This window comes from Phaseolus vulgaris, chromosome 2, assembly GCF_000499845.2.
Source record: "Phaseolus vulgaris cultivar G19833 chromosome 2, P. vulgaris v2.0, whole genome shotgun sequence".
Taxonomy (NCBI): Eukaryota; Viridiplantae; Streptophyta; class Magnoliopsida; order Fabales; family Fabaceae; genus Phaseolus; species Phaseolus vulgaris.
The window spans coordinates 32,427,583-32,499,671 of NC_023758.2; the positions used below are offsets into that span (position 1 = coordinate 32,427,583).

The following is a 72,089-nucleotide window of genomic DNA, read 5'->3' on the forward strand; positions in this document are numbered from 1 at the left end:
AACTGATTTTCTAGGTGAGCAATCAAACGCCAAATAGTCATCATCCAAAGGAACAAATGCTTTCTGGTGAGTATCAAATTCAAAACAATCTGACGAAGCAGATGATAATGAAGTAGCCCCAGAACCAGTATCATCCTCACCAGAACAACTGCTGAAATGGCCGCTGGTTTGAACATTCTTGTCACCAGCATACGGAGATCCCTTAGCAGCATTTATTTCATGTGGATCATACCATTGAATATTGTAAAAGTCATTTTCACCACCTATGTACCAAATGAAGAATATTCTTTATAACACATCAACTGCCAGACAGTTTTCAATCAGGAAAATTACCACCTTAAAGAATGTTTAACAAATATGAAAAGAAATTAAAACAAAAGCATTTACCTGTAATAACAGTCTTTGCAAAGGACTTATTGGGTGTAACAAAATCATCTAACGAAACCAGTTCATTGTTGCTTTCAAAACGTTTTGCCTTGTTCAAAGAGAGATCCTCAAGTTCATTAGCCTCAAGACACCTCTTATACCCCATTCTGATTATGTCATGAAGTAATTAAGGGTTCGTATTAAAACAAATTTACCAAATAAATAAAGGCATTTGATGCACAAATGACATTGTATTCAGAGGGAAATTTTTGTATTTGTGCTCACAGTATACATGTTGTGATAGAAAGAAAAATACATCACAATTGTTAACATAAGATTTCTGAACATTAACCATCTACAAATATGTTCACCATAAAAGATGGAGTGAGAGAACTGTTTCTATTTTGAAAGGAATAACTAAAGCTAATTGCATTATGATGGAGCTAGAATTTCCGGTAGTGTTACATGCAGATAGATGTACCAAGCTCAATACATATCTCTCTTTTTTAATTTACAATGCATAACTTGTAAAAATAACTTTGAAGTACTTACTAAAATAATATATATATATATGATGAAAACCACCTATCATAGCTTTTTAAAATCAGCATTATGTTTATTTAAACTTCTGTAAATAATTATATCACATTAACAGGACAAAGTATCATGTGCATTGTGCATTATAGTGAAATTTACACATTAAAGGCACAGCAGCATATCAAAAGGAAACTTATGCACAAATTAAATGAAAACAATAGCGTTTTAAGCCTAAAAAAACACATAACGGCAATAAAACGAGAATGACAAATCATTCTAACCTTGTTTATTCTTTCAAATTCAAACTCAAGACCACTGGACAACACAGCACTTGGGAGAACAGTTTAGGGTCAAACGAAAACAAAAGCCTAATTGGATGCAGAATTACACAGAAAACGCAGTCACTTAATGCCAAGAGGCGTAACCCCCAATTGAATTTCACCAATTACAATAGCAACAAATTGTATTTAAAACCTAACCCTAGATTCTTCACTCGCTTCGAAAATTATTAAATTGGAAACAATACGACCACTACAGTTTCGTCGGGTATGAGAAGCAATCAAACCCCTCAGGTAATTTACAGAAAAACCCACCAGAAATTGAAGTATCAGAAAACCCTAAAAATTGACCGGTTCGAAACCCTAGACACGTGAATAAATCCAGGAATTATCAGGAATTGGGAGGAAATATCAAGCGAGTAAGAACCAAGACCAGGAATTTTGGGTAATACACAAGGAAATACAGCGATCGTGTGGCCTTGAAAAACCTAATCGAAACCCTAACCTAGAAAACGACAGGGATTGAGAAAAGGGTGACAATTTTGGAATCAAACGGAAGAAGATATCGGGAATTAAACGAATTAGGGACTCGATTGAAGAATTAGAAGCAATAATTAAAAGGAGATGGAAGATCGAAAGGGAGAAGATCGAAGGAAGACGGCGATGAAGAGCGAGGTACGGTTCGTGCTTTTCATTACGACATGGTCGGATATGAATGTCGGGTTGAAATACTCTCTTGGGTTGGGCCTCCGAGCCACAAAACCTGCCCTATATTTAAACTCTAATTACACCCCTTTTCCTTTCTAAGAAAAGGAAAAAAATCAAAACGTCAAACAGGAAATTGTTTTTAAAAATTGATTTTAGATTTTTTTTAAACTTAATTAATTGGAGAGAATTATTTATATACTCAAGGGATAAATAAGGTAATTGAAGTGGAGGGGGATTTGTTTTAAACTCGGGGACGGTTTTCTTTACACAAAAGTATATATTATATTCTTCATATAATCCTCTTTTTTTATCTATCCAATTATTTATTTATTTTTTATCTCTATTTATTTACAAAAAAAAAATAACTTCATTCTATAAAATAAGAATGGTCTTGGAAAAGAATTGAACAATAACCACAAAAATAATAACTTCGTTAAACTTTTTAATCTTATTTAGTTTCACAACAAATATATATACACACACGCTTGTTATAATCTGTAATGAGATACCCAAATTTATATTTCCATTTTTCCTTAATTATATTTTTAAATTTTAATATTTTGAATCATACAAATATTACTTTATTGTATATACCACAATAAAGAAAAAGAAAAATAGTGGAGATAAATTATTTATATACCACAATAAATATCATCTTATATTAGTGTGAAGAAATTATATTTGACTTAGGTTGGTACCGCTTCTTTCATAATCATATGCTTTATATGCTTTCTAAGGATACGTATAAAGAAAAAAATAAAATGAATAAAAACAAGTATGAGATGATCAAATCAAAACCCATGCAATAAGGAAAATATATATTCGAGTAATCCAAACGTGTTCCATAAAAAAGTCATGACTAATTTAGACAATCATATTTTTATATCAAAAGAATTTTTTCTTCAAACATATTCTTTCATTGAGTTTTGCCAATACCTGATCTGCTTGTGGAGGGATCAGACATTTAAGTAAGAGTTGAGAATCGTATCTAGAAAGGTAGTCCTCTATCATGGTCAAGCAGTATACGTTGTTTTGTAACTCCCCATATAGGTCCTTTTAAAACTATACTTCTGCCACTACCTTTTAGATTAGTTGCACCATTTACTGATAAGATCCACTTCGAGTCCACATGTTTGGTCACGTTAGAGGGCGAGGTGAGTTGTATTATAAAGTCTGCAAACTTCTAACCTGTGTAGGCCCCTAGCTTCATAGGACTTTGATAATTCAACAAACCATTTTATCAATCGACCAACAATATCAAGAGGTGGCTCATAACCACAACCGTATAACTCAAGAAAGTGTTGTAGTCGCCTAGTTGTTCCTACTATTGTTATTGTTTTTTCTATCTTCTGATATCAAATTTTAGTGTCTTGTAACACTTGCCGAAAAAATAAATCAGCCTTTGTTTTCCTTCAACGTCTTGTATTGTCGAGTTAATTGCTTGATTGGTCACTGTTATATATAGTTAGAGTCGTCTATCGGCTACTAATTTGTTGTGAACTGGAAGGTTGGACAAGTGTTCTTTTAATTTTGAAAAGTCTCATCACACTCTTCCGTCCATGTAAATTAATCATTTTTCTGAAACACTAAAAGTAAGAAAATCATTGTCTCCACCCTTGGTAAGGAAACGAGACAAGGTGAGAATTGTTCTGTTAGTTGATGTACCTTTTCACATTAGTATAACTCTTCGTATTGGTAATAGTTAAACATTTGTTTGGATTTGTCTCAATCCCTCGTTTTATAAGTAGGAAACCAAAAAATCCCCTCGGCTTTACTCTGAAAATACATTTTTTTGGATGGAGTTTGAGTTTATACTTACTGATAATGGTGAATAACCCTTCCATGTCCTATTGGTGACTCTCCTTTGTCTTGGATGTTATAATCATATCATCCACATATGCATGCATATTCCTCCTGATCATAGGTTGTAGTATTATGTTCATCAAACGCTAGTATCTTGGGCCATCATTGCTAGCTATTAGAGAGATGGCATAAAGAAGATAAGCTAATTTAATGTTCCATGTCATGCATTTAATGTTTCCCAACATAAGAACTTATCAAACGATGATGGAAAAAGAAAAAAGACAATAGAGAGTTCAATGTTACTCAACTATTAGAAAAAGGAATGCAATGGCTACTTTTCTAAAAGATATAAGAAGACTTGTATCGATGAAAAGAAAACAAGAAAGCTTGCCACACTTTTCAAGTGTCAAAACTCTATTGAAATTTTTTCTATGCCCGAAAATTGTGTAAGAACATTGTTTGTGTTCATTCTCGTCTACTAGTAGAGAGAACTCTTAAACCTTGTATACATCAAAAGATGTTACTCTCTCTAGTGAACAAAACCATTGATCAATTGATCACTTAAATCTTGTATCAATGTTGAGTCAGGAGTGACTACACTAATACAAAAAAATGGAATCTATGATCCCGTATACAGACGGTTCAAAAATAATTGTCGTAATAAAAGAGGCAATGACATTTTTGTATTTTTTGCCATTTTCGCAATTTTTAACGACGGTTCCCGTCTGAACCATTGTTATATATCCAAACTTGTGTGATTTGTGGCGGTTCCCAGACGAACCGTCGTTATATACGGACACAAAAACTACACAATTGTGCGCGGGGATCCCTTTCTTCTCACTCTCCAATGTTCATTCCGTCTTCTTCCTCACTCCACTTCATCTTCTTCTTCCTCGCTTTCGCTGCATCGCCTTGCAACCTCCAACCCAACCTCCACTTCGCGCTGTCAGCGCCTTCAACCCCACCCCACCACTTTCTCTCCCGCCGCGTGTTCCTTAGGGTGCGCCACCTTACTCTCTCCCTCCATAGGGTGCACCTCCTTCCTCACTCTCTCCCTCCTTAGGGTGCACTCGTCTTCCTCACTCTCCCCCTCCCTCCATCTCTGCCTCTCGCCTCCCTCCCTCTCTCCGTAACCACACCACACAAAGAAAAACGTTGTGTCGCCTCACGCTGGTCCTCCGTCGCACCGCCACAAGCTGCTCCGTTTCGCTGCTGCTTCTGCACACTGGTGGACATCTTTGCCACTAGTCCTCCTCGCCTAGCCGTCCTCGTGCCTTCGCTCACCCGTGCCATTTTTCCCACCATATTAGTTTTTTAATATTATATTTTTATTATTATTGTTTTAATAGTTTTTACTTTTTTATTTGTGTTTTAATATTTTTTTAGTTTTTTAAAAGTATTTTAATATTCTTTACTTTTTTATTAGTGTTTAATAGTCTTTATATTTTTTAATTAATTTGTGAATGCAACATGTTGATTCTGAGTCTGAGGGTGTCCGACCCTCGACAATTTGGATTTTTTTTTATAGTGAATTAGATAATATTTGTATACATTGGACGCGTTGATCATGGGTCTGAGAGTGTTCGACCTTCGGCAATTTTTATTTAGTTTTTATAATGAATTATATAATATTTGTTTGTATTGAACGCGTTGATGCTATGTTCGGGGGTGTCTGACCTTCAACAATTTTGCTTTAGTTTCATAATGAATTAGATAATATTGTTGATGTTGAGTCCGAGGGTGTGTAACCTTTCAACAATTTTGATTTAGGTTTATAATGAATTAAATAGTTTTCTTAGTTGATTAGCTCTATGGATCGGAGTTGGATTAATACACCACGTTTAACTGATGCATACGAAAGAGGGGTGGAAGAATTCATACAGTTTGCACAACATAGTGACGTTAGTAATCATAACGGAGTAAGAATGAGGTGTCCTTGTGTGAATTGTTTGAATGGAAGAATATTGAATGTTTCCAAGATTAGAGAACATTTTTTTGTGATGGGTTTTTGAAAAATTATACAATATGGACGTGGCATGGTGAATTGTTGCACTTACCAAGTTTTCACCAAGCTTTGGTGTTTGTTGATTTCCCAATGGATGATAGATTAGAGGACAAGATTCGTGATGTGGGAGCAAAATCTTTTTCTCGAGTAGTTTCGAAAATATGTCTAATGATGCAGAGAGTCATTTGTATCCTAGTTCAACTAACTTCACACGAGTATCAACAATGTTAAGGTTGATGAATTTGAAGGCAATGAATGGATGGACTGACAAAAGCTTTATAGAATTACTTCAATTGCTGAAGGACATGCTTCCAGAAGGAAATACATTATCCAATCGAAATTATGAGGTAAAAAAGATTCTTTTGTCCTATGGGAATGGAATATAATAAAAATACATTCATGTCCTAATGATTGTATTTTATACATAAATGAGTATGGTAATTTAAGAAGATGTCCTAGGTGTGGTTTGTCACGTTATAAAGTTAAAGTTGGTCAAAACGAATATAATGATGAAGTCACAAAGGAAGGTTCTCCTGCTAAGGTCATTTGGTATCTTCCAATAATTTCAAGGCTTAAGCGTTTGTTTGCCAATGCAGATGATGCTAAAAACCTTAGGTGGCATGCAGATAATAGAAAATGTGATGGATTACTTCTTCATTCAGCTGATTCTCTACAATGGAAGAAAATTGATAAAAAAAATTCCTGAATTTGGAAAAGAATCAAGAAACTTAAGACTTGGATTGACTACTGATGAAACGAATCCTTTTGGAAATTTAAGTAGTAATCATAGTTCATGACCCATTTTGTTAGTGATTTACAACTTACATCCTGCTTTGTGTATGAAGCACAAATACATGATGTTATCTATGATGATCTCTGGTCCAAAACAACCTGTAAATGAAATCGATGTTTATCTTAATCCATTGATTGAAGACTTGAAATTATTGTGGAATAAAAGGGTTGATGTGTTTGACGCGTTTAAAAATGAATCTTTCTTATTGCATGCAATGTTATTTTGTACTATCAATGACTTCCCTGCATATGGAAACTTGTCAGGTTATAGTGTGAAAGGTCATAAAGCATGTCCAATATGTGAAAAGAAGACATCACATGAGCAGTTGAAACACGTAAGAAAGACTGTGTATCTTGGGCATTGTAGATTTATAACGAAATAGCACCCGTATGATAGATTGAAAAAAAAAATTTAACGGATACCAAGAACGTGACATTTGTCCACTCCCCTAATTGACCTTGAAATTTATGAAAAGATAAAAAATGTTAATGTGACTTTTGGAAAAATGAAGAAGAAGCAAACTGTGACTGAAATATGGAAGAAGAGATCAATTTTTTTTATCTTCCATATTGGTGTGAGTTAGATGTCACATTGTCTAGATGTAATGCATGTAGAAAAGAATGTGTGTGACAGTTTAATAGGAACATGTCTGAACATTAAAGGCAAAACAAAGGATGGTCTGAATGCTCATCTGGATTTGATTGATATGAATATACGAGAAGAACTGTCACCACGAGAAGTTGGTAAATGTACATACTTGCTTGCAGCTTGTTACACTTTGTCAAAGAAAGAGAAAACAAGTTTTGGTGAATGTCTTAAAGGTGTTAAGGTACCACAAGGCTACTTTTCAAATGTGAAGAGTCTTGTATCTATGAATGATTTGAAACTAATTGGCTTAAAGTCTCATGATTGTCACATTCTAATGCAACAATTACTACCGGTAGCTATTCGTGGAATCTTACCAAAAAATGTTAGGCATACAATCACTCGACTATGTTTATTTTTCAATTCGATGTGTAGTAAAAAGATTGACTCTCAGAAGTTGGATGAACTTAAAAAAGAAATTATTGTTATCTTGTGTCAACTCGAGATGTTTTTTCCTCCATCTTTTTTTGATATCATGGTACATTTGGTTGTTCATCTTGTAAGAGAAATCGGATTGTGTGGGCTAGTTTATATGTGATGGATGTATCTAGTTGAACGATACATGAAGATTTTGAAGGGATATATGAAGAATCAATGTCGTCCGGAAGCTTCCATTATTGAAAGATACATTTCAAAAGAATCTATTGAGTTTTTTTCCGAGTGCTTGTCAAAAGATAAATCTATAGGGTTCCTGAAAAATGTTGGCACTCTCGTAGATTGATAAGTAAATCTTCAAAAGGTGTACATGTCATAAGCAAATCTAGATAAGAGGTTTTACAAGCTCGTTTGTATATCCTGAATAACACTGATGAGGTGTTACCATACTTAGATACACCCAAAGACATATTGTCAAATATAAGAATCCAAGGCAATTAGAAAAATGTCATGGTTTAAGCAAGAAATCATGAATGATCCATCAACATCTGAAACATTAACATAACTTGCAAACGGTCTTAAGTTTGACGTTTTATGTTGTTCGAGCTATCAAGTAAATGGTTGTTTGTTTTACACAATGTCTCGAGATGATAAGAGTATAATGAAAAATAGTGGAGTCACTTCGGAGGCAGAGTCCATGCAGTTTTCAACTTCAAAATATCAAAATCCTATTGTGGGATCAATGCCTTATTATGGTGTCATAGTAGAAATTTGGGAAGTTAATTATACCAAGTTTATTATACATGTTTTTAAAATGCAAGTGGGTTGACAATAAGACAGGTGTCAAAGTTGATGAATCTGGAATGACTTTGGTTGACTTTCGAAAGATAGGTTATCATGATGAACCATTCATAATGGCATATCAAGCTTCCCAAGTTTTCTATATCCTAGATCCTATGTCTGAACACTGGTTTGTTGAGCTACATGGAAAAAAGCAACATAATGACCCAGAAGATGAAGAACCAAACAATGACATTTGTGAGATTGAATCACTTACAAGAATGACGACCAATAAAGAGTAAGAGGATGTTGTTGATGTTGTACATTCAACTCGAGATGATCATGACAAAGGAATATTTGCATGTGGTTGAGGTTTAGTTTTACAATATATAATTTTTATTATATTTCATATTCTTTATGTTTATCATATTTGTTTGATAACAAGAACATGATGAAGTTCCTCGTTCAAGAACTGGAAGAGGACTTACAAGATTAAAAACTATGTGTGTGAAGATAAATAAAGGTAAAAAAAAATATCATTGCCTATTGATGTCAACACTAGTGTGGCCACTAGGCCGAATGCAAAGAATTTTAGTAGTTATCTTAGAGTAGTTGCTCTTGAAAGGATCTCTATCTTAACTGATTTTTGGGATCATGTCACCGAGCACGAGAGAAACAAGATTTGGCAAGATATTCTGGTATGTAATTGTTTTTACTTTGTTCAATTTGGAGTTTGTTTATACTAATCATTGTTTTGAAAATATTTAATCTTAAAAAGAAAATGGTTGATAAAAATTACACTACTAGAAAAACATTAAATAGAAACCAATTTTAAAGACAAAAAATAATTAGTTACTATATTGACTAAATTATATATTATTTATAGATTAAAAAATTATTTGCATTTAAATTAGTTTCTAAATTTATAAACTAGTTTCTAAATTAATATCTAATTAGTTAATTGGTATTTGATTAGCTACCAATTTTAAAATCTAAACTAGTTGGTAGTTAATTAAATATCAATTTAGAAACTAATTTATAAATTTTATTAATAATTAAAATTAATTTAGATACCAATAATAATATTTTTAGTCTATAAAATAATATCTAATTTAGTCACTTAATTTCTATTTAATGATTTTTTTATTATTGTTGGAGATTCATAAAATATATAAAAGATGTTTCTTATGAATTATTGATGCAATTAATGTTTCATAATATATAAATACAAAAAGGACCATTTTTAGCAAATTTGATACTATATTTTTTTAATAAGCCTTAGTTTTTATGATTAGCATCTTTTCATGAATGTCAGGTTCTCTCTCTTAGTTCAAAAGTTTAGAATTTTATTAAATCATATATAATAATTAATAAAAACATAAATAAAATGTCGTATTAATGAGTAGGCTCATTAATTCCATGACTTTTAAAATGAAAACATGCCTTATTCAAAAGATATAAAAGTTTAATAGGTTAATTCGAATCACCTGAATAATAACAAAAATTATATTAAGGTGTTTGAGTTTATTTAAGTATATACGTTATCCTAACTCATAAACTTCCCTAGAAGCTGAATCGTTAGATCCATGAATCTCCAAAAGTGTAGGTAGTTATTACAACAAATTTAAATAATCCACAAAATTAATAAAATACATATAACTCATATAAATTAGATATAATAGAATAAAATAAATTAAAACATTCAATGGATACACTAACATATAAATAGAATATGTGATATTAACGTTACAAAAAAAATCATGAAATAGAAATCAATTTTTGATACCAAAAATCATTAGTTGTTATAGTGACTAAATTAAAAATCATTTTAAAGAATAAAAAAATTTTGGCTTCTAAATTAGTTTCTATTATTATTAAATGGTTTCTAAATTGATATCTAATTAACAACCAATGTTTTTCTACCAAAATTAGAAACTAAATAATTGGTAATTAAATTTTTTGTAGCTAATTAGATACTAATTTAGAAATCATTTAACAATAATATAAATTAATTTAGAAATCAATTTTTTATTTAGTTTCTAAAATGATATTTAATTTAGTTATTATAACAACTAATTTTTAGGTGTAAACCTACCTTTCAATTAGTAACAACATAAGTCAATATAAGTCATATAGACTTGACTTACCCTAAGCTAAGGATATGTTTAAAAAAACTTTATAAAAGCTTTTATAAGAAGAAATAAATATAGAAAATAAATAAAAATTATTTTTCTACAAGTTAAAATTAGTTTACATGCAAATTAATATTTTTAGAAAAGTCATATAAAACAATTTTATAAATTAATTTAACTACAAATTTATTTTAACTTATTTAGAAATCAATTATATTTTTCCTTTTAAAACTTCTTATTTCTAATGAATTTATCTACAATAAATGCAGATTATTTTCATAGCAACGTCTCTAAATTTCCGTGAGAAAAAAATACACAGGTCATTTTCTTACAAAACATCCACAGGTAGGTAGTTCTATGTTATAGATAAAAATGTAGCATGCAGATTCTGCAGATCCATAGGAAAAATCCGTAACTAAATACCAGGTATTTTAGAGAGAAAAAAAATTATCGATAAAACCGTACAATTATTTTACTAATAATTAAAAAAACCACAATTATTCATATAAATTCCTTTTTTAAAAATATTCTTCTATTACATAATAATAATAATAATAATAATAATTTTATTTGGTTTATGAAATATTAATAAAACTGGAAAAAATATTATTATCTGTACGTTAGCTAGTTGCTTGCATTGGCTGGAAGACTTTCAATAGTCTCCGAACCCTAATAAATTAATCAGAGAAAGCTGGCAGAAATGTCAACCTACATTAACTCAGGTTTGAAAGTAGCTATTCAAATCATTTAAATTCTTTACCATTAAAGCATAACTATCTAATAAATAAAACTCTTTTATGTATTATGAGACTTAGAATGGTTTTTATACAAAAGATAAAATTTGATGGTATGAAACTTGACGAAGAACAAAAAAGAAAATAAAACTTATACATGGTGTAAGAGAAAACATGATTCCCACCAGCATCCATTACAAAGAGATTCCACAACACAATAAAATTTTCACTTTAACACTAGATGCATAGCTCAAACAACCTGCGAGACGTCCCCATCATGGGAGGGCAACAAGGTACCATAGTCCTTTCCAAAATCCTCTGCAATCTCAACATTGGTCTTGCAATATATGTACAAGACCGTAGTAACCGCAATCTTAGAAACCGTAATCATAGAAAGGAAATAAGAACCGAGCAAAATCATCTCCCAAATCAACACCGCAGGAAACCCACTTTCTGTAGATACATTATAACCCCTTGTCAAGAAAAAGATGTTCCATGTCAAGATCACAGCGCAGAATCCATAGTAGAAAATAGAAGATAGAGCCACTCCTTTCATTCCCTTGATCAACCTCGCACTTCTTCTCAGGGCCTCCATGCCCCAACATGATTCCACCACCACAATAGCATTCACCAGGGTCCAGTTAACTTCCAAATACGTCTGCACGACTATCAAAGGAAGCGCAATGAAGACTCCTATGATGTAAGGCGACGAGTATGGAAGAAGTGGTAGGTGGAGAAGCTTGGCCCCGTGAATGAGAAGAAGCAAGAGAAGGCCGTAGAAAAGAGAGATGGAGAAGAAGATGAGTTGGGAAACGATGGTGGTGGCGAGGAGGGGTAGGAAGGAAGTGCCAATGGACTTTATGGTAGATAGAAGGTTCACGGGTTGGTCATGGAAGAAGTGGAAAACACTATAGGTGATGGTGATGACTCCACAGTTGGAAAAAAACAAAGAGAGAAGGGAATAGAGAAGGGAAAAGGTGGGGCTGGTGGTTTGTGATGGTGGGAGAAGGGTGGAAGAGTTGTTGGTGAAGAAATAGTTGAAAAGGTGAGAGAGGGTAGAAGAGAGAAAAAGGGAGAGGAAGAGGGGGAAGAAGAAGGTGAGAGAAAGAATGTTGAAGTGAAGAAGGTGTGCTTTGATGATGAGCTTAGCTTCAGAAATGAAGTCCGAAAGGTGCTTCTTGGGGGCCATATCAGAAGGAAAGAAGAACTGGGAAGTGAAGTTGCGTTCTGTTTGATCCTCTTCTTTCCAAATATATACTATTATTTTTATTAATTATTATATTTAGATTCAGTTTTACACGCGTTTTATTGTTGATTTTTCTTCTGGTAGGTTCGTAGAAGGAAGCCTCCTCATATAAGCAATGACTTTTTCAAACATGAATAAAGGGTCATGAAATGTGGGAAATCATAAAATAATTTGAAAAACATGATTTTTTTTATAAAAGTAGTTTCAAAATATAAAAATGTTTAAAACCCATAAAAAGTATAAAGATAATTTAAAGAGTACGAAAAAGTTTAAAAATATGAGAATGTATTAAATTGGTTTAAAATATAAGAAAACTATAAAAAAAAGGTTTCAGAAATATGAAAATTTTAAAAATCTATAAAAGTATATAAGTAGTTTAAAAGAAATAGGAAAAACTATATAATGGTTTAAAAAATATAAAATAGCTTTTCAGATATGAAAAATGTAAAAGTTATAAGATAGTTTAAAAATTTATACGGCTAGCTAGCGTGCTCTAGTCTCACTAGCTAACCCAATTTACCTTCAGCTTGAATTGAATAAATTCAAGTTTTGAAAATACTTTTGATGTTCTTTTTAGAATATATTTGGCTTTTCCAAGTTTGGATTATGTATAAATGCACTATTTTTTAATTAAAATTCATATAATTTGATTTATTTTGATATGAAATGTTATTTCTACTAATTTAATATTTTTAGTTAGAGTAGACGATATAGTGATTACATGTAGTAGATAGTCTAATAGGAACATCTAATTAGATGGTCTAAAGAAAATGTTTATCTTTGCAAGTGGGTCAAATTATTGAAAATTCAAGTTGCTTCCTTGAATCAAAACAGAAAACAAAATTTGAGTTAAAGTATTAGAGAATAAAATCTACAATATATCAGAAACATAATTTGAAGCAAATCTTCTGAAGAAAAAAAAGAGTAAAGAAACAAAGTTCACGTTAAAATTGATAACAAACTCTGAAGTCAAATATTATTATGAGATCCTTGAAGTAAAGAAATCTATAAAAATATACAAGCTTTAAGGAGAAAGCATCAAACATCAAGCTTCAGAACGACATCTTCTTTATTTTCTTCTTTGTAATCCTTTCATTTTGCATTCACATGGAAGGTTAAACTTCTTTGGGTTGATTCTCTTATAATTTCACAATGAATGTCGAGGTTTTATGCAATTAAAGTTTTGTTCTTCAATATCTTATTGTGTCAAAATATCTACTATTTTTCTAAACTGAATTGTTGTTTTGAGAATTGTTTTTTAACACATGATGATAATTCAATTATGTCTTTAATTAAACTCTTATTTAGTTTTTTTGAACAATTTCTTGGGCTCATGATTTAAGAGATACATTAAAGACCTTATGAGTAGACACATGAAGACGAATAATGGACTACATAAATTAGCGAACACATGTTTCATTAAAGGGATTTGATTGTCTTTGTGTAACTCATGTTTAGTCAATTCAATTCTGTTTAGATAATTGAATTAATTAAATATTTATCAACTGATGAAGAATTTATTGTTAGAAACGCTTGAGAATCAATCTACTTTATTTGTTTTTAATTGTCTACTTTACTTTTTTGCACAACAATTTAAATTTCCCTTTTTACTTTATTGTTATTGTTATTCTTATTGTTCAGAGATAAGTTCTAAACATTGTTTGACTGATTTCACTATTAGATTCATTGGAAGATAACTTTGAGTCATTTGACTTTATCTATACTATCATCTCTTTAGTGTTAGACGATCTAACACTATGTTAAATAGTCTCCACTAAAATCATTTTAATTTGACGGTTAAACAACAACTATCAATAAATTATGTTTAGAATTTATACACGGAAAAAATAATTTGACATATTTTTTCCTTCATCATACTTCTAGTCATAAAATGCTCCTATTTTTCCTATCTACAACATCATTGTTTAGATGTATATGTTGTAATAATTTATAGAGGACTCTCCTTTATCAAAATATTCTTAAAATTCATTGGAGTTATACTCTTCACTTCCATTAGTCCTTGGAATCTTCATATTAAATTAAAATTAATTTTAATCGTAATCTTAGTGATTATTTCATTTAGGCCAATGATATTAATGTCCACTATGTTCGCCGCCTTAGAAAAGTTATAATGTAATTTGAAACCTTTTTTAACACTATTAATAATTTAACAGTGTCTTTATTCTCTTTCTTGTTGTAACATAATTAAACCATTGTAGTGTCTATTTATTATATAATTTATAATTGATCTTGAAAGTATGTTTTCTAAAATTAATTACAGTTATAACCAGTGTAAAATATAATCCTTTTAGATTTATTATAGCTATATTAAAAGTTTAATCCAATTTAAAAGTCTTATCTTTTTATAATGTCATTTTAATCTAGATCAATTTTTGTATTGATATAAAAGATAATTTTAATCAATTTAAAACCTTTTTCTCCTGTTCTTGTTGATAAGATTTAAAGGCATTTATACCCCTGTCATTTTTTGGTTTTAGAAATTATTGGAGATCCATACAATAAATAAAATATATATTTTTATGAGTTGTTGATGTGATATATAAAAATTACCATTTCTAGGAAATTTGATTCTATATTCTTTTTAATAAACTTTAGTTTTTATGATTAGAATCTTTTCATGAATACAGGGTTCTCTCTTAATCCAAAAGTTTAGAATTTACAAAATCATAAATAATAATTAATAAAAACATAAATAAAATGTCGTATAATTAGTAGGCTCATTAATTCCATGAGTTTAAAAATAAACGCATGCATTATTCAAACCAAAAGATATAACATTTTAATAGGTTAACTCGAATCACCTGAATAATAACAAAATTTATATTAAGGTCTTTGAGTTTGTTTAAGTATATTTTTCCTAACTCATAAACTTCCCTATTATAGAAGCTGAATCTTTAGATCCTTGAATCTCCAAAAGTATTATTAAAACGAATTTAAGTATTCCACAAATTAACTAGATTAATAAAATCATATAACTCATGTACTTGACTTACCCTAAAGCTAAGGATATGTTTTAAAAAAATTATAAAAGCTTTTATAAGGAGAAATAAATATAAAAAAATAAATAAAACTTATTTTTCTACAATTTAAAATTAGTTTACATACAAATTAATTTTTTTAGAAAAAATATTTAAAACAAATTTTATAAATTAATTTATGTACAAATTAATCTTAATTGAGAAATCAATTTTATTTTTGCTTTTTATCTTTTAAAATTTCTTATTGAGAAACCAATTTTTCTTATTCTAGCACCATCATAAGACTAATCTAACCGCTCAGATAGAAGTCGCTGATCTTTATTGCAATTTTTTGTTATATTTCAATTCTCCTGCATATTTTTATTTCCAAGTAATTTCACAGATAATTTTTATGGCTGATTTTGAAAATCGCAAGGAATTTCTATGAATTTATCTACAATAAATGCAATTTTTCATAGCAACGTCTCTGAATTTCGTGCGAAAAAAAGACACAGGTAATTTTCTTAAAAAATATCCACAGGTAATTCTATATATAGATTAAAATGTAACATGCAGATTTTGTAGAGGTAGATTCATAGGAAATTTCCGCAATTAAATACCAGGAATTTTAGTGAGAAAAAAATTGTAGATAAACCCGTACAAAAAATTACAAATAGTTTTAAAAAACCACACATATTCATATAGACTCTTTTTTTATAAATAATATGTTCACAACTTTGAAAGTTTCCAATATTAATATTAATTCTTCTATTACAATACTACGAATACTTTTATTTAGTTTTGAAATATTAATAAAAATGTAAAAAATATTATTATCTGCGTTGGCTAGTTGCTTGCATTGGGTGGAAGATTTTCAATAGTCTCCGAAAACAAAAATAGCATACTATCTATGTAAGAACATTAAACCCTAATAAATTAGTTAGATAGAGAAACCTAGCAAAAAGTCAACTGATATTAATTCGGGTTTGAAAGTAGACTTCTTTAGAATATCAATATCACGAAGACCATGTACCACCTTCCGTTCTCAATTAACTTAAACTTTTAAATTCAAAGGCCATATTTATGATGTCACATTCAACTCTTTTCATTAATCATAGTTGATAAAGGCTTATCTTATGTTGTAGTGATATTAATTGTTCTCTAAAAGTGGATAAATCATAATAAAATTATGATAGTTGGACTATTATGCTCTTAAATATAAAAAAATTGTGTTATGACTATTATTAATAACTTACGATCTGATGGTGAACGCTTAATTCAATAATTAGTATCAAAATCAAAGTTACGAGTTTGATTCATAGTATGACAATTTTTAGGATAATTGTTGAGGAAGAAATTGTTACATATAGAAATTGTTGTAGGTGATATTAATTGTCTCGTGATGGGGTGAGTGTCCTTAATATTCAAATAATTATTATCTACAAATTTGATTTTGCTCCTCATCTTATCATCAATAGAAGCAACCATTTTTATGTGACCTATTCATGATTTGAACATTTGATAACTATCGTTTAGGTGTCAAATTAAAATGATTTGTCTAACGCTAGAGAGATGATAATATAATTATGGTCAGATGATCCCAAGTCGCCTATTAATGAATCCAATAGTGAAATCAGTACATTAGTGTTCATAATCTATTTGCAAACAAGAAAATTTAGCAATAACAATAAAGATAAAATGGGTTGAGATTGTTTAACATAAAATATAAAAGAGATTAAACAACAAATAAAAACCGGTTGATCAAAACCTCAAAACTTAATGAGGAATTACAAAGGAATCAACAAAAAAGATTTAGTCTTCCATGCAGAGGCAAAACAAAAGAATTACAAAGAAGAAAAAAAACTAAGAAAATCTTGTAAAGCTTCCCTTTTTCCTTAAGGCTTATGTCTTTTTATAGGTTTTTCTGCTCCAAGATTCTTGTGAAAATATTCTAGTTTAGATTTGTTAACAATTTCACAGTTTCCAACTTTCCAGAATTCTAGGATTTTGTTTCCTTGTATTTTACAGAAGATTTGTTTTCAATTCTGTTTCTGAGATATTATAGATTTTTTTTTCTCATTCTTCTCTTCAGATTTGGTTTTCTATTTTGATTCAAAGAAGTAACCTAAACTTTTCTATATTTGACCCATTTGCAAAGGTAGACACTTTCTTTAGACTAATCTAAAAAACAAAAAATTAACACAAAAAAATATTTAAGGCCCAAAAATAAACTCAATTGTATGAATCTAAATTAAAAGAATAGATTTACTCATTATTACAGTCCAATAATCTATAACTAAAACTACTAATTAGTGTGAATAAAATTATGCTCATCAACATTCGATGTCCAAATACCATAAAATTTCACCTTCTTCATAATTGATTGTTGACATGAATAACACAATTTTAGCTATAATTTATCTCGTGCCAATTAGCCTCATAATAATTTCTCGACACATTCTTTCCATTATATTCTCTAGCATAATTATCAAACTTTTGACAATTATCACATTTGAATGTCTTTTTTATCAAACTTTTTTCTTCCTTCTTTGTTGGGTGCAACATTCTTTCTTGAATCTTCAAAATTCTATGAATTCAATATTTAATCATCCTGACTCATCATTTCTTGATTTTTCTTGAGGTTCCTTTTGATGTTTTAGCCTACAAAGTCTGATTTGAGAATGTCAGTGAATATATTTCACCGAGTATGATTTCTTGTGCTTTAAGAATCTCTTGCAATTCATCAACCTTCATTTCTTCAATAATTTCTTCTTATTCAATTGCAACAACTAGTGATCTAGAATTTCGTCTTCTTCAATTTGTTAGCACCTTCATGGATTTAACAAGAATATCCCATGCTTCCTTCATATTTCTTGTCCATAATATTGTTCGATTGGGCTCACTTCCTATGTGAAGGCCCAGTTCAATATTAATCTTTAGGATTTTTTCGAACAAAGAGACAGTCGTCAGTAGAAAAGACAGAGAGAGAAAAGAGTAAAGAGAGAAAGTTTCGCCCAACAACTTCCGACTGCCACCTACGTTTTATTCACCGTTGGATCAGGATGAAATTTTGTAATCAGGTTCATAATTTGTGTGACTTTAATATGACCATTCGGATCTTGTATAAGTTGTTTGAGCAGAGAGAAATTCATCTCACATTAAAGCAGCTTTTTCAGAGTTTCTATTGAAAATGAAAATTTTCTGATTGCTGCTACAATTTTTCCACCATTGGATCGTTCTGAAATTTTGTCAGCAGGTTCATACCTCGTGGTTCTTTATTTGGACCATTAGGATTGTTAAAAAGTCACCGGAAAAGTGACATATAAGCCGCGTACGGTAGCTGTAGTTTGTGAATTTTTCACGTTTCTTGTTCTCTGTTTCATCTCTGTTGTATTGCTATTTGGTTGGTTATTAAACACAATTTGTGCTGTGATTTGAGACTCTCTTGTAACCATAACTTTGATCATAGTGGAGCTTGATTGACTGGCTTGTGCTCGTGGTTTTTACTTCTCATATTTAGAAGGTTTTCCACGTTAAAATTTATGTGTTTTCTTAAAGTGTGTTTTATGTTGCTGCCATTATTTGTTATAGCTCCGTACAGATTCTTGCAAGTTGGGGAAATTATTATCCGCTTCTTATTGCTCTTGTTGAGATATTATTTTTATTGTGTTGAATTTCCCATCAAATATCCTCTCCAAGATATCTGCATTAACAATTTGATGAATGATGAACAAAGTCTTCTCATCTTTGTTGTTGGTTTCTTGAAACTAACTTTGTAGAATTATAAATAGTCTTAATGATGTTATTCATATGTTGAAAGCAAAAAATAGTCTTTATTGGAGCATACAACCAATCATAATTCTTTCATTGATAGTTGGAAAAGAATTTAGTAAATTTTATGTTATTGCCATTTTCAAATCCTTAAAAAAACACTCTCCCTTTTCAAGAACAGGAATTTTATATACCAATTTTTGGTGTTTAATAGCAACTGATAAACTAAGTTAGTTAGTTGGAAAGGAAGACTTCTATCATTTGTGATACATGTGTGCTTAATCAAATTTGTATTTTCACCCTTACCATTATCATTTTTATCCTTTTTCAACCCACCAAAAAATATTTGCAATGAAATCACTAAACTTTGTTGAAGCTGGAGGAAGCTTCTTCCCTACCAAGACTTGATGTGTGTTTGATGGAGAAAATGGCTTGAGTGCTTTGAAGATTGTAATAGGTTTTTAGATTCATTTGTAATTAGGCATGTAAGTGTGTATGATTGCCTTTTGCTGTATAACCTAGCCTAGATGCCTAACCAAGTCTAGATCAAGCACATGATGTGGTTAAATGGTTTTTGAAAAGCCTTTTGAAATGTTTTTAACAGTTTTAAAACAGTACACAAATAAATCTGTTTTATGGAGAAAGAATCTGTTTATTTCTTCTCTGTTAAAAAGGCTTTCGTTAAATAGTTTTTGAAAAGCTTTTTAAAATGTTTTTAACAGTTTTAAAACAGTACACAAATAAATCTGTTTTATGGAGAAAGAATCTGTTTATTTCTTCTCTGTTAAAAGGCTTTTCTAAATTTCTGTTAAGGCACCAAGGGAAAGCTCAGTTCGTTATTTCAGTTAGCTGAGTTGGCAGTTTTCACAAAATAAATCTGTTAAGTTCAAAAATGAATCTGTTGTTTTCTTAACTGCTTTTCAACTGTTTTTTTGAAAAGAAGTTAGAAACTGTTTTCTATATAAAGAAAAGTCTCTCTCACATGAATTAGGGCTGAGGAATTACGTTTTTGACAGAGATAAAACACTTTCCATGTGAGAAGAAGGATTGAAAGAATTTTTGAAAGATTTTCCAAAAGGATTTTCAAGTGTGCTTGTTCTAGGAAACCTTTGATCTTGGTGAAGGTGCTGGTGCAGTTCTGCAGCAAATTGAACTACTGGTTTTGAGTTCTTGCACCTTCCTTTCAGGTGTAATCTTTCCTTTATTCTGTTTTGTAAAGGTGTAAGTGTTAGTCACTCCTTGATAGGGTTTCTTGGAGTGCAAGGTGTGCTGAAATAGGGTTTTTCAGCATTGTGTGTGTTGTTCTTGTAGTGTTCAAGAACTGCTGGTTTTGTAAGTGATTGGTACTGTTTTTAGTGAATTCCACCTTGGGGTAAGGTGAGACTGGATGTAGCTCTGTATGAGTGAACCAGTATAAAAACGTGTGTATCTTGTATTCTCATCTCTGCACTCTTTTCTGGTTTTTTGCTTAATTCTGTCAAGAACTAAATCTGTTCTTTTTAAATTGAATCTGTTAATTCTGGGTTAAGTGAAAATTGTTCTTCCTGTTTTGTTAAAGTTTTCTGATCATAAACAAGGTTGCTGCATATAATGGCTTAAGTGAATTGTGAACAAACTGACCATTCATTAAAACCTGAGAAAGGATCATACTTCTTGAAATCTTGAGTTGTGTAATTTTTGATTGATTTCTAAGCATAGTTGTATCCTTCATCCTCACAATATTAAGCTGATCTGGTTCTGTGATAATTCTCTGTTGATCACAATTTTACATTGAACAAAATTCAAATTGTGCCAAGACTGCTCTAAAGAATCAATCTGTTTCAAGTAAAAACAATCTGTTCTTTTTGCCTCTGGAATACTGAAAAATTGTGTGTTCTTGCGAAAATTTTATAAGCTCAATTCACCCCTCCCCTCTTGAACTTAGACACTAATAGACCCGACAATTGGTATCAAGAGCTAGGGCTTGTATTTTGCTCAAGTGTGTGTATGATGTCTGAGTTTAAAATGCCTTTTGCTGAAGGTGCATCTATTAATAGACCTCCTATGTTTGGTGGTGTTAACTATGCTTTCTGGAAAATCAGGATGAAGATCTTTATGGAATCTATTGACATGGGAATCTGGGATGCAGTGGTCAGTGGACCTTTTATACCTATGCAGGTTGTCAAAGATGAAACAATAAAGAAGCCTTGGTCTGAATGGAGTGAAACTGAGAAGAAAAAGGCCCAATAAGAAAAAGGCCCCTCCCCTCTTGAACTTAGACACTAATAGACCCAACAAACTTGAAAGGAAATTCCTATTAGGTTGGGGTCAGAAGATAAAAAGATTCCTTAGATTAAGTAACCAAAAGACTAGGGGGGGTTGCAAATAAGAAGTATAGAAAAATTCATCTGCTCTATTGGCAAAAAGGAAATGGATGCTAGGTGTTGAAAGCCAAGGGCTATGGAGAGAGGTGCTAGAGTATGGTTCATGGAGAAATATGAAAGTGATTAATACAATTAAGAATGAATCATGGTGGTGGAAAGTTGTTTGCGATAAGTGCTAAATTGCAGTAAATTTCATAGATCATTAGGCATATAATTATGTAGAAAAATATGTAACAAAGTAGTGCAAAACATGCTAATAAGCCTCAAACTCCATATGCACATGAAAACAAAGAAGGAAAAAGGAATTTGCAAAAATTATTGCAGAAAAGTGTAGAAAAAAAAGCAAACAAGGATGAAGCAACAAAGTCAATTTGCCCAGTGCATGAAGAATGACTTAACAAATTGAGTCCTAAGGGAAAACTCAATGAAAAACACTCAAAATGTTGAGCACATCTACATATGTTAAGTGAATTTAGGTCAAACAATGAAAGGAATTAAGAGATCAAAGGGATGAGCAAATTAACATCCTTAACCATGAAGAAAACCCAATTTCGCTAAAGAAGGGCATGAACCAATATGTACCAAGTTCAGGAACAAGGAGATTTCGTTTAAAGCCTAAGCCAAGCCAATTTTGTTTCATGAGAAAGAAATATCAGTGTTAGGTTAGATTGGGAGAAAATCCCTAGAAAAACCTTGACTTTGAAAATCTTAAGAAGCGAAAGAATTGGACTTGAAGCTCAAAAATTACTTAAGGATGAACAAAAGCCAATTCGTTGAATGAATGAATGAATCCATTTGGATCCCATTCAAAAAATCTATAAATAAGGACATTGGGGAAACATTTAAAGCATCGAAAGGTCTCGAGAAATTAAGAGACACAAATTGACATGTTGAAACCGTGAGAATACTTGAAAAATCAAGTAGAATAAGTATACAGTGAGATTCATAAAGAGGTTTAGAAATAGAGGTTATGCCGGTTTAGGCTTAGAGAGTCTAAACTTCAAAATCTATTAGGCTATAAGGCCAAAACATTAGAAGAAGTGAAGAATCATCTTTGGAAGAGGAAATCTTGAAGCCTAAGCTGGTCCCGACACTCAGGGATCCATGTTTGTTGTACTTTGGCCTCTCATACTTGAGCTTTCACTGTATGATTTTATTATGAATTGCCAAATCTATCTTGTTGACAATGAATGATAATGTGATTTTTTGTTATTTATAGATGTATGTTTCGATTTAAGATTCAAATTCCTTGGGTCCGGTAGTATGCTTAATGCTCAATGGTGGGGAACAATCATTGATTGCCCATAGAGCATGAATGAGGCCGGAAGGCGAGTTCATGTATCTAAACCCTATTAAGTTAGCCATAGGATTCAATGGTCGCAGAGCGCAAAGATGAGACTATGGTGAATTGTTCCATCTTAGCGTATGAATAAGCCATAACAACGACCTATTGTCCTAGATAAACTTGGCGAGGAATCAACTTGGTTTGGCCATAAGTAATTGGGGGTTTGAATAAATATTGCATTTATAAATAACAATAACAAAGGAAATTCACAAAGTTATTTCAATCTCAACTTCTGTGCTATATTATTACTTCATTGCTTCACTGATTTGTCTAAACTTCACCTCTTGATCTAAATATTTAGTAGTAGTATTATTAATAATTAGTTATTTATAAAAATTATATGCAAACCATCTCCAAATTTCATATTGTTCATCTTGAAAGATAATTTTACTTTGATAACATTAATTTCCTATGGATTTGACGATCCTCAAGTGTACTACAATTGAATTGGTCCACATGCTGAGTAAAAGAAGTGAGACTTAACTTAACCCACCACCAGTTTGAAAAGCATGTGATCAACGAGAGAAAAGTAAGTGATTTGATAATAATTTAGAATGGAGGATGGGGAGGAAGACAAAATAAAGTTTTGGGAGGATAAATGGTTAGGAGAAGATACATTTTTCCTATGATGTATATGCTATAAGAAAAAAAAGGATAAAGTAATTGGGGGAAATGGGGGAATGAAGGAATAATATTTGGACCTGGAATTTAAAATGGAGAAGGGAGAGGTGGTGGTGGAAGAAGAACCAAGAACGAAAAATCGTCTAGCTAATAGTTTATAAAATCCTTGAAGAAGGCATTAAGGACTCATGGGTTTGGAAAAATGAGGAGGAATGACAATTTTCAGTTAGGTCATCATAATATATTGAAAAATAACCTAACTAGGGAAAGTAGTACTATCTTCAAGGTAGTTTGGTCTCTAAAGATTGTGCTTAGTGTAGTACACCTTGGTTGGAGAGTACTTCTAGATAAAATCCCAACAAAGGCCAACTTAGTATAGAAAGGAGTTTAGCTAACCAATGCAATGAGGAAGAGGAGACAACACTACACCTATTCTTAACTTGTAAAAAGACCAGTACTTGTGACAGATGGGTGGGAGTAAGATTAGTGCATCATGATCAAGTTAAGGCTAACTTCCAACACTTTTACTTAATGAGTGTAAAAGATAGGCAAATATCAGTTTGGAAGGGTCTATGGATAACTATAGTATGGAAGATCAAGAAACATAGGTGTTAGAATATATGGCCTTAAACGAGAGGGGGGGGTGAATTGTTTAAGAAGGATTTTTGAAAACTTTTAAGCTTAGAATGAAAATACTTCAGAAGAACCTTGATTGAGAATTCAGTTTTTCCAAAACAAACAGCAAAAGCACAAAGCTGGAAAAACAATCGGTTGTTTATACCAGTTCCAAAATATCAAACTGAATTAAAGAGATAGGGATAGAGAAATTGCACACAGTTGTTTATACTGGTTCACTCCAATCCAGAGCTACATCCAGTCTTCTCAGAAACCCTGAGGAAATCCACTAAACAATCACCACTTGATCACTTACACCACAACCAAGAGAATGACCTTGAACACCTCAAGAAACACACTCTCCTTGGCCAACACTAAGATTGCTAATCTTGAACACCTCAAGAACACACAGCCAATCTCAGCAACACACACAAACGAATTGTTTAGCAGTTTACACAGATTACACTTGTTACATATGAAAATCTGAAATCAATACAAGAGAATCTTATTCAGCACCTTGATCAATCTCTCAACTCTTTTGCAATCTCATAATACTTTGAAAAACTCTTCTTAGATCAAAACTATGTTTCAAGATTCTTAATATATCAAAAACTGTTTTTCAGAATATATCTAAGAATATAGTTTGTTATCAAATCTTAACAAACTCTTAATTGCATTTAAAATAGATTGGTCAAAGCATTTAATGACTGGAGCGTATTCAGTTAAAGCATTTAAAGCTCAGTCAAAGAAAACAGTTTTTCTGTTATGGTTTTAAAACAAACAATCGATTGTTTCCTCGAATCAATCGGTTGTTTTGTTACTTAACAAACACACCATTCAAAAACAATTTTCAAACTTTCTCAAAACACCTAATTGTAAACAATCGGTTGTTTCGACAAAACAATCGGTTGTTTCAACTTAGTTTGTAAAACATTTTGCTTTGTTAAAATTGAGATGCTAATTGCTTTGAGATTTAATCTAGGTGTTGATTACAACATAGAACTACCCTAGAACAAGGCTAAAACCAGCACAGCAGCATCAAGCAAAGCAGAGGCTTTATCATCCTTCAAAGGATTTGGATTCTTCAAAACATTGAACACCACTTGGTTCAACAATAGGAACAATGTTATATTTAGGCAAGGGAAGATAGACAATGAAGAAATATGGCATAATTGAATGGAAGAAACATAAAAGAACAAGTATTACTTTTTCCTACACATATTGGTGCCAATGTCCAATTATCCGCTTAAGAACATTGAAAGTATAGATAGGTTCGTAAGTTGCTATGGGTATGAATAGATGAAAAGTCTAAATAACCTAAATAGTATACAACAAAATACCTTGTCATACTATGTTTTAAAATTCTGCATGAAAGGTACCTTTGTTTTGTACGGAGCCTTTTATAAAACATTGTTGGAGGCATTGACATCGTTTGTTAGGAGTTGTCCAGCTTTCTAGGACTTCAAAAACCATAGAACCAAAAATCTGTGCTGCAATATTTTTCAGGGTGAAGGAAGGTTCAGTTGCAGTAATATTAAATATGCACCACATTATAAGATAATGGTTGAAATTCACAAATGGATAAGGGACAAGCCAGACTGAATCAAAAAAGAGAAAACACAATCTTTACTTTGCTAAAACAAATGATCAATTATTATCTACACCTTTTTTTTTTACAATACTAAGTTTTGAGGGTAGGATATCACAATTATGTATTATTTGGAGATTTGTTCCGTATGTGTTCGGAGCACTTGGGACATGATCCCCTTATTGTAATGATTGTATGTGTTATATAAATCTATGGGCATAATCAATTTATCAAGGAGGAGAGGTTGATCAGTTTCATTCTATTTTGTACACGGATTGAGGGACTGATTAACTCAAACTTTTTATATACTAGTTGAAACATCCCTCAAACGTTCCAATTTACTATATTTATTCTTTTCTGATTAAAAAACATACTTCATATCTCAAAAAAGAATTATACATATATTTATATATTTACACATATTTACATATATGCTTTATAGAAATTGGTTTATATTTCAACTAACTAATTATCTACCAAACAGTTTAACAACAATATAATTTTAACTAATTACAATAATCAGTATAATATATATATATATATATATATATATATATATAAGTCCTAAATATGTTTAGGTTATTTTGCTACCATTCATCCTCCATGAACAATCCTCTTAAAGATGACCTTAACTATATACAATATTAAAATGGGTATATATATTGTTTTAAAAGGTTGAACTGAACTGATTTTGTTTTATTTATTTTGAATTTTATTTGAAGGATAATATTACAATTTAAATAAAGATAAATGTCAAATACAATCCATAATTATTAAACACACCACCCTTTTATATTTTTGTCTTTTTTATCTCTTGCCATAAAGTAAATATACAATTGACAAGTATCCCTTAGTTAAATCTCTCCCCATTATATAGATAATTGCTTCCTGAAATCCTTAAAATGAATAAATTTATAAGTAGCTCAAGACAAAAGCTTGCTTGAGCTTCAAATTTGTGGTATTTTTCAACTCTAATTTTCACTCCTCATTATGAACAAATTCAATTCCATCTGGGCCTCCATGTAGTGACACCAATAATAGTGTGAGATTAGAAAGCACCCATAATCTGACACAAAATAACTATCATGACCATATATGTTGGGTTGGGATGATACTTGAAAGATTTAGGTTTTGTTTTGCAACCTTGAGTGTTGACAGTGGTATCAAAGTGTACGTGTTATCGTGGGGCTTCAAAACACTACTTTATCTGCTAATAATTGAATTGTTATTTGGAAGATAAATTCCAAAAAGAGGTGCTTAGAGAAAAGGTTATAAAAAGGTAAGACTTCTGAGTAACAACTTCCTAAATAAGTATTCAATCAAAATTTCAACTCAAGATGGAATAATGATAAATTTGGTCTAGATCGTTACTTGCTCACCTATTCACATATACTCTATTATTAGTATTTTATTTTTGAAACTTTTTTTTCTTATTTAATGCTTCTAAATATTATATTTTTTTAGTAAAACTTTCAATTTATCCCATTTTAGATAGGTTGAAAATATGCATAACTTTTAAATAGTCTAATATCCTCACAGTCTCATATAAAGTATTTTATTTTCTATCTTTATCACCTTAGTTACTAAATTGCTTTCTTTTATTGGTTACAGCTTCTGCAACTTCACCTTCTTCAATTTGTCAGCATCTTCCTGGACCACGCTTCCTTTAGAGTACTTGCCCCTAATATCCTCTTCAAGATATCTGCATTAACAATTTGATGAATGATGAACAAAGTCTTCTCATATACATTTCTCGTTGGCATCTTGAAAAACTACTATATATCTGTTGCAAATTCTAGTATATTGATGCAGTTAGTCACATCTTGAAAGAGAAAAGTAGCATTTATCTAAGCACGTAATCGATCGTAATTCTTCCATTGAAAATTGGAAGAGAAGCTTGTAAATTTCTTAATGTTACCTACCATTTTCAAATCCTTCAAAAACGCTTTCTCTTTCCAAGAACAAGAACTCTAGATAGCAATTTTTTTTTGGTGATTAACAGTAATTATGTATACTTCATATCTCAAAAGAAAATTATAAATCTTTATATTTACACATATATTTTACAAAAAATGGTTTATTTCTCAACTAAGTAATTGTCTGCCAAATAGTTATTTAACAACAATATAATTTTAACCAATTATAATGGCTGTTACATAAAATAATATATCTACTCATATATTCAAGTCCTAAACATTTTTAGGTTAGTTTGCTTAACTCCATGAAAAATTCTCTTAGAGGTGACCTTAATTAACTAGGCACAATATTAAAGCTGATATAATATTGTTTTACAAGGTTAATTGAGCCGATTTTATTTCATTTATTTTGGACTTTGTTCGATGAGTGATATTGGAATTTAAATAAAGGCAAAAGATAAATGCCAAATACACTCTATAATAATTAAATACACCACCCTTTTGTATTGTCCTTTTAACCCTTACTGTGCAAGCATCTCGAGTTAAATTTGAAGCTGATGGTGGAGCTACTTAAAAAAGCTGATTTATTTTTTTGTTAAATAACTTTTTTGTGGTTAAATAATAATTTTAATCGGTTAAAAGTTCATTTAATAGATTAAAATATTTTTATCTGAAGTACCGAAAGACTACCGTGATATTACAACTGATTACATTATCGATTTACTTAATTGATATTACTTAAAATTATAAGTATTATAATATTTTAATATGTTAAAATGAAGTTTTAATAAATTAAAATTTACTGTTTTTTTAAAAGAGTCTTTATCCGTCCATCTTAAGATGTTGAAATAGTGACTTAATCATTCTTTTCACACTAGTAAGTTTTCACACTAGTAAGTGAAACAAATAGATTAAAATCTAGTTTTAGTCTATTTAAACTGTCAAGATAATTTTTATATAATTCTTTTTTACAAATATTTTTAAATACATTTTTTAAGATTTTTTGAAAACACATTGCATTTTTTTAGAGATTTATTCTTCTCAGTGAAAAAGTGTTTTTTTGATTATTTTTTTTTGTGTTATTGAGATAAAACTCTTCCGTTAAGAGGATTTTCATCTCTGTTTTTTAAATTTGGCCTAATCTTGATGTAATCAGGTGATATTGTTCTTTTGTTTAGTTTTTACTTTGTAGTATTTGAACTTGATTGGATAGAACTTTCCACTTATGATACTTAAACATGATGTTATAATGGTAAAAAAACATTCTTGTAAGATTAAAAAAAAAGTTGTTATTGATGTACATTGTTCTTGTAAACAATTGTTATAGGATTTAAATTGATTTTTTTAACAGGATAATTGATCTCGTTCAAGAGTTTATCAGGTTCAAGACTGAGTATAAAATTATTAATAATAATTTTTTCTTCTCTTATAAGTTTGAATGTAAATTTATTTTGCTTCAACTAAGTTCTTTTAATATGTTAATTAATTCTGTAAGTGTTTCCTTCTATTTTTTTTTAAGTTTTCTAAAAAATTTCAAAGTTTCCTCTCAAACTCGGTCTGTTTTTTCAACAAATCTTTTAAGTAAATACGTCTTTAAGTTTTCTAAAAAAAATTCAAAGTATCTTCTCAAACTGGGTCTGTTTTTCTAACAAAATCTTTAAAGTAAATACGATTTAACTTACTACGCCATCTTATTTGTTTATGAATGATTGTTCACTGTTTACTTGTTTGATTGCTCACTGTTTACTATTCATCGTTGACATGTACTCTAATATTAGTACTTTCTTTTTTGAACTTTATACTTTTTTATTAAAATTTTCAATTTATCTTATTTTAGATAGGTTGCACAAAATACGCATAAATAATCCAAATGAAAAATGTATAAAATAAAGTTAATAAAAAAATAAAAAAATTGATTAAGTTTTTTTATAAACAAAAGAATTTAAAGTTTGATGAGAAAAAATAAATACGTAAAAACATTTAGTATTCACTAAGCCTTAATATTTGATAATAAATAAATAAAATTCTCAATTTTTTTAAGTAATGGTAGACGTGTACCAACATTTTTCTCGACATCATCCCAACACCCTATAAAACTTTTTTAAAAAACTAATTTAGAATTTGGATCCTCCCATATTTAAATTCTTCATAAGTTATTTTAAGTTATTTTTCATCAAAAATAATTTTAATTAATAACTAAAATTTAATTTTTTATTTTATTTTTTATAAAAAATGTGCTTTCATTACCTTTTGACAAACTTGTTTTAGTCTCTATATATAGTTATCAAAATTTAGAAAACAAGTTAATTTAATATTTTGTTTTAATTTTATAACAGAAAAAATTGTCATTTTAAATAATTTGAGTATGAAAAAACTGATTTAATATATTTTTAAAATTTGGAAGATTAATTTCTCGATTTAAAAGTATCGCTACTAAAACTAACGAAAAGTATATATACTAAAATTTACTTTTTTTTCTCTACTAATCTTATTTTTATTTAAAATTTATTTTAATCATTAAATGTCGTTATTAGGTTATAAATGTTTTTGTACATCTCATATTTTAAATTTATTTTAATCATTAAATGTCATTATTATGTTATAAATGTTTTTCACATGTCATTAGTGACTTAATGATGTCATTAGTGACTTTATGCTTTTGTAAATGTTTCAACCTCAAGTCCGTTTAGACAATATCATTATAATTAATCATCGCATTTACAGTATTATCTGCTTTGGAGTTTGGTGCTCCGTCATGGTTTTATCTTAAAAGACGTCTCGATAGGATAAGAGAGGAAGGTGTATTTAATTGTTTTTGGCCTCGATTGAGTCCTAAACGATGTGAGACTATTGAGTGTACTAGAGCAGTTTGAATTGTTGATTATATTTGAATGAAATGCATAATTTGTTCTTCTTCAAGATAATTCATTCATTATGGAGAGGTAAAAATAAAAGTGTGAAGGAAGAAAGTTTTTTGCGCTCAATTGAAGGGTAATATGTTTATGTTGCCATGTTACTTGTGTTGCTTTTCCATTTGTTAGATTGGATACATGGTAATATAATAGGACAATATAAGAACTAGTCACATAACATGCATTACATTTATTAAGACCTTGGACAGTTTAAGATCCTATAGGCAGTCTATTGAGACATTAGACGATCTATAACCCCCTAGAAAATCTCATGACCAAAAGATCATATGCGGAATTTATGTTTTGATGATAACAAAATCAACCTAAATGGTTTATTTGGTTCTTAAAAAGTTTTATACAACTGCATTACATAGTAAACTCTTTGAGCGTTTACAATATTTGTTTATGATAAACGATTTGATAAGACTTGTTAATTGCATAATAGAATTCAAATTGAATATATTATTTGTGATTGGAATGATATACTTTATATGTGATTTAAATGATCTAACATTGGTTAAGTAGAAGCTGTAATATAAAATAGATCCTATGAGCGTCTACAGTTTTGTTCATACTAGAAGGTCTAATGAACGTGTTGAATGAGGAATATGTTTTTTATTTTAATAGTTAAACAAAATCTTCTAAATACATATATCTATTAAAAATGTGTTCAATCAAAGAGATAGTGTATCCATTGTAATTATTTACTTTGTGAAATTATATCCTTGTGAGTTTTCTTGTGTGTTGATCTCTCGTTACTTTTGTTGTTGCTCATGCTTTGTTATTTACTTTATTCTTATGGTTATACAATCATTTAGACAATTATGCTAGACAATCTGATTTGTTCTTACTAGATAGTTTATTAGACAATCTATCTTTAGTCACTGTGAAAATAGTTTAATGCTTCATTCAAACTCCCTCTCCTTCTAGAGCCAACTGCACCTACACACGCACCACACAATAGAACCGATCACACCAAATTATCACCGACCACACAAAGACCAACCATGGTGAAAAAAACAAGACACGCCAACCACTTTCAAGGGCGTTAGACTGACGCTGGAGAAGAGGAAAGGGAAAACCACAAAAATGAGGATAACGCTAATGGAGGAGAAATGGAAAAGCAAACAACAAAATGGAGGAGAAGCACACCACCAAACAAAGAAACACTAATGGGGTATAGAGAAATCAAAAATTTGGAAATCTAATTCCCCCAAACTTTTTAATTGGCATGAACCCACAATTACTTAAAATAATATTATTATTGTCACGTCCTCAATTATCAACAAGACATAAGACACATTGCGATATCAACTTATTGACACTTTATGTATATTTATTCGTTTATTTTTCATATCAAAATAGTAATAATTCAAGATGTTAAAGGTGTGTCATGTGTGGTGAGAAAGAGGATATTCTTATTCATTTGTTCCTAAACTGTAAGATTGCCAAAACAGTTTGGAATTTGTGTTATATCGGGATTGGTAAGGTAATTGTTCTACACTTTGAACCAAAACAACATTTAAGACAATTTAATATTCTAAGATTATATAAGGTTGGAAATAGAGCCTGTAAATGTATTTGGATCACCATAACAAGACAAATTTGGAAACAAAGGAATATCATACTATTTAGGAATACAACAATTGATCCATTGGAAATTTTTAAGTTAGCCCAAGTAAAAACTTGGTCATGAATTATAGGTAAAGAGAGTCTTGCTGCTTTTTCTTATTCCGATTGGTGTATTAACCCTATAACATGCTTGAAATCTATAAAGAAGCGAAAAACATTAAAATGGATGTTTATGCTCAACTTTTTCGTTGATTATCCTCACATATGGTAATTTTGATCTAAACTTTGATCTGCTGAGAGGCTGATAGTCTTTTTTTGTATTGTAGGAAAAGTGATTGTTGTTTTGCATGAACGAGATCTTGTAATTAAGATCACAAACATTTTTTATGACAATGCATCTTCAAGTTTTGCCATACAAGTTTATGTTGTTCAAGGGACACAACTTTATGTATGTTCACTATACTAGTGACAGATTAGTCCTTATTTTTCAAACGACAATACTCCAGACCTTTGACACTTTCTTTGCAGATGAATTCCTAATTCTTGAAAATCCTTTCTTCATCTATATTGGTTGGTGTCAATGTTTTGTAGTTAGAAGGCTAAAGTGAACAATCTGATATGCAACTAGATACATATATGGCACATTCTTTGTTGTCTAAACGATCCTCTAATTTAAGTTGGACTAAGTGTTAATTTTTTTAATAAAATTAATCTATGATAAAGTTATAAATATAGTGTTTAGGAAGAAACATGATTCTTATATAGTTTTTGTTGTGTGTGTTCAGACATAATTTCTTTTTAGTTTACATAATATTTTTTTTTTTGTGTAGGGGGCATGATCTCTTTACTAATTAACTTGCATTGGATTTTTGAGTTTTTTTATAAATGAATTGGAACATACTTAAATATCCTAATTAATTTATTATATCTTTTGTTGAGAAAAAAATGCTAAAAATGTATGATTACATTCAATTATGAAAAAAAACCTTAAAAGATTCGAGTTTGAAGACCACGTAAAGAAACTACTTTATATTGTTTAAAATACAAAACGGAGTCAAATTTCGCTATTAAAAAACTAAAAATATATACTTTCAATCTTTTACTCGAAATAATTAATAAATATATGTTTTAAATAATTATAAAAATATTTTTTTGAAACACAACAAATGAATTAATTACTCCGTTTAGAATATTCGGATCGGGACCGAATAGTAAATGGGAATTGCTATTATTTTCATAAAAGACCTGGGTAAATTAAGAAAAAATGAGTAATTGTTGTGTCAACGAAAGATGTAACTTTCTAAGGAGCATTACAAAAACAATATATTGTAATAATATATTTTGGAGCTATTCAGAATTCATACAAATCTAAGTTTCAACCCTTTCTTCTGTTACTGTGCTAGGGCCTCAAAATCCCTTTCTTCATCTTCTTCTCCGACGCAATCTCATTCTCATTGCTTCTATCTGTACCAACAAACTTCAGTGCTACACTTTTCAACGCTCCCAATTTAAAGTTCCATTTTCTAGGTACTGTATCGCCTCGATTTCCTCATTCTTCTCAATTCAACCTCCATTGTGCACAATAATAACCTTTTGAAGACACCACCATTTTGTGATTATCTTTTTCTGAGCTTAATCTAGCTGTTTCAGATCTTGGGTTTCACATCAAACTTCGAGTGAATCTTGAACTCCAATGAAATAATATTGTTTTTTTCATTCATAACCCCGCACCCAAAATGGAGATTTCGAGTGGAGGTTGTTCTCCCAGAATCAGGTCTGAATACCCGAGGAAGGAGGGATCCGAGGGAACCCCTGTTAAGCGGTTTGAACTCTCTGATCGTGATCGCAATTATGAAATGCAATCAATGAATGCTTTGGATATTCTGAGAGAAACTGTTAGGATTCTTAGGTTCAATTCATGGGGTTTCGTTGCAATCGCTGTTATGCTTATATGTCCTGTTTCTGCTGTGCTTTTGTCTAATGTGATAGTGGATATGACTATTGTGAAGAATCTGTCTATTAGGCTTATGTTGGTTGCCCAAGCTAGTGGTCTTCCTCTCAGACCAATTATCAAACAGTCTTGTCAGCGATTTGCAGAGACTGTGGTTTCTTCAGCCATGTGCTTTCCTTTGTATTCTACTTTGTTGTTATTGTCCAAAGCTGGGATTGTCTATTCTGTAGATTGTACTTATTCCAGAAAGAAGTTTGACGCTTCCAAGTTTTGTGTGATTGTTTCTAAGATTTGGAGGAAGATCCTCTTCACATATCTGTGGGGGTGTGCGCTTGTAGTTGGTTGCATCACCTTGTTCTGTGTTTTCCTTGTTGCGTTCTGCAGTGCATTGGCTGTTCTTCGGTTTTCCCCAGATATTGTTGTGTACTGTGCAATGATGGTTGGGCTGGTTTTCTCGGTTGTCTTTGCCAATGCCATTATCATCTGTAACATTTCGATAGTGATCTCTGTGTTGGAGGATGTTTCGGGAGCGCAGGCAATGCTGCGGTCTAGTATTTTGATCAAGGGTCAGACTCAGGTGGGTCTACTGATATTTCTTGGATCGACTATAGGGATGGCCTTTGTGGAGGGCTTGTTTGAGCACAGAGTAAAGACACTGAGCTATGGTGATGGATCTTCAAGAGTGTGGGAAGGGCCACTCTTGGTGGTGATGTATTCATTTGTAGTGCTTATAGATTCCATGATGAGTGCAGTTTTCTATTTCAGTTGCAGATCTTCTAGCCTGGAGATCTCAGATTGCGAAGGCAACTCAATTTTAGAAACTATGACCATTTCTGCTGAATCAATAGGAATTCAATGACATTGTCAGCATGGTATTGATTATGCCAATTGAATTAATAAGATGAAGAGGATGCGGTAAGAGTTTGTTCCCTGAAAACTGGGTTGCAATTGAGGAACCTTGCAAGTTGCAACATTTTATCCATTGAGCATTAGATAGGAAAGCTATGTTGAGGGGATGACTTTGAATGGCTTTACCTTAACGAGCTAGCTCATTTCGGCGTACGGAAATTACTTTTTAGTTATAATACAAACATGGAGAAATATGAAAGCCGGATAGTCAATGTATTGTTTTTTGAGTGTTAGTAGAAAAGATAATATTTTATAGGCAAATGTAAGAAATTAATTTGAATCAAACCACACTTTTGTTGTTCTCTTGTGATACACAGTTTGAAGCTTCTTCCTGTATACTGTATTGGGTAACAAAGAGAAATTTTCTGCTTAATTGATCTTTTGTTTCAAACATTTATAACTACAATTAGCTTATGTAGATCAACAAGCTTATCACTAATCAGTACTATTTGAAAAGATGTCATAGGTGAGTGAGTCTATTGAATTTTGTACTTTTATCTGCCTCGTTATTTACAAATATCTCCTGATACTTAATATTTCTTTCTTTTGTTCTAAAATGTTTAGGGGTCTTTCAAGGATAAGGCATCCCACAAGCCTCACCAAGAGGTCTTAGGTTGGTATTTACTAATTCGCCTATTAAGGACTTGCCGTGAGGTTTGAAAGGTTGTTCCCAGTGTTAAACTTGATGCCTTTTTCAGTTTTTATTACATTGTTAAATTTTATACATATAAAGAATAAGTTATCTGTTGATAATCAGTATGCTCCATGTGGATTTTTGAAAAAGTATCCAGAGCTCATTTGTACTGAGAAATCTCTCTCTGTCTAGATCACTAAGGGATTCACCTTCTGAATTTACCATGCATTGAATGATCTTTCTGTGTGCCTAACTGCTTATTCCTTCTAGCTCTATGTAGGAGAATATTTGTTAAACTTGTAAAAAATTTGTTGTTTCACATTTTGACCTAACAAGGTTATAAAATATAAGTGTAGTCTGATGATCTGCTCCTTCAATTTGCAACAAAGTTGAGCATGGCCTTTCTACTTCCCTGAGTGCAGTAACCTTCCCTTTACTAGATGATGATCCACTGCTAGAAGTACCTTGTTAGAGAGCAAAAAAATACTGCGGTTGAGGCTTCTTTCATATGGCAAGCAGGGTATTTCATTCTATTTTGTTTGTTTATTGCATTTGAGGTTGGCAAATTTTTGTGCCTGACAAATATTGTTTAGCAACCTATTTTATTCTCGAAAGAGTGGTAGCAACATGTTATTAAACAATCCTTTTAACACACTCTTATAATGGTTAAAATTTATTAGAAATTACAAAATTATGAAAGATTGATGAAATAAGATGCTGAGATCCACGACATTGTTATTTTCGTAAATTTCAATCAACAAGAGTGTGCATTTAAAATAGTGTATTTCTAGCATTTCTCTTCATTCCAATGGTTCAAGGAATTTTTATGGCCAAATTGAGTGATCAAAATATTATGGTGTTAAGATGTGAATGAGAAATGCTCAAATCTTCTTATGCAAGACTAAGGCTCTATTTGGATAAATTTATCAATAAACACTTTTAGGAGAAGAAAATAAAAAGATAAAATTAATTAAGCTTTTTTATAAGTAAAAAACAACTTGTGCATTTTAACTTTTATTAAAAAAAGTGCTTTCATTTAACTTAATTGTGTTTAAGTTTATTTTCATGGAAAAAGATTGACTCAATTTATTTTCTTTTTGTACAAATATTACTTGTGTATCTTGGCAAGAATACCAAATTGAGTAATAAAGTAGTAAAGTTGTATTTATTGAGAGACTTGTGTGATAACTAGACAATTCAAATATTATTTTTTTGATTTAAGGTAAAATAAAAAGGTAAACAAATTTAAAAGATAATTGTATATAAAATAAAAATAATTAAAGACTTCGAAAATTTACCGAATAGTTAATTTGACTTTAATTTCACCAGACCTTATATGCAATCATTATTTGATTTTGTTCAATCAAGATTATGTCATCAACTCTCAAAATTATTTAAGTCTTAATATCTTAATACAAGTAATTTGATTCCATTGGCAATACATTGAATTAGTATGATTAAAGTAGTTGCTTTAAGAAAAAAAAGTTTTAACTATGATTTGTTGCCTTCTTCAATTCATAACTCGTGAATTTTCCTATTACAATTTTTTTGAACAACAAAAAAAGGATGATTAATTAAAAATAGGGCTGGATGTTTTGAGCTATGAAAGAAATATATTATACATAACTTTTCTAACACTCTAGCACCCACACGATGAGGAATTGGCTTTTCTTTTTACATAGTTATAAATCTAAATCATCTAAAGTAGAACTCCTTTCTCCTTCTATCTAACAGAATATGTTTATTTAAAAAAAAATACATTTCAAATTATAAAATTTGAAAAGATATTTCCAGTATAATCTAGAATATATTTTTTTCTTAAAAAATTACATTTCGGATTATAGAATCTAGAAGGTATTTATGGAAATACCTTCCGGATTTTATAATCTAGAATGTTACTAAAAAAATACATTCTAGATTGTAGAATCCAAAATATATTTCTGGATCTACAAATACCTTTTGGATTGTATAATTCAAAATATATTTTTTAAGGGTTAAATGATCTTTTTGTCTAAACTATGGGGTGCCAAAAGAAACTCTGAAGTTGTAGGAGGAAAACGCCTAAATCACAACATGCCTTAATCACAACATGTGTAAATATTCCTTTGCTTCTAGTTTTAACAACAATTAACAAAGAATCGTTGTTAAAAGCGACTTAAAAATTTCAAAATTATCACCACACCTTTTTGAAGATTTTTTATTAAGGAACCCTTACTGAAAAAGTGTCGTAAATGATTATATTTACACTAGTGACATTGATGAATCTAATGGTTATTACATAATCTAACATGTCCACTCTCTTCTAAAAACTTTGAACCAATCACATTCACCATTACCTATATTATTCAACTTTAAGATCACTCTCTCCTAAAATCAACCAACTTATAGCTGAAATCTTGGTAGCTAATTATATATCAATTTATAAATTATTTATTAATAATAGAAATTACTTTAGATACCAATAATATTTTTAGTGTTTAAAATATTATTTAATTTAGTCAATATAGTAATTAATTATTTTTTGTCTATAAAATTAGTTTATATTTAATAATGCGATAAAATTTGTAATCAAGAATACTAATTAAAAAGAAGATAAAAAAAATCCACAATAATGGAATTAATTTTCAAATCAAAGATCAAATCAATCAATATTGTGTCTAATTATGATTCATTGAAACATAACACATTTTTTTTTCTAATCATATAACACTCAACCAAGAGTTTTTATGATATGGTCATTACCATTTCAAGGTTGTTTTGATGCACTTTTATGTTATAATTCTTAAAAACAACACCAAAAGTTTATCCACGTAAATTTTGAACACTTAATTCCTATGTTTGAAGTACAAGGATCAATTTTTGTTTAAGAGTATTCTAAAATAGAAAACAAACAAAAACTAAATCAAGTAATCAAGGCTAATTGGAGAAGAAAACTAAACAAGACATATTATTTTAAAAACAAAGAAAGATTACACAATTAAAGGTGATTAAAGATTAATGAAAATAATTATATCAAACATATAATAGGCATGCAATAACAACTATCATCAATTAAGATTAACCAAATATTTGGATAAAAATAAAACCATGAGTCACTCTCGAATTTGTGACTGAATCAAAATGTTTATAAAATAATTAATAATGACATGTTTTTTAATGAAAATCTAATTAGAGATCAAATTGTTATAAAGTGAAATTTAAGCCTAACTCAACCCCATAAAACCAGTTTATAGGATTGAGGTTTGCACCCACTTATATACAATGAAATGTCCTTATCTCTAGTCGATGTGGGATCTCCATCACAAATTTGCAACAACTTTTGTCATGGATTTAGCGACCAACTCATTAACCATACATGGAATCCTTAAATCAAATTGATCTAAAAAAAATTCAATTAACTTTCACACATAAGAATTGAATAGAAAACATCAACATTAACATGTTCTTGATTAAAATGCATCATGTTTAAACCAAAAACTCTGATGACCAAATAATAAATTCGTATTTGTGATTTAGAAGATAAGATCAGTAAAATATGATTTTTATTCAAGAACACACAAAGCATTTAGTACAATCAATTAAAAAGTGGAAATAAGCAAAACTAGCCGATTGAAATGAAGAATAATCCATAGAATCCAAGACCATTCACTTTAATCGATTGAAATTACTTGAAACTCCTTATGCAGTGAAGTATGTCTCAACCATTAGTTTGAAGTTTAAGAACTCAAGAACATTTAAGAACGACAAATTATAAAAGATAGAAGAAATTAAAGATAAAAAAACACGCCACTCTCAAGAGAAAGATAAGTGCAAGAGGAAAATCACCTCAAAAGGAATTTACCTCAAAAGGTGAGTTATGTTACAAATAAGAGGATACATGTTTATATATACTAGTTATAGAAAATGAAGGTTTTATTTTATCACTTGTTTGGTAGGTACATATATTTTTCCAAACAAAACTCTTGTATGAAATATGAAGAGTTTAGTACATAATTTCTCAACCTACACCCTTGTTTTTTAGAGCTAGCTTTATATCCAAACTAAAGTACCTTAAAATTTTATTTAAAGAAAAACATATATTTTATATTTTTATTTACAAGAAAATTATAAAAAATATTAAGAATTTTTTTTATATTTTCTTTGAATCTATTATGTATTCCTCTTATGATTCTTCCTCTATAATCTTTTATTGACTTTTTACATTCATTTTCTTTATTTCTTCTTTTTTAAACCCTTATAAACTTTATCTTCAGGTAACATATAAATAGGATAGTGATGTGTCCATGAATAGTAACATCATAATAAATTAATATTTTAATTAGATTTTTACTTTACTCTTTAATTTAAATATTATTTTATTATTATAAAGAGTTTTAATTTAAAATATTATTTTATTATTATAAAGAGTTTTAATTCATTATATTATTTTATTATTATATAATGAATTGTGAAGTGAGTGTTTTTACTATTAGGAATGTCAAAAACAACTTTATATCATATTAATATTCTTTGATTTGGGATGAGATTAGATTAGTGTATAAGGATAAATTGTATATATCTCTAAATAATGCAAACTAATACTTTTGTTAGTTTTTTATTTTCATCTTTATGCAGTATAATTCGCAAATCACCTTGTACAATTTTTTTTCATTATTCTTTAACTCAATTCGATACTAAGTGAACAACAAAAGTAAATGATAATGTAAAAAAAGCTTTATTTAGGATGAAATTAAAGAATATGGGCTAAATGGCATCTCTATAGTAAAAGATAAAAAAGAATATCTATGCTACTCCAATTTTATTTTCTGCGTAGCTAGAATGAAAATGAAAAAGTGAGCTCCCAAATGAGTGAAAGACAATTTTGTTCCTCACTATAGTGCCTCTACGTCAAACGTTAAGAGTTAGCATCCTAAAAAACCTTCGAATTCCTTTCCATTTTCTGGTCCAACTTGTAGCCTCAAACACTCAGACACTCCGGTTAAGGTGTAAAGACAAGCCGAGAATTTACGTTCATACTTCATCCTGAAAGTTTCTCTACCTAAGGATGAATCATCAACATCGTAATAACTGTATTCCTCTATCGCTCCCACCATCTCTTCTGCTATCTCAAATGGAGAAAAAGAGTAACTCAGTGATCCAGCACAGTCCAAAAACTGAAAATCACAAGCTTCCAACTCTCCTTTACCACTCACAATGTGCTTGTTTTCATCATAAACATGATCACCAAAATTATACCCGAAGCTGAAATCTTCCCCGCTACACTTTTGGTTAGAAGTTTCTTCATGAGTTCCGCAGCTATGGTCACAAGTAGTTATGTCATAAGAACCATAACTAGCACCATAATAACTTTCTTCAACAATCCCATTTCCTTTCATATCTACAAAATTCCCGTAGTGGGGTTCTTCTGTTTGGAGATATAATATAGGTTCTGGTTCAGGCTGAGATTCATGTTCTGGTTCAGGTTGAGGTTCTACTTTGGTTTCTTGATCATAGTGGTTACTGGGAAGAGGAGAGGTAACCCTACATGAAGAGGCAAAGTTTCTAGCTTTGAGCCTAACAAGGAGGAGTTTGGCAATTTTTGGAGGAAGAGCAGAAACAGAAGGAGAATATTGGGATGGAAAAAAGTTAGTGCGAGTGTTGGCACCACGAAGCAAACGTGCTGCAGCATCATAAGCTCTTGCAGCATCTTCAGCATTGTCGTAAGTGCCTAACCAAAGTCTAATGTTCTGTATGGTGTCTTTGATTTCAGCCACCCATCGCCCTGAGGGTCTTTGTCTCACCCCAATGTAACGTTTGTTAGCTCTTCTAGCTCTAAGTATAGCAGCAGCCATTGAAGCTGCTTCTTCCCTTAGTTTTTCCCATTCAGTGTTACCTTCTTCACTGTTCTTTTCTCCTCCTTCACATTCCCATCTTTTTCTCTTGTTTGCCATTTTCCCCTCCATGAGGCTTTCTTTTACGTTCGATCGTGCATTGCAGCACTGGCCAGCGCACGCATTTATAACAAAGTGAGTGCAGAAGCCGTTTAGTTGAAAGTGAGATATTTGGGGTCTCAAATGCTTGTTACTTCCCCTTGTTCCAACTATAATTCGGCTTTCTTTCTTTCCTTGTTTTTTACTTAAAAAACAAACCTTAGAACCCTACAGAACTTTCGCTTTCATTCTAGGGGAGATTACAAGATGTACTTCTTAATGAAACTAATTTTTGCATTTTTCGATTTTTAATGTGAGAATTAGTCTCACTTATAAATTATGTATTAGACACAATACGAAAATACATATAATTTCTAAAATATAAGACACATAGACACAAATCTATATATTATATAATTATTAATTATATAAATTGACAATAAAGATTTATATGCATAAGTATGTTCTAGATTTTTTTTTTAACAGAAAAATGATTTTTTTGACTGGTTCAAAATGATTTGTTTCTTATTTTTATAATCATAATAAAAATTTATACAATAAATTTGAGTTTTTAGAAAATTAATGTATTTTCTTTTTTGAAATTGTGTTAGAATCGTGTTAAAATTGTCACAAATCTAACAAATATTTTTTGAATTGTGTCATACGAATGTCGATGTCCTACGAGTGTCATACGAATATCTTCACGGATACGTATTCTACGAGTGTCATATGAATATCAATTTCCAATACTTGTATCCGACAACGACACACCATTTAAGAGAAGTGTCTTAGTCTAATAGAGATAAAGTGTCTATGTGTGAGTTTAGACAAATATAAAAAAGGAATGGTTCTTCATCTTCAACTATCATTTTATAATAACAATACTATTTAAAAAATCATTTTATTGATTATTTGTGAGTATTATTGTTTAAGTTACTTTTACAGATCATTTTAATATCCTGTATAAATTATACAACGATCAGATGACTTTTACCTTAAAAATATTTGTGTATAATGTATATTCTTTTTTTTTGGTACTATTTTTTGTTTTTAAATTCTTTCAAGTTAAAATTATTTTTTTATTATTTATTAATTTATTATTGGTGTTATTTTGATATAAAAACCTGAACACGGAAAAGAAAAATGAGAAAAAAAAACAAAAACAATTTATGTTTGAGGAGATTTTTGAGTTGGAGTTTCTTCTGTTAATAAATTAAGATTAGTTTCCGGCATATGAGAAGCTTTTGTCAATGTCAAAAGCCTTGTGGAAATCACCTTTACTTTTACATATAGGTCACAAAAGCATATGCCCTAGATTGATGCTTGAACGATGAGATCAAGTCAAATCTGCTACGTAACTCTATTAATCATATTCTTATTTATCTTACAAATTGTGGCTTATTTTGAGAAATAATTTTAGAATGTGATAATATCACTTTTTTTAATAAATGTTTACTCAAAGAAACGGTAGTCTGTTTGAAGTTTGCTTGTATGTACGATAAGAAAAGCGCATATTAGTTGTTATACACAAGTGTGGGCTTGGAGAGGAAGCAAAATATAGTGGTTCAAATCCACTCTAAAAACATTTTTAATGAAGATTAAAGGCAATTTCGTCCTGTCCCATATCAATTATAACTTGCACCCTATATTTTTTTAAATTTCCAAAATTATTCTTATTTTGGATTTAAAAATCCAGAATAGTAAAAATAATTCAAAAATAATAAAAAAATACATTCCGGATAAAAAAATTAGAACACAAAATTAAAAAGGCATTCTAATAAAAATTTTCGGAATTAAAAAATGTGTTATGGATATCTAAATCTGGAAATATTTCTGGATAAAATACTCTGGAAGTAAATTTTATTCACCCTCTTCTTTTTTTTAGATTATTTTCGTCATTTTGGAAGGACATTTTTGTCATTTTCAATACCAATTTGAATACATGTTGGAATTGATATGGTGCACGAAACATTTGCCAAGATTAAATAAAAATAATTAAAATGAGATTGTATAGACTAGTGACAGAAATAAAAATAAATTTTGTAATTATTTTAAAAACATAGTTTTGGTTGGATTGACGTACTAATAGTAGTTGTGTATAATTTTATTTTATTTATTTATTTAATGAAAGTTTATTTTTATATTATTAACAGTTAAAACTTCTATTAAGTCATTTATTTAAGGTTGTAGTTTTTCTTACTAAATCATTACTGGAGAACGTGTTCTCAAAGTTTTTTTTAAAACTTCACGAAAAGTCTTTCAAAACCCCTGTTATGAGTTTAAGAACCTTTGTAAAATACCATGAGTTTTAAAACCTTTGTAAAATACCATGAGTTTCAAAACCTTCGTAAAATATCATGGGATTTACGACCTCCATAAAATTTCATGGGTTTTACGACCTCTGTAAAATTTTATGGGTTTCAAAACCCATAAAATTGCAATGGCAGATGAACTTGTTGCTCTCTCTACCAACAACACTTGGACACTTGTGCCTCTTCCCTCGGGAAAGAAAGCCATTGGATGTCATTGGGTGTACAAGGTAAAACACAAATCAGATGATACCATTGATCTCTACAAAGCACACATCGTTGCAAAAGGCTACACAGAGCTTGAAGGTCTAGACATTCTCGACACCTTCGCTTCCGTTGCAAAGTTGACCACCTTGCGCCTACTTCTTACCCTTGTTGCATCAAATAACTAGGAACTCAAACAACTGGATCTTAACAACGCCTTCCTACATGGAGACCTTCTTGAAGAAGTCTACATGAAGCCACCTCCTGGAGTTGTCGTCCCTAATCCACACATTGTCTGCAAATTACAATGCTCTCTCTATGGTCTATGCCATTCTGGTCGACAATGGTATGCCAAATTATCCCAGTTTTTACTTACAAATGGTTATGCATTATCCTTTGCTGACTACTCATTATTTTTAAAAACACATGATGCTCACATCACTCTCTTCTTGTGTATGTTGACGACATCGTTCTCACTGGAAATAACACTGAGGAAATCACTCACATAACCACACTATTGCATCAACACTTTAAGATCAAAAATTTGGGTGATCTTACTTTCTTTCTGGGATTAGAAGTAGCCCAAAGCAATGTTGGAATTCACCTTTCTCAACAAAAGTATACCATGGATCTTTTACATGAAACAGGGATGCTTGATTGTGCTCTTGTCCCCACACTTATGGTCCATTCTTCGCACCTTTCTAGTAACCAAGGTATCGCTCTAACTGATGCAGAGTCTTCTTCATACCGCCGACTAATTGGAAGACTCATCTATTTGAACACCAAACCAGACATTGCTTTCAGCGTGAACAAACTCAGTCAATTTGTTTTAGCACCCACATCAACTCACCACCAAGTTTTTTTTTCGTATTTTTCGGTATCTCAAGAATGCTCCTGGTCATGGTATCTTTCTGTCAGCAGCAAGCACTCATCAACTCAAGGCGTACAATAACTCTGATTGGGCCACTTGTGCCAAGACATGAAAATTTGTCACGGGTTTCTCTATCTATCTTGGTGAGTCACTCATTTCTTGGAAATCTAAGAAAAAACAAACAATCTCAAGAAGTTCTTCACAAGTAGAGTATAGAGCACTAGCCGCCACCACATGTGAGATCCAATGGTCTATATGTTACAAGACCTTCGTATCCATTCCATCCAACTTGCCATCCTCTACTGTGAAAACCAGTCCACCATACAGATAGCATCCAATCAAGTATTCCACGAACGCACAAAACACATTGAGATAGATTGTCACCTTGTTCGGGAAAAACTCAATGTTGGACTGATAAAACTACTCCCCATCTCTTTCTCCATGCAAACTGCTGATATCCTCACCAAGCCTCTACTTCCTTTTACCTTCAAAGTTCTTCAATCCAAGCTGAGAATGAAGAACTTATACTCCCAACTTGAGAGAAGTGATAAACTATGTACTTTGTATTTTTATTTGGGCCTACATATGGGCCTTTATTTTATGTTTGGGTTTTTTCTGTTTTCTGTTTTTCTGTTTGACACCTTTTGGGCTGCCTGTTATTTTTCTGTTTTTTATACCCGCTTATGCCACTTGTAATACACATTCAAATTCAATTCAATATTCTTCTTATTTCACAGTTCCTCTTTGCATTCTATCATATCTCTTTCTCTTTACTCCTTAATGTATTAGGTTTTCTGGATTCTTGATTATCCCCTTTCAATCACAGGGTGCATTGTTCTTTCTCTCTACTTTTACTCACTTACATTTTATAATTCAATTACTTTTCTTCACCTTTCCTCTCATTCAATCTAAATTTGAGGTAGTCATAAACATCATAATGTTATAAATGTTATAAAGGTAAGATTTGTGATTTAATTTTAATCACAAATTAAATTAAGTTTTTTAAAGTCAATATGATCATCCTTTAATCTTGACTTATCCATACAAAAACTCATAAAAATTAGGTTTTTATTGAATTTAACCTTCAATTTAGAGGCACAAACTGAATCTAAGTTTGATTCTAATTTGCAACTTTTGAATTTATTTATTTTTTATTCATAAGAATCTAATACATCTAAGAAAGTTTACAACAACTCACACGCACGGCTCAATCACTAAACATGGATTGAATTTAGGTATTTTTAATTTCATTTGGACTTAGCTCATAAAAGTATTAGATCAACTGGACTTTCATTTGATATATAGTTAAAAAGATTATTAAATATGATTGTGAACTATATAAATGTATGTAAATATTGTGCAAAAGAGAAATAGATCTGATTCATGAGTTAACCAAATAATCCGTGGGACACTGAAAAAGTAGTGACTTAAATTGAAGGGATCAAACCCATCCATAAACTTGGAACTCAACCTGTTTTTAAAATAATAAAATTGAAAAATAACATTGATATAACACACATATATATATATATATATATATATATTAAATTATCACATTTAAAAACTGGAATCAATTTTATTTTTGTGATTTTATTTTTAAAAACTATTATTTTATTTTTTTTTAAATTTTTTCTCTTTTAATTTGGACAATGGATTGGTACCTTACTAAATCTTTTAAACCCATTTAAAATATGCTAAAGTAATTTTTCACTTGCCCTAAGATTCACCAGTACAATTTTCCCCTATTTTTTCAACCGCATCATTGCAATAAGATGCTGACAAAGTTACAGACAAGTTATATTTTTTTAAAGATTTTTAAAGAGGATTCATGCAAGAAACAAACATATTAATTATTCATTTTGCCACTATATGAATTTGATTATGAATACATATTTTATTATATATCTTTATAAGTATTATATTAAATATATATATTATATTTTTATATTATTAATATTTATATTATAATAAAATAAATATAATTAATTATATAATGTAATATATATAAATAATAATTATTATTATTAAAATAATAAAAACTATTAATAAATATATAAAATAATAATTAAATTTATGAAATAACAACTATAATAAATAATTAAAAGAATTATAAATAATAAATAAATTTAAATAATAGTAATAATAATAAATTTAAAATTATTAGTTAATTATAAAATTATGATTTTTTATTTAATTAAACTTAATTTATAATAATATAAATTAATAAATTATTATATATATTATTTTATAATTTTTTAAATTTATTACATCTATCAAATTACTCACAAATTTTCATAATCTTTTATTTATTTTTCATTCTATTTTCTTAATCCAAAACAACATCATTCTACAAATTCACTCCTCGAAATCCAAAATCCAAAGAAAACATTGGAGTGAAAGTGAAAACATAACCATGCCAATCAAGTTTATTTATGGAAGGAAATGGTCAAAGCAATGATTGAGTATTGTAAACTTGCAGACATTGTAACACCCTGAAAATCCATTGGCAAGATATTATAAAAGTAATAATACTTATGTAGAATATAATAGCTTGCTCGATAGGGAATTAAATAATCTGTGTGAATAGGGTGGTCTATAAATTTAGAGGAAATGATAGTTTATGAAAATAAGTAAGAAAAATTATAACTAAACACATTTCTCTCAATAAAACCGAGGTGAATATATGAAGAGAAAGTTTCTACATACGATTTCTTAAACATACACATGAAGAAAAAAAAATTCCGTTTGTCATTCTTCTTATAATGAATCCACCAAAAGTAAAATTTCCAATAATTCCACCATTGGAGATACTTTAATTCCTTTGAGTTGCATCACTAACTAACTAAGAACAAACCAATTTTAGTAACAGGTTAAATCAGCCCTTGGATACATTGTTTACAATATGAGTACAGGCCTTAACTACTTAAAGTAAAACTTCACTTAAAAGTTGAGCAAAATGATTGTTTATAAATTATATTAGTAGCCTATATGTAGTTTAGCTTGCATTTTTTATCTCTGCAATACTAAAAAAATTCTAAAATCTTGTGTTTGTTTCAATCATGCAAACAATGGAAAAGAAATAAACTCTTATGAATAAAGATGTATTGACACGACAGTAAAGAACATCCACCTAACAACTCCTTATAATAATATTTTAAATTAAAAAAGTAAAACAAAAATAATTAAAGTATCAATTCAAACTAACCAAGCTCTTATTTATTGATATTAACTTTTTTTTATCTTATTTCTTTTCCTTTTAAACGAGTCACGCTTTTTAGAAACATTAATTAGATTACGTAATAACAAAAGGACAAGTTTAGATTTTGTGGCTCCACGAAAGTCTGTCTTGAATGGTCGGTTAGGAGAGAAGATCCAAGGTTGTTTTGCGAATGAAAAATTATACTTTCACAACTCTTTTTAAGTTAAATTTTTATATGACAGCTTTAATAAAAAAATATTATAATTAAATCATATAAAAAATAATTAAAATAATATTATTAGGAGTCATAGGCTCCTGAATGTAAAAAAAAATTGGGTTATTGGTTCTTTGTGAAATCTGTTTTTAGATTTTCCCCAACCCTATCCATTGGTGAACCTAATTAGATACCTAGAATCATGTCTGCAACAAATGTTGGGAGAGTGGAGTCACCACAACCATCATGCAAATGGAACCCCATTAGCATACCAGTTATAGAGATAGGCACTGCTGCAGAGCATAACGATGGGAAGGTGGTGAAATCTGCAGTGATAGAGGCTATAAAAGTGGGTTATAGACACTTCAACACAGCAGCACAATAGTGGTCAGAGCAGGCTCTGGGACAACCCAATGCCGAAGCACTTCAAACTCTACAAAAGTCACTTCAGTAAGCAATTAATATTCCCTTCTTTTTCACATATCAGTTCAACTCAGATTTTGGATCATTTTTTCCTCCAAATTTAATATTCTTAGTAATGTCACTTCAAAAAATTGTTTTTGTGTCTGTTCTATCAGAAACTGAACGCATTTGTAATCTATTGGCTATTTAAATTGAGGGATTAAAATATACTTTTTAATTATAAAGTGAGACTACAATCAAAATTATCATGAACTTAAGGAATTAAAATTGACCTAATCTTTATTAATCAAAGTACTTCTAAAACAGAATACTTGCTACGGAAAAAAATGTGAAAGTCATACTCTAGATGACACCTATGAAAAATTAATAAGTGGTCTGGAACTACCACATGTTCATGGTTCCAATACCAACAATATATGTAGTTAAGCTTTTTTATTTTAAAAAAAAAAGTTAATCACACTTGATTATATATTAAATATGGAGGAGTAACTAATAATTTCTTGACATGTAGAGAGATAGATAAAGAGAGAAATGTGTATTATGTATGTTTAGTAAGTAATGTGATTTGATAAGATGAGAAGTAGAAAAAAATGGCAATTGTTAACGAGGTATTTAGAGTAATTTGGTATTTTTGTATATCTTATCGTTTACTAGTTTCTAAGTATGACCCTAATGAAAGTCAGTCAGATAAAACTTTGATGCAGTTGTTCAAGTGTTAATAACATTGTTCTCTAATTTATCAAATGCTTGCTTTTCGGGTTGTTTTTCTTTTTCATGAATTAGAGTTACACTTCAATAATTCGTATTATAAACATTTACATTAAGAAAAAAAAAATCTAGAGTTTTTCATACCTCTTAGGGTTAATATTGGTTAACTCTAATTTAATTGGATCAGTACGAAAAGCACTTGAAAAGCTGAATCTAAGTGTTTTCCCCAACCTAAATTGGTGCAGATCTCTTAAATTAGATTATTTGAACCTTTATTTAATTCATTGGTCGATTAGTGTGAAATCTGAAAAGTGGTATATGCCTTATTCTGAGTGCCTTGTGCCATTTAACTTAAAGGATGTGTGGGCAGCAATGGAAGAAGCTCACAGACTTGGCCCTACAAAATCAATTTTTCTTGCAAGGAGCTAGAAAATCTACTCTCTTTGCCACAATTCCTCCTTTGGTCAATCAAGTAAGTCGATTCATCAACATCATCTATCCTGCACATTTTGTTTGTTTCACACATCTTATTCACCCCGAACAGGTGGAGATGAATATTGCCATGCAGCAAAAGAATCTTAGAGAATACTGCAAGGAAAAAGGTATAATCGTAACTGCCTACTCTCCTTGGGAGCCAAAGGGACCAAATAAGATATCAATTATGTTTTGGACAATGAATTGATCAAGCAGATTGCAGAGGATCATGGCTAAACTGCTGCTCAGGTTACCAATTTCCTTACACTTTGCTTTTAAAGCTAAATTTTACACTAGCAAAATTGAGTCACTAATTAACAGGAAGTTAATAATAAATTATTTGACATGTTGCATCATCAATTGGGTAAATATCTTAGTTAAACACTTATTGATTAAGTGTTTATGATATTTAGGCATTTATGTATGAGTTGTTTCTATGATCAAAGAAAAATGAGATTAAACAAGTTTGAAGCTGTGTTTATAAGTTATCTTGAGGGGCTTATCAAAATAACCTAAAAATCAATTATAAACATCTTAAGGTATTTTCAAAAGTTCTTCCAAACACTCGCCAGTGTTATGCCGTATGATAAGTTAACATGCAAATACTTTCTTCAAAATACTTCCCAAGTCACGAATTCAATCCTCATAATTGTGAATTGTCACTGTACTGAGTTTACTTTGGCAGCTATTTGGATGCTAATACAAACATTCAATCTTTTGTTATGTAATAAGTATGTCTTAGATGGTTATTTGAACAAGGTGTGTGACTTTCATACCGAAGAGCTACAATAAAGAGAGGTTAAAGCAAAATATAGAGATATTTGATTGGGAACTCACAAAAGATGACCACGAAAAGATTAATCAAGTTAAAAAGGAGCGTATGTTCAAGGACGGACCAGCAGGATTCCCACTTCCTGACCTATTTGACCGTATGCATATTTCATTTTCCTTTTAAATATATTGTTCCTGTTTGTACACAGCAATCTGTCTTTAAAATTCCATCAAAGACACTCGACAGGTTTCACTTTTGGTGGAAAGTTTGTTTACAGCACTGTTATGATTTTCTTTGATGTAATTTTATGTGCCAAACTTTTTTATCAGTTGGAATGTAACTGTATTTCCAGCAAGAGGAATCCAATAAAAGCTACATTGTTTATAGTTATTCAGTTACACTGCGTGTTTTTGTAATTCTGATAGAAATTTATCTGATAAAACAACAATGTCTTCGAAGTGTTGACATCACAAGAACCCAATACAAGAAACTCGAAAAGGATGTAGCCAAGAACCTAATACAAATATGCAATCTATTGTTTAAGGATGTAGCCAAGAACCCATTCCGGAACAGAAATGGAATGTGATTAAAAAACAAACAATTATGTGAACAAACCAGTCCAAGTCATGTAGCCCATTCTTCTGTAGCAAATTGAGCTCCCCTCCCACTCCCCCTAAAACCTAAAACTTCCTACTGCCATGATGTGTATGAGAACTAGAAGAAAAGAAATAATTGAATTGTGCACAAAAAGCCAAAACTTTCCAGTGGTTTCATGCTTTGGTCCGTGCATATACATTTACACTGCATAACACTACGGCAGAGCATCAGTAAGTCTCACATTCTCATGATAAAATAACATTAGCATTGTCTGATTACAGAGCCAATGTAAAGAAATTGATCCCTTGACTAAAATCAAGAAATCGTACTTTGTTAATGATACAAATGGAAACTATTATCAAGTCATCAAGATTTTGTAACTACTTACGCAAATCTACCACAGTCACAAGCCTTTCCTGAATAATGATACATGATAGGTTCCATGTAGATCAAACTACTTTGGACGATTTTCTTGGCAAAGTCTTTCCTGTGAACTTCATAAAAAAATTCAGGGTATTGAAGCCACTTATGAGTTGCTCCGAACAATTTTTTGTAGCTATCTAACTTAGCCATCAGATATTCATGAGAGCTCATTCCTTCCAACAAGAAAGAGTACTGCTTTTCCTTTTGTGTGAAGAAAATTACACGAAAGAATTATGTCAATTCATTATGGAAGATTTTGGGAAACAGTTTAGAAGTCAACAGGTTGACACTAGTTCATACTCCTACATTAGAGTTGTCATTTGATGTCGTCCCTTGATAAGAGTTAGGCCAAACCTCGCGGTGAGGAAGCATTTTTGCCAACGAAAAACTTGCACCATCTGATGCAAATCAAGAAAAAATGACACCCCTACCAAGTACGATGCATGTCATGCTATTGTTCTAACTCTTCTCAACAATTAATTTAGCACACTCCCTTGAGCACTTCAGGTGATGCTCTCAGCTCCTCTCAAGTTCAAACATTCATCCTTGGCTCTAAATGTTTCAACCATAAAACTAAGTGAACACTTAATTAATCCTGCAGAGAGTGCTTACTTTTCCTACTCCAATTAACTAACAAAAGATAGAATCTCTCACTACTACAAAAAAGAGCAATTCCCAATTTTCCATCAAACTACATTTACAAAATGGACATGTGAGTTTGTAGTAATTGGAGGATACTTTCAGAAGAATCTAATAAAGCCCTGGCCCACCATATCCTCTAAACATAAGGCACCAATTTATCTAATTATCGCAAACCACCTAAATATAGAAAAAACCAAAAAGAAAATTCAACATTGGGATATTTTTCAGTTGTATATATATATAGAGAATAGATATTTATCCATTAAGATCGACACAAGCAGAAACTGTTCTACCAAAAACCTCGGAACATCATGGAACACAAAGAGAACATTGACGAGTGGCAACAAATCGAAACCTCTGAATGGAACATGGAAGTGATCAACGAAAACTACCTCGAAATTGGTGACCAAGCTTCTTCCACTGACGACCCTCCAAGTCCCACTCCCACCCGCCAGGAACTCTCATTGTCACAAATCGTTCCCACCACAGTAACGGACTCCGAAGACGAAACTTCCACGCCGTTAACGCCATCGACGGCGCCGTTAGATTGGCGGGTGCAGGTGGTCAACGAAGGGAGGAAGGAGTTGAAGTTGCGGTTGGAGGATATGAGAGAGCTCGTTGTTGACATGGCTTCCAAGATTAGTAACTGGGCAATGTATCCAGGGGCGTTTTGGTCATTTCCGAATGTGGCCGGAGCTTCGGCTGCTGCGGCGGTGTTGGTGTCACTGCTTTACGTGGGGATACGGCGGCGGCGGCGGAGTGTCGGTCGGCAGAACGTGGTGGGTGATCGTTGCGTTCATCTTCTGAAAGAGAAAGATGAGGTGAGTATGCATATTAAAGATGTTTAGTTTCTTTTAGTTCACATAAATATAGTAAAGTATGAGAATATCTACATTTCCCCATGTAATTTGTTAGGAAAAACAAAATAGGATGATATTTTTTTAATTAAAACATAGATTGAAATTAGAGAAAATTGCTCATGATGTTATACTCAGACACACTCTTTCTCATTTTTAAAACTTATCTATCTAATGTATGCTTTTAATAAAGTTACATTCCTATTCTTTATGTCTTTAACAAAGTAACATTTAACTTTTTTATTTAAAAAATAAAGTGACAAAAACTAAATAAAAATTATAAAAACTAAAAATTATTTTTTAATATAAATAATTTAATTATTTAATTATTACATATTAACAATATCTAAAACAATTCTATTTCCATTCAATTATAAATTATCTTATAAAAATGTAAATACTATATTTTTGAGAAAACATTTTTCTAATATTAAAATAAATAAATTTATTAACTCACTATTATATTTAAATATTAAAATATAAATATATTGTAAACACACACTTACAAATATAAGTACAATAAGAAGTATGACCATTATTTTTATTAATAACATAAGATATATGAATGTATGTTTTGAATTTTTTTTTAAAGTATGAATGTTATTTAACAAAATCTTGGAAGGATGAATGCATTTTTTTTCAAAATTAAATTCTTTAATTTTGATTTTTTAATTTTTTAATTAAAATCTAATTAATATGTTATTTTTAAATAAGATAAGAAAAGTAAGTGAAAGTTTATTAACAAAATATGAAAATATAAGTATTTTTTTATAAAAAATATAAAAAAGATAAGTATCTTTTAAAAATGAAAAAGAGTGTGATTATTATTTTATTAAAAATTTAAGAGAAATTAATGTTTATTTTAAAATTAAAGAGAGTATCAATCCTATTTAACATGTGTATTAAATAATTATATATAAACCCGTCAAATTAAATAATAACACACTTGAAAGTTAAATATACTTTAGTTTCATTTTTTTAAGTACCAAAAAAAAGGGTACCTCTCCGAGAAGCAATTTTACTTAAGTTCAGTAGGAATATAAATTAGTTTAATTTAATTAGTAGCATTATCACTTTTAGTTAATATATATATATATATATATATATATATATATATAAATTATAAACACTTTTGATACATTATTGAGAGTAAATAATTCTTTTAGGAAACAAACATGTATCTTACTTCATATATATACAGATATATAAAGATTGAGTTATATGTTTGGATGAATTATTTTCATAAATACGAGGCAAAAAATAAAAAATATATAATAAATTAAGTTTCTGTTGTAAAATTGAAATTAACTTTATATAAAAATTAATTTATAAAAAAATATTTTATTTTTTAATAATTATTTTGATTAATATGAGAAGAAAGCTATTTCATGATACTTTCCTATTTAAATAGAGCTTGTAATCTATAATAATGGAAAAATTAATTATTAGAACTCAAATGCTTCAATACAATTAATTGAAGTTAATACAAGTTTATCTAATAGAAATTATTTGAAATGGAGTTACTCTTATTAGTTGACTAACCCAAAAGTTTATAAAAGGGTTAAATTAGATTAATAATTTATTTAAAGTCCTTAGGACTAATTTTAAGCAACCACTAGTAGAACTTTTTTTTCAAAGAGTGTTGAACATATAAAAGTATAAATATTTTTATTCCTTCCTAAACAATCTTTCCCTTATAGTTACTTAAATTATTAGGACTAAAGTTAATAAAACTAATATATTAACCTAAATCGAATTTGACTTTGATTACGTTGACATCTAACCAAATAAAAATTATATCTTCTTAAAACCCAGATATCACAGTCTCAAAATGGTTAAGACCATCTCATTTTAAATAATTAAGGCAACTGGTCGCTAAAAAAGGGTTAATAATAAGCCAAACATACGAAAATTAGTCAAAATTAGTAACACAAAAATGTTCAAACAAGTTTTTGGAATTCTTATTTCTTTAGTTTAAAAGAATTGTTAAAAAAATCTTCTTTTATTAGAAATAAAATAAAATAGCTGCTAAAATATTTGAGAAGAAAAACTACTCCTTTTTTCACGAGCTATACAAAATACATGTAGTCAACTTTCTATATAAAAAAAATCTAAAATATAATTAAAGGTGGCAAAAGGTTAAAATTGAGAATTCTAATTTATAATTATCCAAATCCATACTATTTTTAATTCATTTAAATGGATTTATCTCAAATCTAAATTCATATTTTTTTTGGATTTTAAGTCTAATTCATGTAATTGGATATAGATTAGATATAAATTGGATAGATTTTTCGATTATCCAAAATGAATTTTGGGTTGGATTTTCACTTAGCCCCGGCTCATGTTCAGCCGCGTCAATCCAGGCCCAGGTCGAGCAAAGTTGGTCTGAGTCGGTCCAGGCCAAAGTCAAGTCGAGTCGATCCCGGCTCAAGTCAAGTCTAGTCGGTCTAGGCCAAAGTCCAGTCGAGTTGGCTCATGCCAAAGTCGAGTCAAGTCAACCTGTGTCCGTGTCGAGCCGAGTCACCCCGGGCCCATGTCGATCTGAGTCGACCCTAGCCAACGTCAACCAAAGTCGATCCAGACCCATGTCGATTCAAGTCGACCCCGGTCAATGTCGACCAAAGTAGGTGCGGGCCCATGTTGAGGCAAGTTAACCCGGCTCGCTGTCAAGAAGATTCAGCCCAAGACGATATCGAGCTGAGCCAGCCCGGTCCCATGTCGAGCCGAGTCGACCCGGGCCCATGTCAATTTGAGTCGGTCCGAGCCCATTTCGATCTGACCCTGCTCGGGACCATGTCGAGCCCACTCGGTCTGGGACCATCTCAAGCCTAGTTGGTCTAGACCGATGTCGAGCCAAGTCAGCACGACCCATGTGAGTTAGCCTGGGCCCATGTCGAGTTGAGTCGGCATGGGCAAATGTCGATCCGAGTCTGCCCAGGCCAATGTCGATCCGAGGTGACCCAGACCCATGTCGAGTCGAGTCAGCCCGAGCCCATGTCAAACCGAGTCGATCTAGGCGCATGTCGATCTTAGTCGACTCAGGCCAATGTCGAGCAGAGTCGTTTTTGCCCATGTCGAGCTTAGTCGGCCTTGCCCATGTCGAGCCGAGACAGCCCAGATCCAAGTCGAGTCGGCACTAGGCCAAGGTCGAGTCGACAACGGGGCCATGTCGAGTCGAGTCGTTGCCGACTCGAGTCAGCCCGACGTATGTCCAGCCGAGTCGACTCGGGCCCATGTCAATTTGATTCGGCCCAAGCCCATGTCGAGCTGACTCGGTCCGGGCACTTGTCGATATCGAGGTCGACCTGGGCCCATGTTGATCCGAGTCTGTCCGGTACCATGTCGATCCAAGTCGGCCCGTGACTATGTTGAGCCAACTCGGCTTGAGACCATGTCGAGCCAACTTGCCCCGCGACCATGTCGAGCCTAGTTGGTCTAGGCCCATGTCGAGCCGAATCGGCACGACCCATGTGAGTCATCCCAGGCCCATGTCGAGTTGAGTCGGCTCGGGCCGATGTCGATCTGAGTCTACCCGAGCCGATGTCGATGCGAGTCGTCCTGGGCCGATGTCGATTCAAGTCGTCTTGGGTCGATGTCTGATATGAGTCAGCTTGAGCCCATGTCGAGCCGAGTCAGTCCGAGTGCATATCGATCTGAGTCGACTCAGGCCAATGTCGAGTAGAGTCGGTTTGTGCCCATGTCGAGCTTAGTCGGCTATTGCCAAGTCGGCTCAGATCCAAGTCGAGCCAACTGGGCCAAGGTCGAGTCGGCAACGAGGCTATGTCAAGTCGAGTCAGCTCGACGTATGTCCAGCCGAGTTGACTCGGGCCCATGTCAATCTGATTCGACTCGGACCCATGTCGATTCAAGTTGGCCCATAACCATGTCAAGTTGATTCGGCCCAGGCCCATGTCAAGTAGTGTGGGCCCAGACCCATGTTAAGCCGTGTTGGCCCAGACCCATGTCAAGCCGAGACGGCATGTGCCTATGTTAAGTCGAGTGAGCTCAGGCCCATGTTGAGCTGAGTCGCCTCTAGTCAAGGTTGAGTTGGCACTGGGCCCATATAAAATCGAGTTGACTCAAGCCTAGGTCGAGCTGAGTCGGCCCAGACCCTTGTCGAGCCGAGTCGGTCAGGATCCAAATCAAGATTGATTTAATCTAATTAATAAAATAGATTTAATTTAATTAACGAAATGGATTTATTCTAGATTTAATATATTTTTAATGAATTTAAAAAAATCCAAATAAATTTAATCTAGTTAAAATATATATATTTTAAATCCCTTCAATTTTATGGGATCAAACATAACTTTAATAAAATCGGAAGATCTATTTAGACCCAATAAATTTTCAATACTAGATATTTATTCATATATATATCTAATATTCCTGTGCTTAAATTAAAGTATCAGAACATTCAATTTACATTTGCTACAACTCCAAATTTTGCTTCTCATTTGAACAAATACTTGTTCTTCTAAACTACAATGTTACACTTTAGTTATTTCATTCTTTATGAAATCCCTTAGAAAATGAAAATCCACATTGATACATTTACTCCTTCCATCCATGATTGGTTTCCTTGATAACTTTATGGTAAAACTATTGTCACACTATGTAATAGTAGGACTTGTTTGATTCCTTAGAATGCTTTTACTATTCATCTAAATCACACAACTTTACAAGAACTTTGTTGTTGCTACTATAATTTATGCTTTAGTTGTTGGCAGACTCTTCATTGGTTGCTCTTTCAAACTCCATAAGATAACCTCACTCATAACCAATATATAGTTTGATGTACTTTTTTTATAGTCAATGTTATTAGCATAGTTATTATTCATATAATAACCAATAAGATTTTTCCTTCCATTTCTCTTATAGAAAAATCCAAATTCAGAAGTTCGTTCGAGATAGCATATGATTCATTTTACTCCCTATAGATGAAACTCTTCTGGATTTTCCACAAACTAACTCACATTGTGCATGATGTGATGTGTAGCTGTGTGAACCTTGCATACATTAAATTACAAATATATATTATTATTATTTTAATTCTTAATCATTGATTTCTAATTAATAATTATGAGTTATATATAACTTTAAGAAAATCACTTTTATTATAAAATTGCACTCATTTGTTTTAACTTTTCAAAATAAGTTAAAGAAATATGAAATCTTATTGAAATCAAAAGTGGGTCGAATAACTTTTCATAAAAATCATTTTAAAAATAATACTTCTATTATTGCAAACAAACATATAATCACTTCTTGCTGGTATCTGACTTAAACACTTATTATCTTCTCTTTTAATTTATCTTAAAGTTCTTTATATAATAAAATGTAGCTGTTAGCTAAGCCTAGTGCTTTTAGTTGCAATTTAATTGCAGAATCTGCTTCCAATTGCAAAATGAGGGATTAACACTGAATAACATTTCCTGAATTTGTTTTGGTGCAGAATATTAGCCAACTCTTACGTCAGATTGCACAATTAAATGAATTGTTATCATCAAGGCGAAAGGTTCCAGTGCATCAAATCAACTGATGCCAGTTTTGCAGTACTTAATTACTATATTTGTAAATTCTAAATGAATTAATTAGTAACTTAACTCTTACGTATAAAGGTGAACACGTGTCTGTTTTAGGGCACACGGTGATTAAGTTGGATGCATAGTAAAAGATAATGTTGCACCATGAGTAAGGGTGTCCGCGTAAGCAAAGTATTTTCCTGCAGTTAGCACCTAAAGATAAGTGGTGCTCGTTAGCTAGTAGTTTTTCTGTTATTATTTTATGCTCCCATTAGAGATAAGATTCTTTTTTGTTGTATCACCTTGAGTGAATGTGCCCAAAAAATAGAACATGTTTTTGTTACGTACGCTTTCGGTTGAGATTAGATTCTCATGAGAGAAAATGGTTACAAGAGATAAGGTATAAAAGGGGATTGAGACCCCGGGTAAAGATATGTCATTTCTGAGACTTAAACTGAATACTTCTTTAATCTTAGTAAGTTCTTACCGACTTGATCGTCGGAGTGTGATCAACAGGTAGAACCCCCTTTGTTTTAACGGAGCCACGTTCCAGCACAACCAAACATCGAACAGATTCTAGAAAAGACAGACGAAGCTAAAACTGGTCATCAGAGTCAACCGACGAGAACATTAATACTAGATATACACGACTTTTGATTAAAACTTAATATATTTACAAATTTTTGCTATTCATTTTTATTATTGTTTTAAACATACTCGCTTATTTTTTTGGAAAATGATGTTTTCACAATTCTTGGAATTGTACATAATTTTTTATATGATAAGTTTAGAAATAAATATATATAATAAAAGATAAGTTTGAAATTAAATGATATGAAAAATATTAAAATAATAATATTAAAAGTTATAATGTGATTATATAAAAGATTTGAGTTTTTAATGTATTATTTCTCTATTTCTTTTGATAGAGAGCATACTCTTCCACTTAGGCTGGTAAGCAACGTTCATTCATTGCCACCTTCACGACCAATCTCGATGTTTAATAAAACTAGTGAGGTTTTTAAAAAGTGATTATAGTTTTTATGCATCAATGGGAGAACCAAAAAGGTTGAGTTCATGCGAAAAAGGCAGCAGGTAATGCATATGTTCTCTAGATGATATTTCCTTCATGTCATGGGTTCTCATGGTTCTTAACAAAGGCATTTGTACGTCAAGAACCAACTCCTCCTAGTATAGCTAACTTTTTTCAGGGGTTCACCATTCCCTTTTGATAGGCTCCGTGAGTTAATCAGTTTTCTGTCGAAACTTGAGGTGCAAATTTTGTCATTCTTGTGTGGGTGCAATTTGCCAACATTGTTTCATTTTGGCTTGGAAATTATGCGGAAGCTACCTTTTGGAATTTGTTTTCAGGATTGTATTTATGTTTGTGGACCACTTTGTTGCCTTTGAAAAATTCTTCTACCATTTTAAATGGATGAAATGAATTTGGATTTTTTCAACTTCATTTAAATTGGATTAAGTCTAAATTAAATTAACTTTGTCAATTAGATTAAAAATAGTGTACTTTTCATTTGGAGCAAAATCTCACTAACCTTTGAGTCCATGCTATATTTGTTATGGAGGCGGAGCATAGTACTCCTTGTCGTGTCTTCTCTTCCTCTTTCGACAGTATATGTACAGAATGCTTAACACAACAAGAACCACAACGACCCCCACAACATTTCCACACCCGTCGAAATACTCGACGAAGATACGACGACGGAGGCGAAGAAGTGGTTGGATTCGATCCGGACGAAGGATAAGATGTGCTATGAGATAGTGGAGTCGGAGTGTTGTTGCCTCCGCCGCTACTCGATGGTGATGGTGGAGAAACCTACCACGATGACGAAGGAGAACTTCTTGAGGGAGGCGAGGGAGGGGAATTCGACGAAGGCGAAAGTGTAGATAGGGATAACCATGCGGAGCGGGTCATGCAGGCTGGTCCACAACCTGTTATCAAAAAGCGCGAGGCGGACTCACTAATTTAGGTGGTTGACCTGCTTAAGCTCGTCCCACATAATCCGTAGCCCGCACGGACCAACAAAGGCACGATGCGGGTTGGCTCGCTGGCTCGCATAAATAAAAAAATAAAATTTTATTCTGCAGAAAAAAAAAATCATACCTCACTCTTTCATTATTGTTGTGTGATATTTATTTTATTTTTTTTGAAAAAAATTGAATTTAATGTACTAAAAAAATATTTTACTTTAATCATCTAAATGAGTTAATATTAAGAGTGACCGTTGGTTTAGTTTTAAGTAAAATCCTATATTTAAAATTTGTTAATAAAAAATAATATAAAGAAGATATTTCAATAAGATAGTTAAAAAATTAGTCATCTTCATTAAAATATTTTTTAGCAAAAATTTTATAAGATACTCTTATACATTTACATACATATATTAGAAAAATAGATGCAAAACAAAATTTTAATTATTTTTAATCAAGTCCTCTAACAATCCTCATACTTGAATTCATATTTTTATCTTAATTGAATTAATTGAAACAGGAATACAATTTTAATTTTTCAGCAGGAAAAAATAAGTTTTTTTTATAATTAATGAAATTTTAAATTTTGAAAAAAAATATTTTTCTTATGCAGGTTGGCCTACAAGTTATCTCTTATGCGGAGCGGGCCAATGAAATGAGTATGCACTTCTTGCGTAAGACGGACCAAGCGAACCAAACACGGGACGTGTCAGCTTGCTTTAGGTGGAGAACTTGATGGTGGAGGTGGAGATGATGGATGTAATGGTGGAGGTGATGACGGAGTGGGTAGAGCCGACGCCGAAGGTGTGGCAGGCAGTGGGACCGTTGTAGTGGACGACAGAGGAGTAGTGTTGTTGGACGATGGCGAAGACACGCTGGGGCTATTCACATTGCTAAGAGCAACTACATTTTTTTTTTCAACAAAAAATAAAATAATAATTAAAGGGAATACTTCAGGGGTATTCCAACCCTTGTACAAAAGCCACAACCACGTCACTTGATATCCTATTCCATAGAATTTTACATTCTTCAAAAAAATTTAGATCAAAACCAAACAAATCTATAACAAACTTGTTTATGCTAACCCAACAGAATTACGCATCAAAACCTACTTATGAAATACACCAAAACTAACCTTCATGATCTAGATAATCCTATGTTACCTTTTGCAAGTTTTGTAATCATCATGCACCTTTCATTCTCACCTTTCTATAATGTTTCTTCTTATGATAAATTTTAATCTTATTGTTCCAATGCCACGTTTGAATGACTTCTTCGCAACAAAACACGTCTCACCATAAAACTCAACCTTCCACACCTTTCAACCAATTCAAAGGTACGAAAAGATAACCAAAACTATTTCACAACAATGATACATGCAACTAAATCACATAAACACTAATTTGAAATTGAAAAACAAAAAAATCTTATAAAGAATTAAGGTGGAAGAGAATAAGATTTATATGTTTTGTATTTGCCTCTCTCAAGATACACCTTAATTTTGAATTTTTAAAATCTAAAAAATAATTAATCCAAATCTAATTAAATAGATTGAATTTAAAATAAAAATATATAAATTTAGATTTGAATTTTTTTTATTTAAATAGACTTAAAATAATATAAATTTAAATAATTATCATTGCATTTAAAAAATTGAATTTTTTTTCTCACCCTTGCTTCTAAACGATGACTAATGTAAAAGTCTCCTACTATACTGAAAAGGCATCAAAATTAAAGTATTATAAATGAAGTTAATTGGATTGTTTTTTATTAGTATAAGAACTTTTCTAAGCTATTTGTAGATAAGGTTAAGTATTTGGATAAAAGTCTCTCGACTAGTATGCAATTCGTTGGTGTGAGTGTGAGTTTGTATTTTAAGTTAGAAATTGAATACCCTGTTTGAATTATTCAAAAGTTAAATATATTTTATTTGTGGAATCCGTTGTTACACCGAAGCCCGATACAATCTAATGTATTGGGTTTTCAGTTTCCTATTCTTAGATTCTGGCGTTGAAAAGTACAACAAGTGACGTTTTTTTCTGTTTATTCATATCCCATTCCTACATGGTATTCCGAGTTCATTATTCATATCCCAATACTTATTAATGCACTTTGTATTTGAATTTAGTTTAATTTAAGAAACACTTTAAATTTATTTTTTAAGTATATAAATATTTTTTACGAGTAAGCCCAAATAGCATGTTGATTTTAGTGAATGGATGCAATCTATTGAAATTGGGTTGTTTCTTCCAGTACTTCCATATATTTTTGTCATTAATTCTATACATATGTAAATTTTCATTTTGTCCTTCCTCGATTTTAATTATATAATTCTAAAATAATTTTTTTTATATTGTACAATAATTCAGAAATTAAAAGTATTTTTTATATTGTACAATTCATAAAAACTTACGGATTATATAATTTAGAATTACTTTTTACCTTTTGAAAATTATTTTTCTGCTTAGAGATAGTTTTTTAATTGTATAATCTAAAAATATTTTTTTTAAAAAACTTTGAGATTGTAGAATCCGAAAAAGAGAAAATGAGAACTTTTATAATACACTAACTTTTTTAATGGAGGTTTATGCAATTGTGAGTTTAAATGGGCAGGTCTAATCATATGCTTAGTTCTATAGATTATTGTACAATTGTTAAATTTTGAAATAATAATTTTAAAATTAACATCTAATACTTTTTTTTAATTAATTGATAATATAAAAATTTACTCTATCAAAATTAAACTCTTTAAAAATTTCATTTGTTTGGAGGAATTTTTAATGTCTTTTTTTATGATAAAAAAATATAAGATTAAAATTATAATATTCCTATATTTTTCTCACATCTAATATTATAATATACATAAAATTGTAACATAAATATATACATATATTATTTGTATAGTATTTCAAATTACATCTCTTTTCATAGAAAAATAATATTTACAAATATATATATATATATATATATATATATTTCATCTGCTAATTGGGGAGCTCTCTCATCTGCAGTCTCATTTGTTCCAGTGTAAAATACATGATCATCACATATAAGAAAACCAAATACAACAAAAACAAGGTAAGTTAGCTATAAAAAAAAATTTGGTATATAAACAAGGTAAAGTCATCAACTCTCATACATTTTTTAAAATCCATCAAGTGTCTATCATAATTCATCATTCACAATACTTAGGTCAGACTTCTACTGGTCAACATACTGAAGCATTTGACTCTATTTTCAGAAGACTCATGCATTAACTCAGAGATCTACACCTGTCATACTATCTCACTGTGAAATCCATAAAATTATGTGCATAAATAATCTCAATATCATCTCTTCTAGTATGACATGGTTAACTCATATAACAGATCAAACTAGTTCTCTTTTAAACAACTTACCCATTTACATGAACCTCCTTCAAATCTCACCACTTGAATAACTTCATTTATATGATTTCATTATATCAGGAGAGTCAAGATATCTCCTTCTAGATGAATCTCTAGTCAACGCACATCCTAAACAATCTCAACACGGTATTTTCTTTGTTGAAAATACTATCTCTTGATTAAAATTCACATTTCACATCTCACAATATCCAAAATCACACAATTAAATCATATCAAAGCTTAACATTTCAAAACACACAAAAATTCATCCAAGAATCACATAAATATATAATTAAAATATTTTTCAATTAAATATACATAATATAAAATTTTACATAATTTATAATTAAAAACTATAAAATAGAAATAATCAAACCTTTTAAAAGAAAAGATAAAAATTATAGTTTTAAGAATTTTCTTGCTTGAGCGAGATTGAACCCGAGAGCACTCCATAATTTATCTCATTTTCGCTTGAGTGAGATCCCCTCTCGCTTGAGCAAAAATAGACCCGAGAGCACTTCATATTTTCATTATATTCTCGTTTGAGCGAGAATCTTCTCGCCTGGAAATATGCAGAGAATAGTTTGTAAAATCTGATACATTTCACATTTTCAACCAAAAATTTTCCTTCAATTGTTATGTTATCAAAGTAACAAATTCCTTGCTAAAGTTGGATAATTACTCTAGTATAGCTATTCTATAAAATTATAATACCATATATCCAATATCTCTAAATCAAAATCAAATAACCAATACTCAACAAACACTACCCTTTAAGTGATTCATCAAACTATTTAATTACATTCATTTACTTATTCAAATAAAAAATACTATAATTTTACAACATCTACCATATCTATAATTTCACATCCAAATCTCAATCAAATTCTAATATACTAAAACATGAAAGAAAAATTGAGATTGGTGACCACGTCACCCCCACATCTAGATCTTCTAACTTAGAGTTCTATTGAAAATTTAAACTAGCTTCTCTTACCCGAGTTTGAGTAGGTGCTCATTAAGAGTTCCAAACCTACCAAAAGCAAGCTCAGGGCAGTTTACCTGCACCATTGAGTCTTGATAAAAAAAAGTCTAACTACATCACCAGGACTCTAAGTTAATAGAGACTAATCTTAAAGCTAAAAGAGTCACATGTAAAGGGCCTATACTAAAGGTAAACCTAACCATATCAAAACTGACTCAAAGGAAAGAATTAGCAAAAGTGATCTTACTTTGTCTAAAACTCTGATCGGTTAGTCTTGTAGTATTCGTTGTTAGGAATCCAATGACAAATTTTGATCATCATTCTGATGACAAAAATGTTAAGAAACTCAGAGAGAAGGTAGGGGAAAGAAATAAGAAGAAATAATTTAGAGAGATGGTGCTTCTTTTAAAATGAAACTTGAATAATTGATTTTTCTATTTATATATTATATTTATTTTAATAATAAAATATTTAAATATCATTTAAATTATATCACATATTATAGCTATTATTTTAGGTCGTTACAAAAATACTAAAGAAAAATTTAAAGTCCCCATCAAATTTCGTTCTATTACAAATTAAATTTGAATTTATACGCAAGGAAATGCTTACAAAAAATAATTTAAATACTAATAGAAACTGCATATTTTATTTAAATAACATGTTAAAAAATAGTAATGATATATTTAGATAATTTTTTCTCTAAAGATTTTAAGAAAGAAAAATAATTTTTTTTTTATAAATTAAAATAAGTAGTATGTAAAAATTCTTTGATGCACCTTTCCTATTTTTTTCTCATGCTTATAACACATATTAAAAGTGATCACGTATTAAAATTAAGTTTGATTTACTTTATGAATTACATTTTGAAAAATATAAATTCCTCTTTCCCATGTCCATATTTTTATATAAATGTGATAGCCCTTTCTGACCAACCTAAAGAACGATATTGATAGCTATTGTAACGTGAATTTGAAGCGTGGAAATGTGGAATATCCAGTTTCATATGTGAGGAGAAGGCTTTTTTTTTGTGTGGGTATTATTAAGTATTAAAATTATTGAATGAAAATTAGCCACAAAAGTTTTATTATTGTATATATTTTATTGTAGAAAATGAGTCAGAAAATAGAACTGGTAAATGAGAAGCCCATCTTATAAGGTTAGTTATTGTCCATTTTGTGTTGTAATAAAAAAATTGTTATATTTAAAATGACTAAAGTGGTATATAACAGTTGATTGGTTGAAGCAGTAAAATGAGTTGAAGCGGTTAAACGGTAATAACGATGAAAAGTTAATATACCTCACGCGGATTGAAAGAGGTGTGAGTTGACATTGAAAGCATGGTGGAGTAAGGGAGCAACCAAAAGCAAAGAAAACGCAAAAGAGGAAGAAGAAGAAGAAAATATAATTAGGCGAGTGTTGAAGAAAGGGGTGAGTTTGAAGAGATGAGTTCGGGAAGCCATAGTGAGAAGGAGAAGGAGAAGGAGAAGGAGAAGGAGAAGGAGAAGCAGAGGGTGAGTCGAACGTCGTTGATACTGTGGCACGCTCACCAAAACGACGCCGCAGCAGTGCGGAAGCTCCTGCAAGAGGATCCTTCGCTGGTTACGGCAAGGGATTACGACAACCGCACCCCGCTCCACGTCGCATCCCTCCACGGCTGGATCGAAGTCGCCACGTGTTTGATCGAATTCGGCGCGGATGTCAACGCGCAAGATCGTTGGAAAAACACTGTAATACTATTATATAATAACAACGATTATTATTCTCAGCGTTTTTATTTCACTCCATGCTTGATTGTGAAATGGTGAATGAACTTTAGGTTTTGGTTGTTGTTGTGAACAGCCTCTGGCGGATGCGGAAGGAGCTAAGAAGACTGATGTGATCGAGCTTTTGCAATCTCGCGGAGGCTCGTCTTATGTGAGGTTTTATTTTATTGTGTATAATTCTGGGTTTGTGTTGTGAATGGTGAGTGAAGTTGAGGTTTGGTTTTGAATGCTGATGGTCGTTGCAGGGGCAAACTGGAAGCCATTTTGAACCGAAGCCTGTTCCGCCGCCGTTGCCGAATAAGTGTGACTGGGAAATCGAACCTACCGAACTTGACTTCTCCAACTCCGCGAGAATCGGAAAGGTAGCTTTCGCTTCTGCGTTTTCTTGGTTTGACTTTGGTCAAACTCGTTGTTTCACTACAATTCTGAACTGTTATTTAACACAGACATAGATTTGTGCTATGTTTTAGTCCCTATAGTGGCAAGTTTGATAGTTGACTAAAGTGTTTGCTGCGTAATCGTCATCCAAGTACGGTCGTCGCATTTCAAGCTTTTTTATGGATGATTCTGGAAAAAAGGAAACAAATTTCTGTTCTGTTTCATTCCTCTCGTTTTTGTGTTAAAAGCTGTTTTCTAAAACCATTTTACACTAAAGATCAATCAGTTTCTCATCTGAAATAAATTAAGTATTGATTTTTTTTTTCAAAACAGCTGTTGTAGAAAACCCAATAACAGCAACAACTGAAAAGTGTTTTTTCATCGTCTTCTCTTTGTTTTCTTTAAATGCGGTGTTTATGTGTTCAGTCAGAGGATATTTAGAAGGAAAAAATGCTCAAGAGACAAACTCTCTCCAATGTTCTCAAGGGACAAACAAATTTTAGAAAAAGGAAAACTGCTTTTAAAATTAATAAAAAAAAGAGAGGGATAAGGTATTCTCCTAGGAAAACAGATTAATTGGCATGGGGTTGTTTCAGCTTATCTAGTTCTCTCGAATTCGAGTCCTCAGTATAAAGATACATTAAATACTAGGAGGAGAGCTTTACCGTCCTTAGTAATCTTACCTGGATTGAACAAGATTTTATTTGTTGAAGGATATATATGATCTATACCAGAAATAGCAAGACAATGGTTTAATTTGTTTTCGTGTATATTTATGTTTCATGAAGGGGTCTTTTGGTGAGATTTTAAAAGCCCATTGGCGTGGAACACCAGTCGCTGTTAAACGTATTCTTCCATCTCTTTCAGAAGATAGATTGGTGATGTGAGATTCTTTCTTTCGTCTCTGGCATTTGTTTTGGTTGCTGCTAGTTGGTCGTTATTTGCGATGTGAATGTCATTAGATTGCTTGTGACTGGTGAAGTTGTTAAAAAAAAGGTCTAGTGGCTTACTTTTACCTGTTATCCGTTAGCATTAGGAAAGACTTTGACAATTTATTTAACTGTTTTTGCTAAATGTACTCATGGTTTATTCTAAACCTATTGGATATTGGATGCGTAGTCATGTCTGTTTATGATAAATGATAAACAGTTAAAGGAATTGGGGAGGGGGGCGAGAATATAAATCGTATGTCACAGGTTTTTTGGATATCTCATATTCTGTGTTAATTTTTATACAGTCAGGACTTCAGGCATGAGGTCAATTTGTTAGTGAAGCTTCGACACCCCAATATAGTTCAGTTTCTTGGAGCTGTTACAGACAGGAAGCCCCTTATGTTAATTACTGAGTATCTAAGAGGGGTATGTGAATAAAATAGAATTCCTTCAGATTGAGTGCACTTAGTTTTTGATCTAGCAAACTAATGCTTTAAATTGAACTTCGTTCATAAAAAGGGTGATCTTCATCAGTACCTCAAAGAAAAAGGTGCACTTAGTCCAGCAACAGCTATCAACTTTTCCATGGATATTGTGAGGTAATGGTATCTTTCATATTTTCTTTTCCTATTTTTATGTTAAAAAAAACTATTAAGAATAAAAATGAAATACATAGAGGAGGATTGAAGGAAATTACCAATAAAAAATTAAACCACGTGAAAAATAAATCACCAAAATTCTCTCCAGTTATTCTTACATCTGTTATATAACACAAGTCGGTTTTTCGAAGTACTGTGACATTGTGCTCCTGCCACAGCAGCTCCTCGTCTCTCTTCTACCCTTTCTTGGCTAGAAACCTCAACTCGCTCTTATTATTATTCAAAGTCTTCTCAGTAATCAGGATATTAGCGAACTTGCCACCTCCCATCATTATCTATCCTAATTTCGTTTTAAGCTTGCGATTTGCTTACTCTACCTTTTCAGTCCTTCCTTTATTTCTTCTAACGCAGTATTCATGTGCTATAATTGTAGATGCATAGCTTTCAAGATCAAATAATCATCTTCTTATTCCTCCTTGTATCATGAATTATAAGTTATGATAAAATCTCTGCATAAAATGTTGGTGAACAAAAAAGAAACTCACAATAATATTCTCCCATGTACGCGCTCAAATAATGATCATACACACTCGTATTTGTAAGCTCAATTTGACTTTTACCCTCTAATAATGTCATATTCTCTTGATTTCTACCGCTCAATTCTTTCAGTGGAGAGCTTAGACCATTCCAAACACTTTTCTGGTCAAAGATCAAAATAGTAGAATTTTTTAATGTACATTTGTCTTTTTTTTTTTGCTTTTGGTTCTTTTTCTTTTCTTTTCTTTTCTTTGGCATATGCTTTTTTTCTATTTCCTTTTTTTAGAATGCCTGAGTAAAAGTGAAAACAATTCAGGGTTATAGAAAGATAAGGGAAAATACTTGGTTGATTGAATGTCTGAGCAACTCTAGAATATCCAAGATGGATAATGGACAAGAAAGAGACGAGTGCGACAACTTTATGGTAACAAACTAACAACTAATAAACAAAAAGTATGGATGAACAAGAACGATTGATGAGGATTCTAGTAATAGACCAAAAGAATTCATAAAAACTAATAATTAACTACTAAGGATGTGAAAGAAATAGGTATTATTACTCCTTTTTAATTATGAAATCTTCAAAAGAATAATATTCATCCAACAATCAAGAACCTCTTATATCAAACTAATGCAGAAAACAAGATGGGTAAGAGGTATGTGGACAACACAAAATCAAATCTTGAATTGAAAGCTAATCCCGACTATGTCTTACTGCAATTCCTAAATCCCACAATAATGCTCACAAACTAACCAGAAATGGTAAACTTTGACCCCATGAGAATTTTTGCAGTCATGGACTCAAAGGTGAGGAACTTACCACAAGAATCACTCTCGATTCTCGGTACAATAAGAATTTTACAACCTAAACTCTAATGGAGAAGAGAATCTGAAATTTCCTATTCAAATTAACGTTCAACTCCTAAAATAAATGTTGTTCTTACCTTACATGGGCAAAACATAACCAATAAAAATTTGGTCATAGTTAAAACAAAAGACACAAACTAACCTAAAATCCATAACCAACTAGAAAAAGGAAATCCTAAACTATTACTAGCTCAAGTTAGGCCTTATCAATTGTTCAAGACTCATTAATATCGACTAATTCTTTAAGTTATGCTTCACTTTCTAACATAGCTTAAACAATCAAGTAGACCCATACTGTCCCATCGCTATCCATCACTGTTGTACGAATTTTAGCTACTAGGTTTGCCATGGTCTTTAGCTCCCATAGGCCTACAAGCTTTTTTCATTCGACCAACGAGAATTACAAACGTATCACTTGTATTTGCTTTGGCTAGCCTCCTTGATCTCCATCAAATAATATGGCCAGTGTATAACTAAGCTAATTTGATATCAACCTTTATTTTATCAACACAGATAATTGAATTAGGAAATCTAGAGGAATCTGTATACAATTCATATTCACTTAATTTGATCAATATGCTATAATATATTTTGTTGATATTGTTTTGCAGAGGAATGGCCTATCTCCACAATGAACCAAATGTTATAATTCATCGGGACCTAAAGCCAAGGTAAGTTGGTTATTTGCAACCTATATGTGAAAATATTATTATGGATAATATGCTACGACAGTATGTCAAGATGTATTGTGATACGGACTTGGTTATTATCAGGTGCCTACTTAGTAGAGTATTTAAATGTTTGGTTCTCCTTCCTTGGTAGATAACTTGAGAGTAAATTTCCAAGTTCTTGGGGTTGGTTGTACTTATCAAGAAGGGAGTAAAGTGTTGTAGAGTGAAAGCTGCTTAGCTTTTGAGGGTGTTGTAGAGTGAAACCCACTAAGATGTTGACTCTTACAAATGGTGCTATGATAAAGACTGAGATATTATCAAATGCCTATTCCCACTTTGAGTAGTATGAGATACTCGATAGAATATTTAAGTGTTTAGTTCTCTCTCCTTAATAGTGAGTTTCCCAATGGTTGGGTCCTTATCATATGGCTTATAAAGAAATTGAAGAAACTACGTTGACAAAATTTTCTCTTAAAAACATCCAGCTGGAATTAAGATGCCTTTGTATTATACGTTGAAGTGTATTTTCTAAAATTTCAGGAATGTTCTTTTAGTCAATTCTAGTGCCGACCATTTAAAAGTTGGAGATTTTGGATTGAGTAAGCTTATCACTGTCCAGAGTTCTCATGATGTATACAAGATGACCGGTGAAACTGGGAGCTGTGAGTATTCTCTGAATTTCTTTTAAAATATTAGTATCTATTCTTATGCAAAACTTAATTTTATTTCCTTGGGGATGAAAAAAGACCGCTACATGGCTCCTGAAGTTTTCAAACATCGGCGATATGATAAGAAGGTTGATGTGTACTCCTTTGCAATGATTTTGTATGAGGTAATTCCGCTTGCTTAAATACAGAAATTTTATGTGATACAATTTGAGCTAAATTTAATGCATGATACCTTTATCTCATGCAGATGCTTGAAGGTGAACCACCTTTTGCAAATCTCGAGCCTTATGATGGAGCAAAACGCGCTGCTGAGGGACATAGGCCTTCATTTCGGTCAAAGGGTTATACCAATGAATTGCAAGAGTAAGTCGTTTATGATACATTTCTTTCATTCAATTTTCTAGCACTCTATTTTGAAAGGTAGTTCTTGGCATGGTATCATTCTCTCTTTGACCAAATGGTCAAGAGCTTGTGCTGTTATCATTCTTCTAAAGTGGGTCCGATGGTTGTTCACACTTCAAGCCTAAAATGGCTTTCACATTACAAGCCATGTTTGAGATGTATAAAAATTTATAGGCTTGCATCTAATAGCTGAAGCTTTCGA

General features: G+C 31.2%; 6 protein-coding genes and 1 pseudogene across 8 annotated transcripts in view; 4 read left to right on the top strand and 3 right to left on the bottom strand.

Annotated features, from left to right (window-relative positions):
- The window catches only part of LOC137811519 (uncharacterized), a 3,536-nt gene extending 1,588 nt beyond the window's left edge, over positions 1 to 1,948 (bottom strand). Inside the window, exons 1-3 of one of the 2 annotated variants that reach the window (XM_068613309.1) lie at positions 1,185 to 1,948; positions 388 to 533; positions 1 to 263 (exon numbers count right to left, since the gene is read on the bottom strand). The exon at positions 1 to 263 is cut by the window's left edge and continues 1,588 nt beyond it. In XM_068613309.1, the coding sequence (XP_068469410.1) occupies positions 1 to 263; positions 388 to 532 (408 nt within the window). In that variant the 5' untranslated portion in view covers position 533; positions 1,185 to 1,948. The other variant, XM_068613310.1, reaches the window with a different exon arrangement.
- Positions 1,949 to 11,200: 9,252 nt separating this feature from the next.
- On the bottom strand, positions 11,201 to 12,390 carry LOC137811520 (uncharacterized). The gene has a single exon (XM_068613311.1). The coding sequence runs from the start codon at positions 12,343 to 12,345 to the stop codon at positions 11,407 to 11,409; it is 939 nt and encodes a 312-aa protein (XP_068469412.1). The 5' UTR covers positions 12,346 to 12,390; the 3' UTR covers positions 11,201 to 11,406.
- Positions 12,391 to 33,436: 21,046 nt separating this feature from the next.
- On the top strand, positions 33,437 to 35,253 carry LOC137811525 (uncharacterized). Its single transcript, XM_068613316.1, has 2 exons — positions 33,437 to 33,610; positions 33,734 to 35,253. Exon 2 carries the CDS (start codon positions 33,820 to 33,822, stop codon positions 34,891 to 34,893), a length of 1,074 nt encoding a protein of 357 aa, XP_068469417.1. The 5' UTR covers positions 33,437 to 33,610; positions 33,734 to 33,819; the 3' UTR covers positions 34,894 to 35,253.
- Positions 35,254 to 40,478: 5,225 nt separating this feature from the next.
- Positions 40,479 to 41,507, bottom strand: LOC137809377 (ethylene-responsive transcription factor ERN2-like). The gene has a single exon (XM_068610499.1). It carries the CDS (start codon positions 41,505 to 41,507, stop codon positions 40,479 to 40,481), a length of 1,029 nt encoding a protein of 342 aa, XP_068466600.1.
- Positions 41,508 to 48,395: 6,888 nt separating this feature from the next.
- Positions 48,396 to 51,058, top strand: LOC137811527 (NAD(P)H-dependent 6'-deoxychalcone synthase-like; annotated as a pseudogene).
- A 19-nt stretch (positions 51,059 to 51,077) lies between these two features.
- Positions 51,078 to 59,050, top strand: LOC137811526 (uncharacterized). Its single transcript, XM_068613317.1, has 2 exons — positions 51,078 to 53,143; positions 58,638 to 59,050. The coding sequence occupies exons 1-2, from the start codon at positions 52,634 to 52,636 to the stop codon at positions 58,722 to 58,724; spliced, it is 597 nt and encodes a 198-aa protein (XP_068469418.1). The 5' UTR covers positions 51,078 to 52,633; the 3' UTR covers positions 58,725 to 59,050.
- A 7,200-nt stretch (positions 59,051 to 66,250) lies between these two features.
- Positions 66,251 to 72,089, top strand: part of LOC137811529 (serine/threonine-protein kinase VIK-like) — a 6,891-nt gene continuing 1,052 nt past the window's right edge. The window contains exons 1-10 of one of the 2 annotated variants that reach the window (XM_068613318.1): positions 66,251 to 66,797; positions 66,910 to 66,984; positions 67,079 to 67,195; positions 68,000 to 68,094; positions 68,449 to 68,569; positions 68,663 to 68,742; positions 70,758 to 70,817; positions 71,358 to 71,479; positions 71,564 to 71,649; positions 71,733 to 71,848. In XM_068613318.1, the coding sequence (XP_068469419.1) occupies positions 66,513 to 66,797; positions 66,910 to 66,984; positions 67,079 to 67,195; positions 68,000 to 68,094; positions 68,449 to 68,569; positions 68,663 to 68,742; positions 70,758 to 70,817; positions 71,358 to 71,479; positions 71,564 to 71,649; positions 71,733 to 71,848 (1,157 nt within the window). In that variant the 5' untranslated portion in view covers positions 66,251 to 66,512. Of the gene's footprint in view, positions 66,798 to 66,909; positions 66,990 to 67,078; positions 67,196 to 67,999; positions 68,095 to 68,448; positions 68,570 to 68,662; positions 68,743 to 70,757; positions 70,818 to 71,357; positions 71,480 to 71,563; positions 71,650 to 71,732; positions 71,849 to 72,089 lie in introns of both variants that reach the window. The other variant, XM_068613319.1, reaches the window with a different exon arrangement.

What these genes read in the sequence shown, in the direction of transcription:
- LOC137811520 (XM_068613311.1), bottom strand. Translation starts at nt 12,345, where the DNA reads ATGGCCCCCAAGAAGCACCTTTCGGACTTCATTTCTGAAGCTAAGCTC.
- LOC137811525 (XM_068613316.1), top strand. Translation starts at nt 33,820, where the DNA reads ATGGAGATTTCGAGTGGAGGTTGTTCTCCCAGAATCAGGTCTGAATAC.
- LOC137809377 (XM_068610499.1), bottom strand. Translation starts at nt 41,507, where the DNA reads ATGGCAAACAAGAGAAAAAGATGGGAATGTGAAGGAGGAGAAAAGAAC.
- LOC137811526 (XM_068613317.1), top strand. Translation starts at nt 52,634, where the DNA reads ATGGAACACAAAGAGAACATTGACGAGTGGCAACAAATCGAAACCTCT. An exon ending in TTCTGAAAGAGAAAGATGAG is followed by an intron (nt 53,144 to 58,637) that starts GTGAGTATGCAT and finishes GTTTTGGTGCAG; the next exon opens with AATATTAGCCAACTCTTACG.